This window comes from Musca autumnalis, unplaced genomic scaffold (genome assembly GCF_047663935.1).
Source record: "Musca autumnalis isolate F117 unplaced genomic scaffold, ASM4766393v1 scaffold_4, whole genome shotgun sequence".
Classification (NCBI taxonomy): Eukaryota; Metazoa; Arthropoda; class Insecta; order Diptera; family Muscidae; genus Musca; species Musca autumnalis.
Genome location: NW_027411977.1, coordinates 14,167,027 through 14,239,115, shown reverse-complemented (window position 1 = coordinate 14,239,115; position 72,089 = coordinate 14,167,027). Strand labels below are relative to the sequence as shown.

General features: G+C 34.6%; 1 long non-coding RNA gene across 1 annotated transcript; it reads left to right on the top strand.

Annotated features, from left to right (window-relative positions):
• The first annotated feature begins 27,172 nt into the window (after positions 1-27,172).
• On the top strand, positions 27,173-51,372 carry LOC141402755 (uncharacterized). Its single transcript, XR_012412711.1, has 2 exons — positions 27,173-27,224; positions 51,127-51,372. It is a non-coding gene; the product is annotated as an uncharacterized lncRNA (long non-coding RNA).
• The last annotated feature ends 20,717 nt before the right edge of the window (positions 51,373-72,089 follow it).

Sequence of the window (72,089 nt, the reverse complement as noted above, 5' to 3'; positions counted from 1 at the left end):
AAGTGTCAATAAACGTCTTCAAATAACAGCAGCAACAGTGAATATTATTGCCCGGACAAAAATTATTAACAAGCTCATTATCGTTTGACTGGCTAATTGAGTGAGCTGTAATGGTAGAAATGAACAGTTAATGGGAAATAAATGACAAAAATTCTATATTTTACAAAGTGCAAATAAACAAACGAACAAATATTCTGATTAATGGCATCGCGGCAAGAGTTTATGTGATAGGCAGCAGTAAGTTCGTCAAGTATTTTACCATTTCTACATCTTTTTCCTTTCTCCAGCCTACATTAAATTGCTATTTTCAATCAATAACAATTTTATTTTTGGCCATTGAAGTTCACTGCCATTCAACGATGATAAATTGATGTTAATTCCGAATGAAAAGATAGGACAAACAATAAATTTTATTTCAACCTTTTTTCTTTTTGATAAATGTTTAAAGTAATCGACGACGAAATTAAAAAGAAAATTAAATCTAAATTAAAATGAATGTGAAATCAGATCATTTTTATTATTATATATTGCCTTTCAATCGGTTTCAAAAGTTTATACTCTTTTTAAATTTAAATTTAAATAAAAGTAAAATGTTCATTCTCTGTTGTGGGAAGTAATTTGTTTTTAAAATAGTTCTATGAAATTTTGAATGCCTTAAGTGTTTCAAGGGAAATCCTAATGCCTAGGAAACACATAGAAATTTCCGTTTGTATCTTCGGTTCGTTAGCAATGTAATTTCACTTCTTAACATTCCAGTGAATTCATTTCATTTCTACACAACTATTTAAAGTTTTTTGGTTTGTTGTTTTGTGGTTGGTGGGGTAGAATTTAAAATGGAATAGGTCTGTACGATAACACAAAAGTTTGTACAAATTTGTATAAACTTTTACAAAATGCTGTTCGATAACAAACTTGTTCAGTAACAGAGAAATAAGAAGTACTTGCAAGTAGTTGCAAGAACTTACAAGTGCATTCTACTTGCGAAGTTATCGAACAGGCATAATAATGTCAAGTGAAATATTAACAAAGAATATTGCCATCGTAGAACAAGAGAAAATAGACAAAATTCTCTTCAGAGAAAAAAAAAATACTCAGACATATCGACAAGAACTCGGTCAGACTAGTCGCAAACTATTTCCGAGCAAACACGTCCGACATTTGATTTGCTGGGTATATAGGTACATTATACTAACGAATTTTTCAGGAACTCCCCTAATTTTTTCCATTTCATGCAAAAACCGTATACATGAAATTTTATGGCGATCGGTTAACGTTAACTCGTGCCACCCGGGCGATCTTTGTTTCCATAGTAATTTGTATGGGACCAAAGGTGAATTTTCACGAAAATTCTCTAAAGGCCGCTTTTATGGTTCAATCGATGAGGCAAAACCGATTTGTTTTTTAGCCACAGCAATGAACTGGTAAAAAATCTTCATCGATTGGACCATATATGCAGGCAGAATGAACATCGACAAAAATACCAAGAATATCCCCACCGAGAGTGCTGGTTGATCAAGCGCAGGCTGGTGACCAAATTCGAAAGTAGATACCCTTACATGCGCACCCTGCCAGCATAACCCTCAAAGTTGAAGTATGTGAGATTAATCAGGCCCACAACAAGTCAAGGATGCAGGAAGGTTAACTCGACGTTGCCTCTATACCTGGACGTGTGATTTCAGTATAAATGCGGCTTTTAGAGAATTTTCGTGAAAATGCAACTTTGGCCCTATATAAATTACTATGGAAACAAAGATCGCCCGGTTGACCCAACCCCAAGAACATGAAATCGAGATCTTTGTGAGGGACAGAAACACAAAATCTCTGTTTTGGCAGAAACCGTGGAAGGCGGAAAACCGGAGCCCTTGTATTAGACACAAAGCCCAAACATCTGGGGAGACCAGAAAGTCGAAGCCCCATTGTGAGAACAGTAAATCCAAGTGTGTGTGTGAAATTAGTGATATGGTCGACACAATGGGGAGGCTTTCCTAACATTTTTGGACGGCGGCCTGATATAACGTCCAACGTTCGTATGGCCCAAATTAATTTTAACCAGCAATAAGGCCAAATTTCACTTCAGGTGTTATGACCTTCCTATCCATGGCCACAAAACCCAAATTACACAGGACGCGTTGCGATAACTCGGCCGGATTTTCACCTTTGTACAGATGCAAAGTATGGATCTACTTGAACCTATCCAGCCCAAAATTCCATAACCAAATAATGGATTCAAAATCATAAGACTAAATACCAAATTTCAGCAAAACAATGTGGCTAACCTTCAAAATACCGAAATTCGGGAGGTACCTTTCTATGGCGGCTATATCAAAACGGCGATATATACGACAAATTTCTGAAGGAAAGTTTTTAGACTCACATTTCGGTAAGATAGTATTGCTAAAACCTTCAAAATACTGAAAATCAAGAGGTACGTTTCTATGGCGTATATAGAAAGACGTTGGCCTATATTGATAATTCACTTCTGGAATATTTTATAACCCCATGGAAGACTAAATACCAAATGTAAGCCATTACGGTGGGTTGTTGTGGCCACAACCTTCAAAATACCGAAAATCGGGAGGTACCGTTCTTTGGGGGCTATATGAAGGTGTGGACCTATACCGACAAATTTCTGGGGAAAGTTGAATACCACCAACGAAGGCTAAATACCAAAATTTCAGGCATTTTGAAGGAATATTAAGGCCACGACCATCAAAATACCTAAAACGGGAGGTACCGAAGGGGGCTACACGAAGGCGCAGACCTATACCAAAATTTTCATATGTAAAGTTTTATACGCTAAATGAAGACTAAGTACCAAATTTCAGCCATTTCGGTGTGATAATGAGGCTTAAACCTTCAAAATACCGAACATCGGGAGGTACCGTTCTATGAAGGCTATATCAAAACGTCGACCGATATAGCCCATTTGCAATACCAACCATCCTAGGACTAATAGAAACTTCTATACCAAATTTCAATTTCTATCTTAAAAATTCCGACCTGGATCTTGATTTCATCTGACGGACGGACAGACGAACATTGTTTTATCGACTTAGAATTTTACTCTAATCAAGAATATATATACTTTATAGGGTCTAAGTGAATATTTCGATGTGTTACAAACGGAATTACAAATTTAATTATACCCTCCATATTATGGTGCAGGGTACAAAAATCATGCCTTTGGAATCACGACCACAGGGACTACGTTCGATGAAATTCAAAACAATCATCGAACAGCGCTTAAACTTCACTTATACGTAAATTTTAAACTTTTGTGAGGGATGTACTGGTATGTACTGTCCGAAATAGGGCATTTTCGAATTTATTTTAAGTGTGCAATAAATATTTCGATATGCAAATTTTGTGCTAATAGGTCTGTACGATAACCCGAAAATTTGTACAAATTCGTACAAATTTTTACTGAATGCTGTTCGATAAACAAAATTGTCCAGTAAAAGAGAGCGATTTGAGAGAGATTTTTTGACAGTTCTGTGAGAACTTGCAACATTTTGCTGGGAAAATTTGTCCCGTAAAAATTTGTAAGTTTTGCCAGTTGACCTTTAATCAGCTGTTCAATGTAAACAACTTGTATTGTTAAAATTTTTGACCAAAAAATTTTCAAATTTTTTTAGATTCTAAAGCGTTGTGGATAGCATTATTGCTTTAAATAAGTAAAATGCAATTTTTAAATTTATGTTTTTGTTCTATTTGGTTTAAAATATCAAATGAAACAAAACAAATTTTCATACATTTTGGGAAACAGCTGACTTTTTTGCAAATTCTTACAAAATGTTGTTCGATAACTTTCTGCAATTTTTCTTGCTTGAGAGAGTACAATTCACTGAGAGAAGTTGCTGGAACTTGCTGAGAATTTATTGCTGGGAAAGTTATCGTACAGACCTAATGTCAGTCACTCCTTGGTTACCCTAGGATTTTAGAGCCTTCGTTGAAATTTTCAAAACCAAATTTTGAACTTTTGTGAGGTAAATAGGTTATTTATTGGCTCTTGATTTACAACTTTGAAAGAAATATTTCAATTTGCAAACATTCGGCCAATTCGGATACTAATCAGTCATTATACCCTACACCACACAGTGGTAAGGGTTATTATGTCGTTGGGCATTTGTATGTAACATACAAAAGAAAACGAAATAGACCCACAGTTCCTTTTGGGGATATACATATAATCACTTTCTGAGTCGATTTATGCGTGTCTGTCCGCCTGTCTGTCCGTCTGTCCATGTATTTTTGTTCGCAACATACAGGTCGCATTTTTTGTCCGATTCAGCTGAAAATTGGGGACTACAACTTTTTTAGCCATAGAAAGAACGCTATTGCTTTTGGTGAAAATCGGTTCAGATTTGGATATAGCTCCCATATATATTTTCGCCCGATTTCACGTATTTGCTGCACCAAACACGCTATATACGTCCAATTTTGATGAAATTTTGAATGTGTGACTGAATTCGGTCTACAAATAAGTGTGCCAAATTATATAAAAATCGGGTCAGATTTGGATATAGCTCCCATATATATTTTCGGCCGATTTCACGTATTTTCTGTACCACACACGCTATATATGTCCGATTTCGATGAAATTTGGAATGTGTGACTGAATTTGGTCTAAAAATAAATGTGCCAAATTATATCGAAATCGGTTCAGATTTGGATATAGCTCCCATATATATGTTCGCCCGATTTCACGTATGTGCTGCACCAATCACGCTATATACGTCCGATTTCGATGAAATTTGGAATGTGTGACTGAATTTGGTCTAAAAATAAATGTGCCAAATTATATCGAAATCGGTTCAGATTTGGATATAGCTCCCATATATATGTTCGCCCGATTTCACGTATGTGCTGCACCAAACACGCTATATACGTCCGATTTTGATGAAATTTGGAATGTTTGACTGAATTTTGTCTAGAAATAAGTGTGCAAAATTATATTGAAATCGGTCTGGATTTGGATATAGCTCCCATATATATTTTCGGCCGATTTCACGTATGTTCTGTACCAAACACGCTATATATTTCCGATTTCGATGAAATTTGGAATGTGTGACTGAATTCAGTCTAGAAATAAATGTGCCAAATTATGTCGAAATCGGTTCAGATTTGGATATAGCAAATATATATATATATTTTCGGCCGATTTCGTGAATTTTCTGCTCCAAACACAATATATAAGTCCGATTTCAATGATTTTTTGGAATGTGTGACTGAATTCGGTCTGGAAATAAATGTGCCAAATTATATCAAAATCGGTTAAGATCTGGATATAGCACCGATTTATATTTTACATATTCACAGTGGTGTTGGGTATCATATAGTCGGCCCCGCCCGACTTTGATCCTTTCCTTACTGGTTTTATTTGGTGTCGGTAGGATTTTGAAAGCTTTTGTATCATTATCTCAGGTAATATGTATGCACAAGGGCTTTCTTCGGTGAATGCTTTAAAAAGCTTATAAACCACACCCAGAAAAATATATGTTAGAAATATGTTTGGATCCAATTTTTTGTGTCCGAACAAATATATGTTTGCAAAGTTTTTAAAATATCTAAATTTTATTTGTTTTGGGTACCAACATATTTTTTTATGTTAGAGTTTTTTTTAATGGATGGAGAGAAGATTTTTGTCAAAGTGAGTAACAACAGGGCCCTCGCGGCTGCGGAATGCTGTATTATAATAAAGAGCTGTGTGTATGGTGTAATAGGAGACCCAGAACCAACGTAGCAAGCGAAGAGAAAAAGAACAAAATTATGAATTATGTTGTTCTTTTTTCTTCAGTTTTCTAAATACAATCGTTGATTAAAAAAGGTAAAGTGAGTGAATAAATCAGTGTTTTGTGGTTTCTTAAAGAAATTGTGCTTTTTAGTAAATTAAATGCCCAATACATTTTATAATTGGAAATTTTATAATTGAATCAAAAAGGTGAATGGAAATATTTTATTGGACAAGGAAGAAATCGTATTTAATATTGGTAATTATATTTGAAATATGGTACATCCATATTTATTTATTACATTACATAATCATTTGATTCCAGATCCCGATTCCCCGCTGATGACTTCAACTTTGAGGAAAATGTGTTTTATTTCACAACTAAGGAGAAGCGTTCAACGATGTTTCTATATAATTTTTTATAAAGTCTGTTATGTTTTTTTTTGGAATTTTTTATGTACCTATGTGTCTGTTGTTGCTTTTGCCTTTCAATAAACCGCCACCATTTATAAATGTGTGTATATGATAGAGATAGCCAGTGATCGCTTACTGAGAGCAAGTGAGCATACAATTCAATGTGTTTTACATTGAAATTTACGCTCCCTTGCTTTCAGTAAGCGCCCACTGGTGCATGTGTTTGTTTTTCATGTGGTTTTTGGGTTTGTATTTATTTGCACCCAAACAAATAATCATATTCGAGCAGCCTTCAAAAATGAGTAAAATCGTTATATATGGCAGATATGGTAGAAACAAGTGCTTTAATTTATCGGATAGAGAAATTTTAAGAATAAGGGCCCACCTTGGCCGAAAATCATGAAAGTTAAAAATGTTGTGTAGCTGTTCGTAAAGCTATTGTAAAGGGTTTTAGTTGGTTCTTTGTGCAATATTGACACAAAGTTAATAAATTCAATAGTGAGATTTCACAATATTTTAGATACAAGTTCGAAATTTAGAACAGAGTCCTTGGATGTTTAGAATTGAAAAAAGTTCCGCCTGGTATTTTGAAGTTTTTAACGAAATTCTCCAACAGATTGACGCAATAAGTAAGAAATCCTCCAAACAAATACTAGGTTTATGTTTTGGTGCATTCCAGAATTTTTAACCGCATTAGCTTTTATTTGGCATTTTGGTTTCTAATTTCCGCAGAGAATTGCGAAATATAACTCCACGTTTTCCCTATCGAAAGATTTTCAGTATTTCGATGCTATTACCCTAATTTTTTTAAAATATCGTCTATAATTAGCAAAAAATGGTCAAAATATATCCAAGTGCGAATACAAGGACTGCATTCGCGAATATGTCGAATAAAGATATACAGTGTTTTAATGTTTGTTCTTCTTTAAAGTACATATGCATATATACCATAAACTTCAGTCACATAAAAAAGTTTTGTATTATTTTGCCTTAAAAAGTTTTTAATTAATATTAAATTGAAATAAATACACTTCACCCCGGTTATTTACCTCTCTGCTTAACTGCCTTTCCCGTTTAATTGCCTCATAATCTAAATCCCCAAAAGTCTTTCTTATAAATGAGTTCAAACTGTCCCGGTTAATTACTTTTCTATAAGTACCCAATTCGGATATTTACCTGCCAAATATTTTCCCAAAATGAACATTTATTAATACTTTTCTCGGTTAATTACCCGCAATGGTATATTTCTGAGACAATCGAGTTCGATGATTACGTGGATTGTGATGAAGATGTCCAGTGTCATGTTATGGTGTTATGATCACAGATGAATAAATTTCTTATTGATTAAATAATATAACTTACATTATACTCTTAGACTTGGTTTTATTTTTTGCCTTATTGTTTTCTAATTGTTGTCATTTTTTGTAAGGTTGAGATGAGATTTTTGTAACTACCCACATGAGGTAGATATGCGAGATTTTCGTAACTGCCTTTCCCGCATAACTACCCCAATTTTTTGGAATTTTATGAAAGGTAGTTAACCGGGGTGCAGATGAATCACTCGAATTCGCGAGGGCAGATTAGAGTTGTATAGAATATTTCCAATCAAAAATTATCTACGGTTTCTTTTTTCAAAGCTGGATATCGTAAGAAAACAATATTATTTTATTTTGTTTTTACCTTATTAAAGAGAATTAACTCAAATATCGGTCACCCCCCTGCGTACGTCCCTGATCACAGGCAGAGCGAATAAGTTTTATTTAGATCGCATTTCGACATTTAAATCAAGGATTCTCCTTGTGATTTTCCATAATTATTGCAGTGGCGTGAATTTCAGAGTCCTTCTCAAATATTCACTACCTGTTTAGGTCACTTAGTAAAGGATACATGTTCGTTTTAACATGTATAAATGAGAAATGTCCTGCCATAAGCTTAGACAGGCTTAAATTCTAAGGAGCTGGCACCATTTATTCTTAATAAGGACCACGTATTTTGTCATAAAACTACTAAGATTAGCTAAAATTAGCCAGTAATGTTCATTTCTTGAAAAATATTGCTTAGTTTTGTAGAAAATTTACTATATTTGTAACCAATTTAATTTTTCAAAAATTTCGAACGTTAACCTTACTAAATGTTATGTTTATACCCTCAGCATTTATGCTAACGAGGGTATATACACTTTCATCCGGGCAAAATGTGCCTCATCGAAATAAAGGTTTTAGACCCCAAGTATGTTTGGACGAAATCCGTTTCAGACAATTTGGAGTTAATTTAGCCATGTCCGTCCGTCTGTCTGTCTGGCTGGAGCGCACGATAACTCTCGAATGGATCAACCGATTCGGTCCAAAATTTTGCTTTCGTAATATTTTGTCCAAACTTAGTTTACCTCCCCCACAAAAGTTCGAAAATGCTCGGAAATTTTGTGTGCACCATAACTGTTGATAGGAGGAACCGATTTGATCCAAACTTAGCACATCGTGAAATTTTTACTAGACTTAGATGAGGTTCCAATATGGACTCAATCGATCCACTCCTTCGGGTACCTCCCACGTAAAATTACGGATAAGTTCACTTTAAGACCTGCGCTCGAATCACTTTGATTTTTATTGAAACAACATGCATTCGCTGCCTCAATTACGACGGTAGAGGGTTTTTTTCAAGGGCAAGTCCGTATTTCTTGAGAAAAAAAACCTGAAAGGTTTACAAAAACCATATGGCACCCTATGTAGTGGCTGGAGAGCACGATAACTCTCGAACTGATCAACCGATTTAGTCCAAAATGTGGACTTCGTCATATTTTGTCCAAACCTAGTTTCAGTTCGAAAATGGGCAATACCGTTCCACAACTGCCGGTAATTCCGCCCAATATCTAAAAAATTTCTCTAAAATGGTATGCGCGATATCTCTTGAACGGGGCAACCTATTTGGTCCAAATTTTGGATCTCCTAATATTTTGTCCAAATTTAGTTTTACAATGAAGTGATGTCGATACAAGGAAACGGTTTTGGAAATCCGTGAACGAAAAGTACTAAATGGTACTAAATTTAGTGCAACTTAGATTTGGGTGAACGGATAGCGCTGGAAACATGAAATTTGGAGTTATGATTAATGTTGGAGTTTAGGATTAAGGTAGTTTGTAAATTCTTACTTATGTGTACGAAAAGTACTAAATGGTACTAAATTTGGTACAATTTAGATTTGGGTGAACAGATAGAGCTGGAAACCAGAAATTTTGTGGAATTAAGATTACTATTGAAGTATAGGATTGAGATATGGAGGTAGTTTTGAAAATTCACCTTGCACCTTCTACGTGCAAGGCGGGTGTGCATACCATAGCACCACGGTGGCACCCTATCGAAAAGATATGACTCCCAAAAAAAGATCCATTCCTTTAAGTACCCCTTCCGCAACACTTTTGAACTTTAATCGTAATCCACATTTTAGTCGTCAAGCTCAAATGTCCAAAAAGGGCCACAAAAATCTGAAAAGACCCTAAATATATTCGATCTATACATGAAAGTTTAAATTCACATAGGCTGGGCGTATATATCTGTCGGCAAAGCCGACTGATACTTTTTTACTTGTTAATTGTAAGCATCATTTTGTCCCGAGCGTTACAAATTCGTCTCAATTTGATAAACAAAGTTGTTATTTTAGAATCCAAGGTTAATTTTTTTTAAATTTAATATTTTTTTGTTAAATTTTAAGCCTCTTTAAATTTTCTAACATTAATTTATTTCTCATTTTTATAAAAACCAGTCAGTGCCACATGACATGCCTTATCGATTCTAATAGGAGAATTCGACCTGAATATCATTACTTCATGTTGTTATCCTCTTAAAAGAATGTCTTTGCCATTTTATTGATTACTAATTTTATGCCACAAATTTGCGGTTTTTAAATGAGTTTTTAGTTTTTGCTTCTTGGGTAGAAGTTTAGCTTTCTTCAAAATGGCAAAAAGAAAAAGAGATAAAACGTAAAAACCCCAAAAACGAAAACATTTCTTAGAAACTTTTTTACTGAATTAATGACATCTTTAGAAATGACCAAAGATAAAGATATAAAAATAGAGTTCCACACAAAAAAAAAAAAAATAATAAATAAATAACAACAACAGTTGTTAGGCACATAAATTCCTATAATTTCTTTACTGTTTGGAAAATGGGATTTTGTAAATTATGTGGCCTCATAAATTTAAAGTGGTGGTGTTCTATTGAAGGTGTAGGGCATGTGGTATCATTTTGAGAATGAAGTTATTAATCTTTTTGTTTGATTCGCATTCTATAGATCTTAGAAGAAATAACTAAAATTGACAAATAAAAACAGGCAGAGACCTACAAAAACACACACGTGGATAACAATAACCATGACATTTACTTTGGTTTCTATTCACTATTTGTTCTTTTTGCTATGCCATGACTTGTACTATTTTTTTTTTTTTGTTTTTGCCCAGACAATCGAATAACGTCTGAAACCCACAAATTGGTTTGAAACAATATTTGATTGAAGTGATTCGTAATTTTTTCGTGATTTCCAAAGAATTTTGTTTTTTTTGCCAATAAATAACAACTCAGCATCAGTCGTCCATCTGTTTGTTTGCTTGCATCCCACGTTAAATACTTGAAAGTGACAGTGATGTGAATTGAGATAAAAATCTTATAAATTTAAACTTTGAACATAAAACATTTAAAAACAACATCAATGTTGGCTACAATTTACTTAAGTAATAGGTCAGCGGTATGGTAATAAATTTTGGAAAATTCTACTTATATAAAAACAATTAAGATTGTGAAAAATATGTGTTGATAATTTTTTTTTTAAATCTTTGACGACTTTGACTGCCAATGACGACTAACTTACTGCTGGGTTGAATATACTATGTACTGTATAACCATTACAAAGTGGTGTAAACAATCATCCTTCAACAGTATCAGTGGTTAACAAAACAACTTATTTTATTCATTACAAAGTAATGAGTCACGGTGGCACATAATGCACGTGTCCGACTACAAAATAAAGAGCAGTCATATTTCCCGCTATTACGTTTTAACACAATCCAAAAATGTTCAACTTTTGCAGGAATTGATCGATATATATTATCTTGGAACTGGATCTTATTGTAGGAGTCATTAAGTCAGGAAACATGGACATGCCTGCTTAAAACATTATGTCGTTGTAATAAGAATCCCAAGGACTACCTTACAACCTAAAAAACAATCCTCAAATACCCTTTTAAACTGCACTTAAGCTATAATGTTGAACTTTTGTGATGGATATAAGGATAAGGAGTTGTTCGTTATAGTCCATATTCGAACATAATTTAAGTTTCAAAGAAATATAACGAAGTGCAAAGTTTGGACCAAAGTCAGTCTAGCCTGTCGGAAGTAATCGTGTCGACCAACCATTTTAGTTTGTCACCGTAAAGTTTTGTATAACTTTTGGACTGAAACAGGAATGTGTAACGCTCCAAAAGTTGTGATATTGGATCTCTCGTTTTTGGTTACAGAATATATGTAATTTATAACATTTTCATAATGGATTTAAATTAACGGCCCAATGGTATACTCTGGTGCTAGCTTGTGTAACTACAACATCAACAAAACCTCCAAGCGGAAAAAGAAGAAACTGCAACAATGTCCAAACTGAAGTTGGCCGCATGTAGTGGCTCAGCAACCACCGACTGCACCGACTGCCTATAAAAGGATGATGCTTGCCATCACTCGGGACAGTTGTCTGTTGATTGCTGGTGAGTTACATGGGGTATGATAAGCTCGTACCAATCTTTTAACTCTGTTGTATAGTAGGGAGTTAACTGGAGTATGGGAAATACGTACCAATCTTGCAACTCTGTAGTGGTTGTGTTGAGTTAATTGGGGTACGAAGACGTACCAATCTCTTAACTCTTTAGTGTTGTTGTGTCTATTGAGTTAACTGGGGTGGGATCTAACGTACCAATCTTTCAAACTCAGCTGTGTTCCTTTACTTACCTGAGCAAAGCGTTCCTTAACCCCAAAAAGTGGTAAAAATGGCAGCAATTTGTAAGAGAGTGAGAGAGGAGAGAGAACGCATATGCCGTTCTCTCCTACCACAGGCTACCCGACAAATTTCTGCAGGTAAAAAATGGTAAAACTGATTTTTCGACTTTTGTTTGACGATTATTTGACAATGAAGAAAAAGATGAACGCTGACAAAACTAAACTAAAAACTGTGGAATAAAAGACGAAAATTGATTTTTTATGTTTCTTTTTGACATTGCTACCAGATCTACCATTTTTGTGTTCCTTCCCTGCCAGCATTTGGAAGTGCGTTTCTCACTCCCTCGCCTAGGAAGTCACTCCGGAGACACGCCAAGGAAGATCATTGGTGTATTATACAAACAATTTCTATAGCCTTATTGTGATTACCTTTTATCGCGTATGCCGATACTTCGGAGTGACTCCTGAGTGACTTCCAAGGCGATTGTTTACATTTATTTAATGATTCAACACATTTGAACTAATATGGGACATTTTTCTATCTGATGATTATATGAGACGGTGGTGCAGTGGTAAGCATACTCGCTTTGTACTCTGAAGGTCCGGGTTCGCTTCCCAAATCTGGCAACAAAACATTACATTTTTAAAATGACAAAATTAATGTATGTGGAAATTCCAAAGAATAATTTCTATAAAAGAGAGTATTTCAAAAAAAAAAATAAATAAATAAATAAAAATAAAAAATAATACAAAATAAAAAATATAATAAATAAATATAAAAATAAATAGAAAAAAAAATAAAAAAAAATATTTTTTTTTATTTCCAAGAACTATCGCGGAAATGAAGTTCAGAAGTGTCGCTGGAGTGACTTCCAAGACGACACGCCGGCGTGGTTCATTTCTTCACAACGGAGGTCACTTCAGGGTGACTTCCGCGACTATCGCCGCGACTGTTTTCATCGCCCTGGGCGACACGCCTAAGTCACTTCCGTGATAGTTTTTGCTTGCAGGGTTTACTTTTCTGGTAAAAATGTTCATGAGAGAGCAATTTTGAGCAATTTTGACACTTTTCTCCTTTACCACTTTTACCATTAAAAAAGTAAAGGAACAAAGCTCTCAATAGTGTTGTTGTATATGATATAATTGGAGATTATTCGATGTACCGATCTCTTAACTCAATAATACTCGTAGTATTGTTGTCCGTCGAGTTAACTGGGGTACGAGTAATCATACCGATCTCTTAACTACAACCGAACGTATAGAACAATCTGCTGTCCAACAAACTGGTATCTACGCCTGCTTAACATGTGTAACCGTCGTCCAACCACGCATTGCACCTCTCTGTGTCTGCTGTCCTCCGAGTCACCGAACTGCGCCGATATTAAGTCATCTTGTAGTTCGAACCGTCATAATTAAACTTCTACTGGATATAGTGAACTAAATAATGTACTTCTATAAAGTGTTGAATGTAATATAGTATGTAGTGATTTAGACATAATACAATCAAATATTATATGAACAAATTTCCTTGGAGTTTCTCCCTCCAATGTTTCCAACAAATAAATTTTTGTGACGACCCTGGCCCTCACTCAACTACCCGTCGTCAAAAATGGTTATGGACTTGCCCACAAAAAAAGAATTATATCGATCTAAACAGGACCACAAGGTGTACCTTTGTTGAAATTACCTATACCTTAAGCAACAGGAAAGAGAAAATTTAGAACTTTTGTTAAGTAGGTACCCGAAGGTGTTGTCTCATATAGGCATTCTTGGAATTAGATGTATATACTTTATGAAGTACATTTGAAATTTTGGCCAAATCGGATACTCAGTTCGTAAGCTATCGTGCTCAACAGTCATTTTAGTTGGTGCCAGTAGGGTTTTTTCAGAAATATTGCTCCATTATATCTGGAAGTATGGACCTGACCTAGAAAAAATACGTAGTAAAAAGGTTGCAAGGACCTTCTGCTGCAAAAAAAAAAAAATCGAAACGTGTAGGAAGTACCGGAATGAGTGGACCGATATAGTCCATATCCGAGCCTGACCTATGTCTCAAAGAAATGTTACAATGTGCAAAATCGGTTACTCCCTTCGAAAGTTAGCGAAAACTTTTTTCTTTTGATCAATCGGGTATGTTCTAAGACACAGTTCACCTCTCACTTCACGCCTCAAGCATTTTGTTCACCCCATTTACCCTTATTTTCGAGTATTTTATGCACGGTCTAGGTTGTATTGTTCTTTGTAAATACCTTAATGAATCTTAGCCCCAAGATATTCGCAAAAAAATACGAGTAAATGGGGTGAACAAAATGCTTGAAGCGTGAATATTTGAACCCGAATGTTTGAACAAAATATAACGGGAGACAAATTTTACAACGAATAGGACTTCGAAAATCGCCTCCAAAATGGTCTGAAACGGATTTCATCAAAACGTATTTGGATCAAAGACAATACTTCGCTGATCCATAAATGAACGTGATGAGTTTCGTCGTTCGAACCTAACCTAACATTTTACTTGTATTGTGTTAAAAAACAACAAATGCCGCAATCGAACAAATGCACGCGATGTTGCCTATGGTCTTCGCTATACTCATGAGCATAGCCGATGCCTGTTGGTGTTTTAGACCTAATAGGTAGGGAAATTACTCTTGAAGTCAACAGGCTAGTGAACGAACACAAGCTGATTTTGTGCATTTATCCTCACCTAGTAGTCAGCTAATTCCGGGAACATTTTGGTTAAACTGGCGCACTTATGCTAGATTAGTGTTTGTTGTTTGATCGAACTTAACTGCTGTCTATTGACATGCAAAGAGGTCACGGTGCTCTTCAAACAAATTTAAATGGAAGGTGCTTACACCTGGGAAATTTTTGCGGATTCTGAAACTAAAATGTTCATAGATGAGAAAAATCAAAAAACAAAAAAATCGCCGGAGCGCTTTTTAAATAAATCGCGATTCAAGTTGACATTTTTAGGGGTTGTTTAGGTTTTTGCGATTTTGCTTGGAAACCGCAAGTCCTATCAAAATGGGAATAAAGAAAATGTTGTAGCTTTCAAAATTCTCTACAAGATTGACCTTAATGATATTTTCGTAGGTTTTACAACTTTTGAGATATAGAAGTTGAAATTGGGACAATTCAAATTCAATTCAATTCTGTATGGTCTCCTTACAAAACAATGTCATGACTGCAATTTCCCAACTTAAGCTTATATATCTAAAAAAATGGTACAACCTAGGAAAAATTACATAAGCCTGTCTTGTAGAGAACTTTCACAGCTATAAAATTTTCTCAGGTCACATGCCGATAAGACTTGCCATATTCAAGCGAAATCGCGAAAACCTAACAAAAAACCTAAAAATGTTAACTGAGCTTCTTTATCTCAAAAATGGTACAGCCTGAGAACAATTCATAAACGTCAATCCTGTAGAGAATTTTCACAGCTACAACATTTTCTTTAGCTCTATTTCGATTGGACTTGCGGTTTCCAAGCAAAATCGCGAAAAGCTAAAAAACACCTAAAAATGTGATTTTTTTTTTGCATTTTAAATTGCTATTTATACCCTATACCACAATGTGGAAAAGGGTATAATAAGTTTGTTTTCCCAAAAATTCATGTAACGCCGCGAAATATTCGTCGTAGACCCCTCATGTGGTATACCAAACTTCATATCTCGACGAGATAAAGCGATTTAGCGATGTGTGTCCGTCCGTCCGTCCGTCTGTCCGTCCATTAAAAATTGTAATCAAGCTAGAGGCCGCAATTATGGACCGATTGTCACGAAATTTAGTATGGAGGTCGGGTTTGGACCAGAATAGAACTGATTAGTTTTTGGCGATGATCGTGAAATGTTAAAGGGATGAAATGGACCAAAAACAAAATTTTTGCTCGATTTTGTAGCCGCTCTGTAGGTCGCAATAATAGTCCGATCGGCGCGAAATTTTAAACGTAGTTTTGGTTTGAGATGAAGAAGTAGCGTGCAAGTCAACGGTATGATCGGATAATATTTAGCGGGTTAAATTGATCAAAACTTTTGTGTGAAAATTGGTAAAATTTCTAATGCACATCTTATAACAGCTAGCCCGGAAAGCTAGTGCACAGGGATAGTGGTATAGGGTATCACATGGTCGGCCCCGTCCGACTATAGTCTGTTCTTACTTGTTTTATTTTCAAATTTCATTTTACAAAAGGTGCTTAATAGCTAAACCAATACATAAATAATAAAAAACATTCTCTTACTTGCCTAAAAATGTGAATTTTGACCGCGATTTATTTAAAAATCCCTACAGCGATTTTTTCTTGTTTTTGGATTTTTCTCATCTATGAACATGGCTGTTTCAGAATTCACAAAAACTTCGACTGTGTAAGCGGTTTTCATTAAAAGTTAGTTAAGGCGCACCCTTCATGACATTGTTTTATAAGGGGGCGATACAGTCAGTGCATTGTCCCAATTTGAACTTCAATATCTCAAAAATGGTAAAACCTACAAAAATACCGTAAAGTTCAATCTTGTAGAGAATTTTCATAGCTACAACATTTTTTTCAGTCTCATTTGGATAGGACTTGCGGTTTCTAAGCAAAATCGTGAAAACCTAAACAACCCCTAAAAATGTCAACTTGAATCGCGATTTATTTAAAAAGCGCTCCGGCGATTTTTTTTGTTTTTTGATTATTCTCTTCTATGAACATTGTAGTTTCAGAATCCGCAAAAACTTCCCAGGTGTAAGCACCTGCCATTTCACATCACTGTATCCGTCAATAACATTACGTTACATCATTCGAATGTGAGCCCAAAGTAAAATTTCTTAGAATTAAGTTAAATGTTTACTTTCCTTGTTCACACATATACATATACAGATAAAGATATGGTAATATTCAAAAAAGTTTTTCAATCGTTGAAGTTGAGGTTCACCATTTAATAAGTCGCGAACTGTTAATATATTTTATAAAATATGAATATATTTATATTAATTGAAGTGTTTTAGACACGATCTCATAATAAGGACCATAACAAATAATTTTCTTGGAAGCTGCGTTGGTGGTAATATTAAAAAATGGGTAAAAATGTGTTGAAGTTTACAAGTTTTTTGTGTTCTTTCTTGATTTCTGGTCAAACTACGGAAAATTCAGATATAAGCTCAAAGAAAGAATTGAAGAATACCTCTTGGGCAACATGGTTCTAATGTATGACTTTTCGATATATACACTGCATCCCCTAAAATCGATGCTGACATTTTGAAGTTTTGAAATCTGGGTTTTTCGAATTTTTCTTATAAATAGTGGGTGCATCTAGATAATAATCCAAACTAGTTTATAGGATTGTAGAACTCGCTATTCCACGTCGTTAGATGTATATCTCATAAGTGTGCTCCGTACAGCTTGCTAGTAATAGGAGTCCAAAGGCTAAAATTGGGGGCGTAAATTTTCTGAAAAAACCTATTTTTTGGCTTTAAAATTTACAACTGTCGTACAGTTACCCCTGAACCCCGCGTGATTTTAGTTTTTTGCGTGCCGGATCTAATGAGCTCTTCCGCGGTCGAATCCATCCGCTAAAACGCCGGATATAGATACCTTGAAAGTAGGAAAATCTGCAAAAATATATTTTGACAATTCCGCGAATTGAACCGCGATTTTCTTTGATTATTTTTACATAAATGTAATCCTTTATACGCGAATATAATATTTGCCAAAAAGATGTGTCACAAATTGCAAAGATTCAGGAGTAATATCCCTATTTATCCCAAAATAGAATGCGGTGGCACATCCGCAGTTCTTGACGAATCTGTCTAAAATAACTTATACTGACGTATTTTTAATAGGGGGCCATTGAAATCGGATGCACCTTATCATCATATGCATATCGCGTAATTTTTGCCCACATGAAGGTTTTTTGAATAGTAAGATGCAACTGATGGCACACTTTGGCCGCTGAATGAAACATTGGAAAATCCATGCATATTGATAGACATGGACTCCCTGTATCCGAAAAGCACATGCACCTCAACCGATTTAAACCAATTCGCGAATTATTCGGTTTTTAACTTCTATGTTTTTTCTTTGATTGTAATTTCATTATTACTCTCTACTTCTTATTTCTATTGCTTATCACAGAAAGCAAATATACTTTCACGATGACTAATTACTTTTCTCGTAGAAGTTTAAGCAAAATACTTCAGGATTTGGATCGAAATTTAGCGAAATAGTAGAATAACTCCCAACATTTATTTTTCAAATTTTTCGTATTTAACCAAAAATATATTTTTGAAATAATTTCAAACAATAAGTTTCCCTTCTTTGTTGTTGCTGTAATATGCAAGTTATAAACACGATCTTTATAATTTTGGTCTCACATTTTTCTACGCGTTGTCTAGATTCTGTACGTATTTTTAAATTATTTTTTTAGAGATTTTTTGGACTCTGATTTAGAATAAATAAAATTTATTCCAAGATTTCTTCAATATTTTTTGATTTTCCGCGAAAATAAAAATAAATTTAGCAACTATTTTAGCATCTACGGATAGATATCAAATGCTGCTAACGATTCATATATACATGTTCTTATTACAACACAATAGGAATTTTTAAATATTTTTTATACCCTCAGCCTTTAGGCTATGAAGGGTATATACACTTTCATACGGGCAAAATGTGCCTCATCGAAATAATGGTTTTAGACCCCAAGTATGTTTGGACGAAATGTGTTTCAGACAATTTGGAGTCGATTGAGCAATGTCCGTCCGTCTGTCTGTCTGGCTGGCTGTAGCGCACGATAACTCTCGAACGGATGAACCGATTCGGTTCAAATTTTGGCTTTCGTAATATTTTGCCCAAACTTAGTTTAAGTTCGAAGATGAGCTATATCGGTCCACTCCTTCCGGTACCTCCCCCACAAAAGTTCGAAAATGTTCGGAAAATTTGTGCGCACGATAACTCTTGAAGGGAGTAACCGATATGGTCCATACTTTGCCCATCGTGGAGCGTGTACCAGACTTAGATCAGGTTTTAATATGGACTCAATTGGTCCACTCCGTCGGGTACCTCCCACACAAAAATTTGGAAAAGTTCAGTTTAGGACCATCTCTCGAATCGCTTTGATTTTTGCTTTAGCAACTTGTATTCACTGCCCTCCATACGACGGTATAAGTTTTATCAGGGGCAAGTCCATACTTCCTGAGAAAATAGTAGGGTATCCAAAAAACCGGTTTTTCCAAACAAAACGGTTTTCGGTTAACCGAAATTTTAAACTTTTTCAAAAACCGGTTTTCGGTTTTCAAAAATTTTCAAAACCGGTTAACCGGCTTAAACCGGTTTTGTAAAATAAGTAGAAAATTGCTCATAACTGATATATATTTGATTAAAAATGTGCGGAAAGCGCTAAATTACGTATAACGACTTCGTTATTATATAATAATCTCATAATATCCCTGTTATTTGACATTCAACATCGACGTGAGGACAGCAAATTAAGACTGAAATTGTGCTCTAAGAATAGTAAAAACCCTTACATATATAAAATTGTGTACCAAAAGAATTGAGTTTACATTGTATTAAGTCTGGATTCTCCCTCGTGCGTTGAGAACCTCAAATTACCGTGCCGGAATCAAACATGCATTTTTTATCGTTACCCTTTACAACCTTAAATTCGAAAAGTCCTTAGTTTATTGTACTAATTCAAAAACGTATGAGTAACGTTATTCAAACTACCTTGTGATATCACGTATACGCAGTAGTTTCATAGATCGTTCAGTTGAACTAGATTGGCACAACTATACATTTTACACAACATATTTTTTTCAAATTTAAAGGTATCTGACATTTACAACTTGGCCAGTACCTTGTGTTAGTTAAGTTTAGTTTACTTTAAAGAATACAATTTTAGTTTAATATTAGAAATATTACTATATTTTTAAAACCGGTTAACCGACACAAATAACCGGTTTTTTCGGTTAACCGAAAATGACGTTTTTGGCGAAAACCGGTTTCGGTTTTGTAACTCAAAACCGGTTAGCCGGTTAACCGGTTTCGGTTTTGGACACCCTAGAAAATAGCCTGAAAGTTGCAAAAAACCCTACGACACCGTGTGAGGAGGTTGGAGGGCAAAATAACTCTCGAACAGGTCTGCGAATCGGTCCAAAGTTTGGTCTTAGTAATATTTTGTCCAAACATAGTTTAAGTTCGAAGATAAGCCATATCGGTCCACTCCTTCAGGTACCTCCCCCACAAAAGTTCAAAAATGTTCGGTAAAATTGTGCGTACGATAACTCTTGAAGAGAGTGGCCGAATTTGACCATACTTTACACATCTTAATATATCTACCAGTTATAGATCAGGTTCAAATATGGACTATATTTGTCCACTCCATCCGGTACCTCCCACACAAAATTTCGGATACATGTTCACTTTAAGACCTGCTTTCGAATCACTTTGATTTTTGTTGAAGCAACTTGCATTCGCTGCCTCAATTGCTATGGTAAAAGTTGTTTCAGGGGCAAGTCCATACTTCTTGAGCAAACATCCCTGAAGTTGTAAAAAACCCCTATGGTACCATATGTAGTGGCTGGAGATCCCTTTTTAGTATCTCCTCCGCAAAACTTTTGATCTCTAATCCTAATCAACATTTTTGTCAGTTCAAACGCCCAATATTCCCTAAATACATGCGTTTTTTTGGGAAAAAATTGTTTCAATATACACGGGCTGAGGGTATATCTCTGTCGGCCAAGCCGACTGATACTTTTTTACTTGTTTCTTTACAAGAGAGTAAAACCGCATATAACTTTTGAGTGCAGCATCCAATTTTGTGAACGCGAACAGATTTGAAACCACGATTTTTTTCGTAACCCATGTACCAAAAATGGCGGATGTGCTCGCCAAAAAAGTTTTTAATTTTTTTTCTATGTAATTGTAAAGGAAAATTGAAATTTACCATATGCACAAATACAGATATGTTTGAGCAAAGAAAATAATGCTAGAATATTAAACGCCTTGAAATGATTCTGTTTGTGAAGTGTTATGTTTTTGTTATTCTTGTTGTTTGTTTGGTTTAAGGAGTGAATATGGCAACTTTTGAAGTTATTTAAATTTTTGCTGTTGTTGTTGGCAAATACAACTAATCACAAAACCATCAACCGCAAACATAATTTGTGGCATAATGAAAAATAAGGGAAACATTTTCATCTACACATTAAAGCATCGTAATGCCAGTGTCAATAACTTAAATTAAATATTTTAACAAATATTTGCTTAGATGTATGTTTAATATTCATTTTCCTTTTCAAACCTTCGTGCATATTTGGATGAAATAAATATCTGCCAATAATGAAACAAATATCTGTGAATAACAATAAAAACTAAAATAAAATTAAAATCCCATATAAACGAAATATTTGATATAAATAATCAAGATACATAGATAAATCGAATAAATGAATGAATGTTGTTGGTTTTCCACTCAATCTTTTAGTGGATTCTTTTTGCACTGCACTCTACTTCACAATATTGGACTGGGGTATGTGCTGACACTCGGGATGCAAAAACATAATAAAAAAAACAAATAAGAAAGTAGCATTCGGCAAAGTCGACAGAGATATACCCACAGCTTATGTGAATTGAAACTTTCATCTACGGATAGTCCCGGGCCACACTACAGTAATTTCATTGAAATTCTTATATGAAATTATGCGTCTCTAGATCGACGTCCATAGTAGAGTAAAATCATAAAATTGCTGTAGTGGGGAATTCGATTTAAGAACACATAATTTCATGAAATTTTTTAATGAAATTCACGCTAGTGTGGACCCGGACATAGATCGAGTATATTTAGGATCTTTTCAGAATTTTGTGGCCCTTTTCGGACATTTGAACTTGCCGACAAAAATGTGGATTAGGATTGAAGTTCAAAAGTGTTGCGGAGGAGGTACTTGTAGGAATGGGCCGACATAGTTCATTATGGAAGTGGATCTTATTTTGGGAGTCATATCTGTTCTGTCCACTAGTCATTTCAGTGGAAGCATGGACTTTTTCACGGGAAGCAAAATATCGCTGTAAACAGGACCACAACGACCAGCATCGGTATACATTTCAAGAGGATCTACGAACAGGAAATGGCCAATATTTTAAAAGATAAACTAAATTTGCACAAAATCTTAGGAGATACAAAGTTTGGACGACATTGGTTGCCCCGTTCAAGGGATATCGTGCATACCATGTTAGTGACATTTTTAAATATTGGGGGAAGTACTGAAATTTCTAGACCCCTATTGTCCATTTGAACTGAAACTAAGTTTGGACAAAATATGATGAAGGGCAAAATTAGATCAATTCGGCTGATCAAATCGTGTGCTTCAGCCACTACATATGGTGCCATAGGGAGTTTTTAAAGTTTTCAAAAAGTATGGTCTTGCCCATGAAAAAGCTTTTACTGTAGTAATTGAGCCAGCGAATGCAAGTTGCTTAAAAAAAAACAAAGTGATTCGAGAGCAGGTCTCAAAGTGAACTAATCCGAAATTTTGTGTGGGACGTACCCAAAGGAGTGGACAAATATATTCCATATTCGAACCTTATGTATGCATATCTGCTAGTTATGTTAGGATGTGTAAAGTATGGACCAAATTGGTCACTCTCTTCAAGAATTACCGTGCCCACAACGTTTTGAGCATTTTTGAACTTTTATGATGGAGGTACCTGAAGGAGTGGACCGATATGGCTAATCTTCGAACTTAAACTAAGTTTGGAAAAAATATTACGAAGCCCAAATTTTGGACGGAATCGGCAGATCCATTCGAGAGTTATATTGCGCTCAAACCACTACACACGGTGTCATAGGGTTTTTTGCAACTTTCATGCTATTTTCTCAGGAATTATGGACTTGCCCTTGATGAAACTTGTACCCTTGTATAGGGGGCAGTGAATACAAGTTCCTGCAACAAAACTCAAAGCGCGAGAGCGGGTCTTAACACAGATAAAGCCACTGGTCGTTTAAACGCCACAAAAAATGGTTGCAAAAATTGACGTAAAACTCTGGTTTTTTTCGAATATTTTTGTGGGGTTTTTGCATTTTATTATAGTAATGTCTGTTATCTGTAAGTTCACGCTTATAACGCTTCATTTGACCTACGTATTTCCACGCTAAAACCCAAGCTATTCGGAGAAATCGACTTTTTTGAAATTTTCGACTTTTGATGAAAAATTTAAATATGCGATAAAAATTTAATCAAAAATGTTAGAATCATATAAAGTCAGGGATTTGTTAGGAATATAGTAAGAGTATTTTCTCAGTCAAAAACCAAGGGCATGTAAGGATACCCCTATATTACCCTCCAAAGTTTTTGGAACTTTTAAAAGAAGGCTCGATTGCAGGAAAACTATACGTTCTAGAGAAAAAAGTTATTTATAAAAAAATGCTTAAAAACTCTCAAAAATATAATTTTCATAAAAAATTTTAAGTTTTCTCGCAAAAAAAATTCTCGGCGCTAAGTGGGTTAAAGTGAACTTTTCTGAAATTTTGTGTGGGAGGTACCCGAAGGAGAAATTTCACGATGTGCAAAGCATGTACCAAATCGGTCACTCCATTCAAGAGTTATCGTTCGCACAATTTTTCCGAACATCTTTGAACTTTTGTGGGGGAGGTTACAGGTACCTTATAGGACCATTATAACCCATCTTCCAAATTAAATTAAGTTTGGACAGAATCGGTTGATACGTTCGAGGGTTTTCGTGCGCTCCTGGCAGCGAGAAAGACACACGGACGGACATGGCTGAATTGACTCCAAATTGTCTGAAACGGATTTCGTCCAAACATACTTGGGGTCTAAACCTATTATTTTAATGGGGCACATTCTGCCCCTATGAAAGTGTATATACCCTCGTTAGCATCAATGCTGAGGGTATCACAACACATTGCTTCCCCAATTCCCACTTAATTGCATTTCTATGATTTTGTAAGAAAACAGCTCTTTTTTACCTTCCAAATTGAAGGTGCCCGGACATTATTTCTTTGCTTAATTTTGAAGTTTATAATTATTTTAGAGTAGATTTCATAATATTGATTTCATAAAATTAATTAAAACCGATATTATGCCCGAAATTATGTCGGTAGTAGTTCGTAGAAATTTTACCATACTACGGTATTCGACGAAGACACTTTGTATACATGATTTACATTTTTCAATATAGACACGTAAATATAATCTTTTTCTTATATTTTTTATAGAGCGATTTTCAAAGTATTTCGTTATTTTATAAAAAATATGTATTTTCTTTAATTGTGAAAATATTTGCTAAGAAATCATCCATGGTGTGGATTTTTTAAAGGTCCATGGCGTGGATTTTTTAATGTCTATGGCGTGGATTTTTTCCATTGTTCAATACTGATCACCAATGGCACAAATGCACCAACATTTCTTTGGGCAAATTTTCCTTGGCCACATGCTTTGGTTTCACGGCATGTTCATCATGGACGACATTTTGTGGCAAATTGTTTCGCTGATAGCTACCAGTATTGTTTTTCGCTGGTATTGCTTGCATTAAAAATTCCTTTTCTTGTCACATACTGAAATCGAAAAAAAAACACATGTAGCATTTGTTCAGTGTGGTGTTTATATTCCAATAACCTTTATACGCACCAGTGTACTACCATTAATTGTATGCAATTTATTTCTGAGAAACTCTTGTGGCGTATACGCTATAGTCAACGTGTTACGTCAGTACTTAATTATACCCTCCACCATATGGAGGGTATAATTAAATTTGTCATTCCGTTTGTAACACATCGGAATATTCGTCGGAGACACTATAAAGTATATATATTATTGATCAGCATAAAAGTCTGTGTCGATTTGACCATGTCCGTCTGTCAGTCCGTCCGTCAGTCCGTCCGTCTGTCTGTTGAAATCAAGATACAGCTCGCAATTTTAAAGATAGAGAGTCAAAATTTGGTACAGAAGTTTTTATTACTTGCAGGATGGTTGGTATAGCCCCCATAGAACGGTACCTTCCGATTTTCGGTATTTTTAAGGTTTTAGCTTCATTATCCTACCCAAAATGGCTGAAATTTGGTACGTAGTCCTCTTTGGGGGTATAAAACTTTCCCTGAGAATTTTGTCGGTATCAGTCCACACCTTCATACAGCCCCCATAGAACGGTACCTCCCGATTTTCGGTATTTTGAAGGTTTTAGCTTCATTATCCTACCAAAATAAAAATTGGTACGTAGTCTTCTTTAGGGGTATAAAACTTTCCCCCAGAATTTTGTCGGTATCGGTTCACACCTTCATATAGCCCCCATACAACGGTACCTTCGAATTATCGGTATTTTCAAGGTTTTAGCTTCATTATCACACCGAAATGGCTTAAATTTGGTACTTAGTCTACGTTGGTGGTATAAAACCTTCCCCCAGAACTTTGTCGGTGTCGGTCCATGCCTTCATAGAGCCCCCATAGAACGGTACCTCCCGATTTTCGGTATTTTGATCGTTGTGGCCTCAATATTCCACCGAAATGGCTGAAATTTGGTATTTACACTTCGTTGGGGGTACTCAAACTTCCCCTTTAAATTTGTATAGGTATAGGTCCACGCCTTCATATAGCCCCATGGAAAGGTACCTCCCGATTTTTCGTATTTTGAAGGTTGTGTCTTCAATATTCCACTAAAAATGGCTGAAATTTGGTATTTAGTCTTCAATGTGATATAAAACTGTTCGCCAGAAATATGTCTGTACAGGTCCACGCTTTCATATTGCCCCATTTCTGACTAAAATTCGTCGGTATAGGTCCACGTTTCGATATAGCCCCCATAGAACGGTACCTCCCGATTTTCGTAATACTGAAGATTGTGACGTCAATATCCCACCGAAATGGCTGAAATTCGTTATTTCGTCTTCCAAGAGTTATAAAATATTCCAGAATAGTATTATCAGTATAGGTCCACGTCTTCCTATATCCCCATAGAAGCGTACTTCTTGATTTTCGGTATTTTTTAAGTTTTAGCAACATTCTCTTTCCGAAATATAGGAAATGTGGTATTTAGTCTTCTTTGAGCCTAAAAACTTTCCGTCGGTATAGATCGACGTTTTTAAATAGCCCCCATAGAAAGGTGCCTCACATTGTTTTGCCGAAATTGCTGAAATTTAGTATTAAGTCTTCTTCATACACGAAAGGAAACTAATTATTCCATTTTACTTCAATACAACTTGTGGTGGAGGGTATAACAAGTTCGGCCCGGCCGAACTTAACGCCGTTCTTACTTGTTTTTTATTCTGTTAATTTCTTTTAAATTTCTACTTTAAAATGTACTGATAATGATGTGCTAATAAAAATGCGAAATATTTGTGCCACGTCATAAAACATCCTAAAATATTATTGCCATTGGATAGTCGATAAAGATTTATAACTTTTTGGTTTTATTTTAATATACCCACCATGACTGGATGATGTTGATATTAGTAATATGAACTGTGCAAGTGTGTTGTACAAAAATAAACGCAGATCTCCATTCTTTTCACATATTGGCAGGCAACCTTTTTTGTTTAGTTACGATTTTACACATTTTTCCATTCTCCCCATAGTCTTCCGGCATTGGCAAACTGAAACCTAATATTTTATTAATGGGCTACAAGGCAGACTGGCAGACCTTTGACCACAAGAATCTAAACCAATTCTTTAATATAATGCACAAGGTAAGTATTCGCTTTCCAAATTATTTTTGTTTACAGCTGCTGTAATCTCGCTGTGAAATGTTGTTTCATTTGTCATTCAATTTAGAAACTCATCATGAAATAGCCTTTTTTGTATTTCCTTACTACTCGTTGCTCAACGAACTTCGAACTTATTTCAATTTACGAGTTCTTCTGAAACTCCTTGAGCATTGATTAGTGATGACATAACATTTACGAAAGTAACCTTAAAATTCGTGTCTCATTTTTCAAGGCATTGGACATGTACTTATCTGTGGCTATACTACGTATTCCAATGTTTAGGATTGTTCACAAATATTGGGCGATGAAAGCAATGCCCAACGGAATATTTTGGATGTGCCACGCATTCAGTCGAACGTACAGGACAAAATGGCTTGAGCGGCAGCATGGATTTTTTGAGTCGCAATGTATCCCAATGTAAGCAGATGATGACCATATCTATCCCACTAACACATCTATGACCCACACACACCAAACTCATTCTGCCTAACAGATCATAAAGATCTATCGCCTGTTGAAGATGCATCTGTTTTTAGCTCGTTGATTAATTCAACCAACGACGATTGTTTTTCGGTTCGTTCCAGAGCAATGCTGACCTAGTTGCGGACAGAGTTATCCATCGTTGCTAGGTATGCATACTGCAAATTAACTGCCATGGTTTCTGTCGTCTGAGTGTTATCCGAGACGCGGTCGGTCGCAGGTTTATTTCTGGTTCCTAGAGATAGATCCATTCATCACCTCTGACGTTCTTATAACCGTCTTTGGACGCAATGCGATCGTATTTTTTCGCAATATTATTTTTCGCTTCTGCAAACAAATATTTTTTTGGGTGCAAACAAATATTTGTTTGGATGAAATATAAATACAAATCCAAACGCCACAAAAACATACACATACACACAGGTGGTGGTTTTTCTTTTATTCAAATGCATAAAAATACCAAACACAAAAGCAACAACAAACGCATAGGTACATGCAAAATTTCAAATGCAAGAAATGTGTCACACTTTTAGAAAAAAAACAAAACTATTATAAATTATAAAATATAGAAACATCGTTTAACGCTTCTTGTTGTTTGTGAAATAGAACACATTCTCCTCAAAATTTAAATCATCAGCGGGAAATCGGTCTCTGGAATCTCTGGATTATATAATGTAATAAATAGGTACATTACTATTTTAATTATAAAATGTATTGGGCATTTAATTTACTAAAAAGCACCATTTCTTTAAGAAAACACAAAACACTGATTTATTCACTCACTTTGCCATCTTTAATCACCGATTGTCCTGAAGTAACTGAAGAAACAAATGCTCTCGGCCTTTCTCACAAGAATTGTTCATACCATTTTTTTCTTCTCCTCTTCACCTGCTACGATGGTTCGCTGTGAGTTATAGAAAAAAATACCTGCTTGTGGAAAAATAAATCGCAACAACAAGAAATAAGAAAACACATGTGTTTGCCAGCATACACACCACCAAAGCAAAAACCAAACATTTTCACTCTCCCGATGTCGCTTCTGCGTCTACAAAATATTTGTGCATTAGTCTCGCTGAGCGAGCCTAAACCACGACAAATAAGAAAAAAGAGAACATATGTTGTTGTTGCAGTCACGTTATACATATATGGGTGATATTGGCTGCAGCATACACACAGCTCTTTATTATATAATAAGCAAGAGCCCCGTTGTTACGCTCTTTGACAAAAATCCTCTCACAACCCATAAAAAATATCTTTGTACCCAAACAAATAAAATTGACATATGTTACAAAATGTTGCAAACATATATTTGTTTGGACCCAAACATAATATGATTGGATCCAAACATATGTTTGGTTGCAACCAGTCCCAAACATATATTTGTTTGTTTCCAAACATATTTCTAACACCTATTTTTCTGCGTCTATAAAACCAAAAATTCTGCCTTAATTTTACATTGACAGGCGCTCAAGAATAAGTGAGATTGGATTGTTTGTATGAGAATTATGTGAATATATGAGCCGTCCAGTGCACACACCGATTAACTCAATAAAACGAAAAGTTGAGAAAAGCGTGTATATATTGTATATCTGTATATTTGCCATTATTTATTTGTGAACTGAACGACTCATATAAAAATATAAAGATTAAATCTACAACTAATTCCTTTTCAATTCGTACACATTGAAATGAAGTGTATATCATAGTCAATCTTACCGAATATAGTCAATCATGTCATGGCCATGGTATGTATTTTCCGATACAATTGGTGATGTCTGTTGCATAATGTACATATCGATCATTTACTCAAAGAGTGACACATTTTAAAAAATTCAGTTTCGAGAAAAACGCATTTTAAGTTTGCGATTTAAATTTGACTTCCCAACTTAAAAAGATTATTACACAAAAACTAAATGAAGTACTTGGACCATATTTTGCAAACAGCTAGCCAGAAATCACTGCTAAATTTCTGTGCAAGATCAAGCATGATTTGAAGTGTTTTAGTGCTTCATAAACTAAAAAACATTTTTGTTGAATTATGCCAAACTCTTATTAAATGAGCTGCAACTCTTTGAGTTTTAGAGATATCAACATGAAAATTTGACACAAGATAAAATAGAAGCCGTAGAAAAAAATTGCTAACTCAGAAAACGCATTTTTTTTTGCCACTCTTTGAGTAAATGAGCGATATGTATGTGAGTTAACTAACAAATATTTAAAATACAGTAGTTTTATTAACGAAATACAAATAATAAAAAAACAGCCTACTGTTTTGAACTTTCATCTGAATTCAAAACCAAATTTTAATTTAGATATATTTTCAATCTGTCAAGAAAAGTTGTCATGTTAATTTTTAAAAATTAAACTTTCACAAATTTTTAGCTTTTGAGGATATGATTTGCTGCATGGAAAATGTCACTGATTAAAAATTATACATACGTATTAAATTTTGTAGATTAACCTTCAAGATATGTATCTTTAAAATATATTTAAATCCTATAACGGAAATTGTTTTTATCTTTTGTTTTTCTTTTTTTTTCGTAGGATGTCTTCTACACGTGTTTCAAATTGAACGTGAAATATTCATTCGGCTCTTTTAGTAAATCTACATATTTTACATTCGAAAAATCATATCATATGTATGTAAATATGTACATACTGAAGGCGCATTCCTGCTTACAATGACCTGTCTACTGGTTATCTTCCATTCTTCTTCTGTTGATAGGGCATTGAAAACATAAATTTCATTTCATTATTACAAAACAAATAGCAATATTTCCTAGCTGTACAGTTTCATTTAGTCTTCTGGCAGACTATGAAAATTTTCATTAGAAAATTCTTTGCCATTCTCTTTTAAATTTTCATTGGCGTCCACACACATATATGAAATCATGAATATGTTGATATTTTCATTGCTTTTCTTTGCTTTGAGAGTTACGAATTCAAACACAAACAATAATTTCAGATTACAGAACCTTGTGTACAGAGTTTCACCCCCTTCACACCTCTAATCTATAAACTCATTTTCATGTTAATGAAAATTTTCATAGTTGGGCATAAGACTCATTAAAGTTCTATGGACATTTATAGAAATATCTGAGTATTAAAAGTAAGGGACAATATCGACACCTCCAAATAATAGTATGCTAAGTCTAAAAAGTGAGTTTTGCAGGAGAAGCTCTCAAAGTTTGGAATTTGTTTTGAACTTCAGTACTATGCTAAGTCGATATTTGTTTATAACTTCTGTTCGGATTGACCGATCATTACCAAAATTAGACAGAATTTAAGTTAAAGGACGTTCGACACCTCCAAATAATAGTTTGCTAATTCTGAAAATCGAGTTTTGCAGGACAAGCTCTAAAATGTTGGAAATTTCTTTGACCTTCAGTACTATGCTAAGTAAATATTTGTTTATAACTTCTGTTCGGGTTGTCCGATCATTACCAAAATTTGACAGAATTTAAGTTAAAAGACGTTAAATATAAAAATGTAAAGAACTTGAAAACATGCTAAGTCGACTTAGCATACTATTGTTTGGAGGCGTCGATATATTCCCAGTTAAATTGGAAAAGTGGTAAACTTCGTGTCAATACTCTAACGAGAAATTAATTAAAATTAATATTAAAAATTAATATAATTAATAGGAAAAATTTTCAAATAAAAATCCACGCTAAATGGCGGGATGATGGATGAAAAAAATATTCTTAAAAAATCCACGTTAAATGGGGGATGATGGATGAAAAAAATATTCTTAAAAAATCCACGTTAAATGGGGGGATGATGGATGAAAAAAAATATTCTTAAAAAATCCATGCTAAATGGCGGAATGATGGATGAAAAAAAATATTCTTAAAAAATACGCGCTAAATGGCGTGATGATGGATGAAAAAAAAATCTTAAAAAATCCACGCTTATTGGCGGAATGATGAATGAAAAAATATTCTTAAAAAATCCACGCTTATTGGCGGAATGATGGATGAAAAAATATTCTTAAAAAATCCACGCTAAACAGCGGGATGATGGATGGAAAAAATATTCTTAAAAAATCCACGCTTATTAGCGGGATGATGGATGAAAAAATATTCTTAAAAAATCCACGCTAAACAGCGGGATGATGGATGAAAAAAATATTCTTAAAAAATCCACTCTAAATGATGAATGAAAAAAATATTCTTAAAAAATCCACTCTAAATGGCGGTATGATGAATGAAAAAAATATTCTTAAAAAATCCACGCTTATTAGCGGGATGATGGATGAAAAAAATATTCTTAAAAAATCCACGCTTATTGGCGGAATGATGGATGAAAAAATATTCTTAAAAAATCCACGCTTATTGGCGGAATGATGAATGAAAAAATATATTAAAAAAAAACAACGCTTATTGGCGGGATGATGGATGAAAAAATATATTAAAAAAACAACGCTTATTGGCGGGATGATGGATGAAAAAAATATTCTTAAAAAATCCACGCTTATTAGCGGGATGATGGATGAAAAAATATTCTTAAAAAATCCACGCTTATTGGCGGAATGATGAATGGAAAAATATTCTTTAAAAATCCACGCTTATTGGCGGGATGATGGATGAAAAAATATTCTTAAAAAATCCACGCTTATTGTCGGGATGATGGATGAAAAAAAATATTCTTAAAAAATCCACCCTTATTGGCGGGATGATGGATGAAAAAAAATATTCTTAAAAAATGCAAGCTTATTGGCGGGATGATGGATAAAAAAAATATTCTTAAAGAATCCACGCTTATTGGTCTGATGGTGGATAAAAAAATATTCTTAAAAAAATCTACGCTTATGGGTTTGATGGTGGATAAAAAAATGTTCTTAAAAATCCACGCTTGTTGTCCGAATGATGATGAAAAAATATTCTTAAAATTATGAAAAATAGGCTTTTCAAACACATTGTGTATTTCCATTTATTTTTGTACAAAATCTTTTAAGTTTATGTTAATGTTCATAATGTTTGAAGTAATTTTAATTTTTAATACTCATTTATCTTCCATCATTTATATGGTAATATATCATATCTACAGAATTTTATTTCATCGTCATTCCTTAATATCTCCTTTGTTTCTTTCAGAAACATACCTCCCTTTCCTAACTCCCCTTTTTACATTCGGATCCATATGTTTCATAAAACAGCAATCTTCACATCTTAATATTTTCAATTAATTCCCAAAATACTCATAAATGTTGACCTGAAATACATTTATCTATGTGAACGGTGTGCCTTAACCAAATCTAAATGGAAGGTGCTTACACCTGGGAAGTTTTTGCAGATTCTGAAACTACAATGCTCATAGATGAGAAATATCAAGAAACAAAAAAATCGCCGGAGGGATTTTCAAATAAATCGCGATTTAAGTTCACATTTTTAGGGGTTTTATAGGTTTGCACGATTTTGCTTGGAAACCGCGAGTCCTATGTAAATGGGCTTGAAGAAAATTTTGTAGCTGTGAAAATTCTCCACAAGACTTTTCTTTATAATATTTTCGTAGGTTTTACCGTTTTTGAGATATAGAAGTTCAAATTGAGACAAAACACTGACTGCATCGCCTCCTTATAAAACAATGTCATTACTGCAATTTTCCAAATTACACTTATATATCTTGAAAATGGTACAACCTAGAAGAAAATAAATCATAAAATCTTGTAGAAAATTTTCACAGCTTCAAAAATTTCTTTAGTATCATTTTGATATGACTTGCGGTTTCCAACCAAATACTTGAAGACTTAAGATAAAAACCTAAAAATTTGAACTGAACCTCTATATCTCAAAAATGGTAAAACCTACGAAAAAACGTAAAGATCAGTCTTGAAGAGAATTTTCTCAGCTACAACATTTTTTTTAGACTGATTTCGATACGACTTGCGGTTTCCAAGCAAAATCGTGAAAACCTAAAAAAACCCTAAAATTGTGAATTTTGATCGCGATTTATTTAAAAATCCCTTCGGCGATTTTTTCAGTTTTTTTAATTTTTCTTATCTTGAACATTGCTGTTTCAGAATCCGCGAAATATTCACATGTGTACGCGTTTTTCATTAAAAGTTAGTTAAGGCGCACCCTTCATGATATTGTTTTATAAAGGGACGATAGAGTCAGTGCATTGTCTCAATTTGAACTTCTATATCTCAAAAACGGTAAAACCTACGAAAATATCATAAAAATCAATCTTGTGGAGAATTTTCACAGCTACAACATTTTCTTAAGCCCATTCATATAGGACTCGCGGTTTCCACGCAAAATAGTGAAAACCTAAAGAACCCCTAAAAATATGAATTTAAATCGCGATTTATTTGAAAATCCCTCCGGCGATTTTTTTTGTTTCTTGATATTTCTCATCTATGAGCATTGTAGTTTCAGAATCTGAAAAAACTTCCCAGGTGTAAGCACCTTCTATTTAAATTTGGTTAAGGCACACCGTGTGTGAGATTGTATATGTGTGGTATGTATGACTTTTCAATTGAAAATGAAATTTGGAAATATTTTCATTTTCAATTGTTCCATATCTGTCTGTCTGCCAGCTTTATCGTTCAATTGTGTTACACTCAATAAAGGTATTTCATTTTATAAATTCATTCACATGCTGCTGCTGCTCCTGATATGTTCACTTAGTTACAGTTGTTGCCACTTCGGGATGTGGCGTTCGTGGGTGTGGGTGTGTGTGCTTGGCAATATTGTGTTAACAATTTTATTATTCCTTATGCAACACATTTTGATTTGATTGTCGAATCAGAAGAATGGGGACTTTCATGTATAGAAACACTTAGCCACTCGCTCCCCCTATCCCCCTATCAGGTGATAAATTTTATTGCCACAAAAGGGAAATAGGAAGTGAGGCATTTTTTGTTCATTTTAATAGAATTCATAGAGCGCGCCATGTAACACTTGTTCGGCATTGGTGTTTTATTCGAGGCATTGGCCGTTGTCGCGTAATTGTTTGCGTATCTTGTTGTGTGTGAGAGATTTTTCATTTTATTGTTCCCCCAATCTGCCACTCTGCTAAATAGGGTGTATGAAATTTGATTTTATTGTTTTTACATGTTCCGTGGTGGTCATGTGTGCGGTATTATTTGGTTGTGATTGCCACATTTTGTAAAGAATAAATCGTAGATTGTTCAATGAAATTTAATATCAGAATTTCATTTTAGTTTTATCAATGAAAATTTTAGTTTCTTTTTTTCAGGTGTTCCATACAAAGACTCCTAGTTCCATGAAGTTCTGTGGTTTATTATACAGACCTATTAAAAGGCTTTCTCGTCTTCTAATGACGACATTCTTCAAGGAGAACGCTTTTTGTCTCAGCAAAATGTTCGATGCCAAAGATGCCATTCAATCATGGGTGCAAGTGAGTTGGCATGCCATCTTTTTAGCATCTTCATCCATGAATTTTATATGACATTCTTTGACATGTCATTTTCACCAATGCTTTGGCATGTCATTTCCACCAACGCTTTGGCATGTCATTTTCACCAACCCTTTGCAATGACATTATCATTACGACGAGAGTTTTAACAACGTTGGTTGTGATTTCGAGTCTCCAACAACATCAAGCCTATTGTAAATAATCAATCTTATATATTTAGAAAAAATTGTATAAATAAAAACACAAAATTAATCTCTATTGGATCGATGGAATGGGTTCAAATGCTGATGAAAAGATCGGATCTTTCACGACTTCCTTTGCATGGGTGTAAATGCTGATGAAATGATCGGATCTTTCACGACTTCCTTTGCATTTGTTCAAATGCGAATGAAAAGATCGGATGTTTCACGACTTCGTTTGAACCAATGCAAAAGATGCCATGAAATCACGTCATCGCATGGAACCCCTTCCTTCAAAATTTTGCTGGGATAATATAAGAGAAGACCTTCTGATCTTCTATAAGAAGATCATCTAGACTTATATAAGAAGTCCTTCCGACCTTATATAAGAAAAGGTTATTCCATAATCTTCTATATAGGGACGCTTTCTGATCTCCTTTTCTAAGACCACCTTGTGGTTTTCTTTTAGAAGATAGACTGGTCCTCTATAAAATGACCTTCAGCTCTTCTATAAGACGATCTAATGCAAGTCTTCTGTTAGAAGACTTTCTTATCTTGTACAAGAAGACCTTCTGGTCTTTTATAGGAAGACCTTCTGGTCTTCTATAGGAAGACCCTCTGGTCTTCTATAAGAATAAATTCTGGCCTTCTATAAAAAGACCTTCTGGTCTTCTACAGAAAGAACTTCTGGTCTTCTATGGGAAGATCTTCTGGTCTTCTATGAGAAGGAAGACCTTCTGGTCTTCAATAGGAAGACCAGAAGGTCTTCTGTAAGAAAACCTTCTGGTCTTCTATAAGAAGACATTCTGGTCTTCTGTAAGAACACCTTCTGGTCTTCTATAAGAAGAACTTCTCGTCTCCTATACGAAGACCTTCTGGTCTTCTATAAGAAGACCTTCTGGTCTTCTGTAGGTAGACCTTCTTATATTCTATAGGAAGACCTTCTGGTCTTCTATAGGAAGACCTTCTGGTCTTCTATAGGAAGACCTTCTGGTCTTCTATAGGAAGACCTTCTGGTCTTCTATAAGAAGAACTTCTGGTCTCCTATAAGAATGCCTTCTGGCCGTCTATAAGAAGACCTTCCGGTCTTCTATCAGATGACCTTCTGGTTTTCTATAAGAAAACCTTCTGGTCTTCTATGGGAGGGTCTTCTGGTGTTCTGAAGGTCTTGGAAGATCTTCTGGTCTTCTATAGGTAGACTTTCAGGTCTTCTATATGAAAACCTTCTGGTCTTCTATAGAAAGACCTTCTGGTTTTCTATAAGAAGTTCTTCTGGTCTTCTATAGGAAGACTTCTCGTCTTCTATTGGAAGACCTTTTGGTATTCTTTAGGAAGACCTTCTGGTCTAATATGGGAAGATCTTCTGGTGTTCTATGGGAAGATTTTCTGGTGTTCTATAGGGAGACCTTCGGGTCTTCTGAAAGAAAACCATTCGGGCCTTTCATAAAAAGACCTTCTGATCTTCGATAAGGAGAAATTCCAGTTTTCTGTAAGAAAACCTCTAGGTGTTCTTTATGAAGACCTTTTGGACCGTTTGGGTTTCTAACTTTTTCTGTAAGATGACCCTCTGTCTTCTCTAAGAAAGTTTTCTGTCCTTCTACAAAAATACTTATAGGTTTTGTTATGAAAAGAGCTCCTGTTCTTTTTCTATATTAAGACCTTCAGTTACTGTCTAAGAAGACCTTCTGGTTTTCCATAAGAATACTCTTTGGTCTTCTCTAAGATTACGCTTTGGTCTTTTTTAAGAAGACCTCCTGAGCTTTTATAAGAAGATCTCCTGATCTACTGAAAAAGGACTTTATGGTCTTCTATAAACATTTTTGGTCTTTGGATTTGGACGTTCTGATCTTTTATAACAAGGCCTTCTGTTTTTCGATAATAAGACCTTCCAGTTTTCTTTAAGAAAACGTTATTATGTTCTTTAAGAATACCTTCTGAGCATCTATAAGCAGTATTTCTGGTCTTCTATAAGAAGAACTTTATGTCTTCTACATGATGACCATCTGATCTTCTATAATAATATACGAAGATCTTGTGGCCTTCTATAAGAATACCTTCTAGTCATCTATTAGAAGACCTTAAATTATTCAATAAATACCTGTTGACTTTCTATAAGAAGACTTTCTGGTCTTATATAAAAAACCTTCTTTATGAAGTCCTCCTGGTCTTTCTTAAAGATAACTTTTTTGTAAGAAGACCTTCTATCTTCTCTAAGAAGACTTTCTAGCCTTCAATAAGAAGACATTCAGGTCTGCCAAGAGAAGAGCACACGTTCTTCTCCTAAAAGAAAACCCTCAGTTATTATCTGAGAACTCACTTCGAATGGATTTGTTTGTTTTTTACATGTAATTAAAGTGGTTGTTGTTGGTTTTTGGTTTGTGTTTATTACTATAAAATGTTAAATAGTCCACTCGCGTTGATTAGGCCATAATAATCCAAGCGCATATTTAGTTCATCTGTTGCTCTTGTTGTTGCTGTAACAAAGAATTTACATACAAAAAAAAAAGCTGAATAATCATTATTACAGCTAGACATTTGTGGGCAGTTTTTCTCTCTCAGCTCAAGGACGGTCTCATTTAAAATGATAAGGACCACATTATTAACCTCTAATTACACAAATGAATATCACAGCAGATTTGTTTTTTGTTTCGCTGTGGCACCCACATTTACAGTTGTGGTTGTTTAAGAGGAAAATCCGTAGAATGGATTCACATGGATGATAAAAGCTTATGAGAAGACTAAGACAATTAAAATGTATGACTAGTTTGCACAAGCAGGAGAAAAGGAGACCTCAAACACGATTTACATTCAATGTAAATACCAGGATTTATTTTAGTAAAAAAGGGAAACTTGTTGTGTATTTATTTCAGCTAAAGTCCATTTTTTTGTTCCTTCAAAATTTGAAGAAACAAAATGTTTTACAGTGGGTAATGAAATTGATTACTACGAGCGGAGGCAGAGAATACTATAGTTTCGGAAGCAGCCAAACTTCCTCATCAGTTCTCTTAACCGCTGACTCTGTATCGATAAACAGGTCAATAAGAGTGACCAGAAAATTAAACAGAACGAGAAATTTTTTTTTTTTTTTTTGTATCCTCCTAAATCTGTTGACCGCACAATTGAGTCAGAATAATCAAAATCATATACCCACTACTGTTTTTAATGCTGTCTTTGCATCGCAAAGAAGACGAGCATAAGTAGTGTTGTTTGCAGTAAGCAGAGATCACAACAAAATGTTGTTTTTGCTTTATGCGTAGTCAACAAGTAAGGCCGTGCTGATTGCCTGTTATTGTTGTTGGCTTTGTATTGTTGGACTGCAAAATAATACTTGTTGTGTATTTATTTCAGCTAAAGTCCATTTTTTTGTTCCTTCAAAATTTGAAGAAACAAAATGTTTTACAGTGGGTAATGAAATTGATTACTACGAGCGGAGGCAGAGAATACTATAGTTTCGGAAGCAGCCAAACTTCCTCATCAGTTCTCTTAACCGCTGACTCTGTATCGATAAACAGGTCAATAAGAGTGACCAGAAAATTAAACAGAACGAGAAATTTTTTTTTTGTATCCTCATAAATCTGTTGACCGCACAATTGAGTCAGAATAATCAAAATCATATACCCACTACTGTTTTTAAGGGAAATATTTTTTGGGCAGCATTAGGATGGAACGACACGCTTTGATGTAAAAAATGTTCGCTGAGCACTGCCAGACCCACTTTAGACGATTACTTTACGACTTTTCTGTAACCTTATCCAAAAACTTAAGACAAAATGTTGATTCAAATCCAGATTGAGACCTGTTCGCGGATAAATTTTAAAGTTTATTTCAGATAGTTCACGCGGTTCTTATTACAACAGTAGAACATTGTTCTTGGTGGAAATCTCTTCTCAAAATGTGTATTGGTCATGGTTTAGCATGATCTGCTATATGACAGTTTCTACCGGTTTTAGTAATTAATATCTTTGGGGCACCGAATTAACTGAAATTTTGCTTATCGAGTTCTTTATGGACATAAAATTTTCCTATCAAATTTATGTATAACAAGTAAAAAAGTATCATTTGGCTTTGCCGACAGAGATATACCCTCAGCCTATGTAAATTGAAACTTTCATCTACAGTCAGATCGAATGTATTTAGGGTCTTTTCAGAATTTTGGGGCCATTTTTGGACATTTGAACTTGCCGACAAAAATGTGGAATAGGATTGAAGTTCAAAAATGTTGCGGAGCAGGTACTTGAAGGAACGGACCAACATAGCCCACTATGAAAGTGGATCATATTTTGGGAGTCATATCTTGTCGATAGATATCGCGCCCACTAGTCATTTCAGTGGGTCATAGCATAACTTTTGGGCCAGTATGCCAGGAAGCATGGACTTTTCTACGGAAAGCATAATATCGCTGTAAACAGGACCACAACGAACAGTATTGGTATACATTTCCAAAGGATCATCGAACAGACTCTAAACTGCACTTAGAAACAAATGTTGAACTTTTGTGGGGGTGTTTCCCTAAGGAGAGGACCGATATAGGCCATTTTGGAAGTTAAACTAAATTTGGACAAAATATTAAATGTGCACATCTGCGAGCTGAAACTAAGTTTGGACAAAATATGACGAAGAATAAATTTTGGACCAAATCGGTTGATCAGTTTGAGAGTTATCGTGCTCTTCAGCCACTACTAAATATGGTGCCATAGGGGTTTTTTACAACTGTCTGTTTTCTGTTACAAGTATGGCTGTTTTCTCAACAAGTATGGACTTGCCCCTGAAAAAACATTTACCGTCGTAATTGTGGCAGCAAATGCAAGTTGCTTCAAAAAAAATCAAAGTAACCCGAGAGCAGGTCATAAAGTGAACTTAACAGAAATTTTTTGTGGGAGGTACCCAAAGTGCATCTAAGTCTGGGAGAAATTTCACGATGTGCAAAGTATGAACAAAATCGATTATTCCCTTCAAGAGTTATCGTGCTCACAAGTTGCCCCAACATTTTCAAACTTTTGTGGGGGACGTACCGGAAGGAGTGGACCGATATAACCCATTATCAAACTTAAACTAAGGTTTGACAAAATATTACGAAAGCCAGATTGAATTGGACCGAGTCGTTTGATCTGTTCGAGAGTTATCGTGCGTTCCAGCCAGACAGACAGACGGACGGACATGGCTAAATCAACTCCAAATTGTCTGAAACGGATTTCGTATGTTCTAAACCCATTATTTCGATGAGGCACATTTTGCCCGTATGAAAGTGTATATACCCTCGTTAGCATAAATGCTGAGGATATAAAAATTATGGAATTAGCAGGATATCCTTCACTAAAAGATTTAGGCTTGCTTCCGGAGGGTATATCTCAGCTGATATAGAAAGATAATTTGCCAGTGTTTAAGTTGGAAACTCTACAAATCATCTCTCACTACAAATCCCAGGGCAGCCACTTTTCTGGAACTAGAGATAGACCCAGAGCCAGATTTAACAGAGGGACGAACTAATAAACATAACAAAAACACTGTTACAACAACAACAACAACATATCCCAGGGAGCCTTTTTTCGCCTAGTTCGGATCGCAGAGAGGTCTCCATTCCTTAAGTGTTCTCTACAAACCCTCCGAGAACCTATGCTCGCTTAAGGCGGACCATATGGTGATATTTCCAGTCATTGCCAGGGATGGAAAATTCAGTACAATAGTACTTTTCTCAATACCATCTCACTATTAAAAGTACCGAAGTACCCCCGCGGCCAATTCAGTACCTTTTCACATACTCTAGTCCCACACGTTGAAAAATTGTATGTGAAACTAAAAATGCAAAATTCACACTTTGCTTCCAGAATTTTATTATTTTATATATGTACCTATGCAAATTTGTAAACATTTTTCTCTGCAAAGAGGAAAGTGATGAAGTTAAGCCAATGGGGGAAACTCCAGACTTAGCAATCATATGATTGAATCTTCAACTAAAACAAAACAAACAAAAAACAGCGAAGGCACGCCAAAAACGGAATTTTGTAAATAAAATTCCAACGACATACTCACAGGTAACTGTGTTGATGTTATTTCAACTTAACAGAAATCGATGATTTCTTAGTTGAATCGTGCTGTCAGCTTGCAAATATTTTGTTCTGGTGTTCTTTTGGGAAAGCCGAAAAGTGAGCATCATTCTCATTAACATGAGAATACTCGATGCTTAAAGAGTTCAGGTTTTCACTAAAAAAATCATCATTTCAAAAACTGAAAAGCCAATTGATAATTCCCTTCGCCGGGATGAAATCATGATATTGGTAGCGATCAGTAAATTTTGCAAGCTGTCAGTGCGTTTTGTAAAAATTTTTCTCTGCAAAGAGGAAAGTGATGAAGTTAAGCCAATGGGGGAAACTCCAGACTTAGCAATCATATGATTGAATCTTCAACTAAAACAAAACAAACATTACTAAAAAATTAAAAAATCTGGATCTACGTACCTTCATATTGGAAATATACCAAAATATGAACCAAATATGAATATTTATTCGTGGAGCTCTTCAACTAGCTGAGAATCCGAAATACCAAATTACAATCACTACAAAAGTAGGCTAATCATTTAAAAGACTTCATATCGAGAATTATCCTAATACCTTCCAATCTGAGAACCTGCAATAGCTATTCCATGAGGCTATATTACACTGGCAAGCTATCGATAGTCCGACTATCGTTTTGATTACTGACGTTTAGACTGGTTAGAGTTAAATATAAACATAGCTTTATGACAACGATCAAAACGATCGTTGGACTATCGATAGTTTGCCTGATCTAGGTTGTATTAAAACGTCCAATCTATACCCACGATTCTCTATAGGAATGTTTTATAACCACATCGAATACAAACAAGTAAATAAGTGTCAGTCGGCTTTGCCGACAGATATATACCCTCAGCCAATGTGAAGCGAAATGAATTTAAGGTCCCTTCAGAATTTTGTGGCCCTTTTTGGGCATTTAACTTGCCGACAAAAATGTGGATTCGGAATTAACTGCACTAATACACAAATGTTGAACTTTTGTGGGGCAGGTACCCTTAGGGAGGATCGATATGGGCCATTTTAGAAGTTAAACTAAATTTTGATAAAATATTAGGAGATCCAAAGTTTGCATCAAATTGGTTGCCCCATTCAAGTGATACCGTCCTAGCATTTTAGTGACATTTTTTAAACATTGGGGAGAAGTACCGAAAGTTGTGGACCGGTATTGCCCATGAAACTAAGTTTGGATATAATATGACGAAGACCAAATGTTGTACCATATCGGTTGAACAATTCGAGAGTTATCGTGCTCTCCGACCGCCACATATGGTGACATAGGGGTTTTTTACAACTTTCGGGCTGTTTTCCCAAGAAATATGGACTTGCTCCTGAAAAAACTTTTACCGTCGTAATGGAGGTAGCGAATGCAAATCGCTTCAACAAAAATCAAAGTGACTTGAGAGCAGGTCTTCAAGTGAACTTATCCGAAATTTTGTGTGAGAGGTACCAGAAGGAGTAGACAAATATAGTCCATATTCGAACCTGATCTATATTTGGTAGATATATTAGGATGTGCAAAGTATATATTACATCGGTCACTCCCTTTAAGAGTTATCGTGCGTAAAACTTTTCCGAACATTTTTTAAGTTTTGTGGGGGAGGTACCTGAAAGAGTGGACCGATATAGCCCATCTTCGTATTTAAACTATGGTTTGATAAAATATTACTAAGACCAAATTTTGGACCGAATCTACAGATCCGTTTGAGAGTTATCTCGCGCTCCAACCACTACACAAGGTGTCATATGGGCTTTTTGCAACTTTCCGGCCATTTTCTCAGGAAGTATGGACTTGCCCCTAATGAAACTTGTACCGTCGTATGGGGGGAAGTGAATACAAGTTGTTGCAACAAAAATCAAAGCGATTCGAGAGCAAGTCCTAAACTGAACATTTTGGAACTTTTGTGGGGGAGGTACCGGAAGGAGTGGACCCATATAGGTCACTAAACTTAAACTAAGTTTGGACAAATTATTACGAAAGCCAAAATTTGAACCGAATCGGTTCATCCGTTGGAAAGTTATCTTGCGCTCCAACCACTACAAACGGTGTCATAGAGTTTTATGTAACTTTCAGGCTATTTTCTTAGGAAGTATGGACTTGCCCCTAATGAAACTTACAGCGTCGTATAGAGGACAGCGAATACAACTGGCGTAAACAAAAATCAAAGCGATTCGAGACCAGGTCCTAAACTGAACTTTTCCGAAATTTTGTGTGGGAAGTACCCGAAGGAGTGGACCGATTGAGTCCATATTGGAACCTCATCTAAGTTTGGTAGAAATTACGCAATGTGCAAAGTATGGACCAAATCGGTTATTCCCTACAAGAGTTATCGTGCGCACAAGTTTTGCGACAATTTTTGAACATTTGTGGGGGAGGTACCTGAAGGGGTGGACCTACATGGCCCATCTTCCAACCTAAATCGAATCTGGACAAAATATTTCGATACCCAAAATTTGAACCGAATCGATTGATCCGTTCGAGAGTTATCGTGCGCACCAGACAGACAGACGGACGGACATTGCTAGATCTACTCAAAATTGTCTGAAACGGATATCGTTCAAGCATACTTGGGGTCTAAAACCATAATTTCACATTTTTGGTCGTATCAAAGTGTAAATACCCTCTTTAGCCTAAAGGCTGAGGGTATAAATACCTAATTTCAGTCGATGGGATAATGAGGCTAAAATCTTTAAAATACCAAAAATCGGGTGGTACCGCTCTGTGGAGACTATATCTCAGACTGTGGATCTGCACTGTCAAATTACTTGGAGGAGAGTTTTGTATCACCAAAGAAGACTAAATACCAAATTTCTACAATTATGGGAGTTACCGTTGTATGGGGGATATAGCATGACGTGGGCCGATAGAACCCATTTTGAATACCAAACATCCTTGGAGTAATTTAAGCTTCTGTACCAAATTAAAAAAAAAAACTCGGACTCGGACGGACATGGTTACGTACTATATAGGGTCTTCGTCGAATATTTCGATGCGTTTCAAATGGAATGACGAAGTTCCCTCCAGGAGGGTATAGAAACATACGAGTATGTATACGAGTTTGCATCATTCTTCAGATTTCATAGATATAAGCATTTGTTGTTGTTTTTTACTGAATAAAAATTTATTTTTGTTTTCTTAAAAAAAGTACCTTTTCAACGAAAAAAGTACCATTTTAGTAGTTTTTGACATTTTTAATTTTCCATCCCTGGTCCTTGCCCTAGTAATCTTCTCTGAGTATTTATTAGTCATATCTTCACTTCTACGGACGTATGTACATACTCATCAGTACACACAGAAAAAAATGGCCTCTCTAACATATGTCCCAAACATATATTTAACTGCAAGCAGAAAAAAATACTGATTAAAAAAAAATTTTGGCGAGTTTTTTTTATTGACTAACAACCACCACACACCACCAAACAAAAAAGAGACAAATATTGTTGCTTTTTATTTATTAATTCTTTTATTTTGTAATATTGTAACTTACCGTTTCTTCTAAAGATTTTCACTGTAGTTGTTATCGTCTTGTAAGCATAGCACAACAATATGAATCATATGTACATACCATACTATCAGCGGTAGATTGAGATATTAGAAGTTGCCTTTATATTAAAGAAATTACAAATTTGTAGTTGCGAAGTATTTGACTATACGAACTTTGTTTTTTCGACACCAAACGCACTGTAGTTGTTTGGTTTGTCGGTTTGTCAGTTAACTAACAACAATTGTTGCGACAGCGGTAGTTGTTGTGTTTGTGTGTGGTTTGTTGATAAAGTCTCAATGTATCGTGAGACGATGGTGAGGGTTGTGTTGTGGTTTGTTGATACATTGTCAATGTAATGGTGAGACGATGAGACCGATGAAAATGTAGGGAAAAATATGTTCTAACATAAAAAATATGTTAGTACCCAAACATATTAAATTGAGATATGTTACAAAATGTTGCAAACATATATTTGTTTGGACACAAACAAATTATGTTTGGATCCAAACATATATTTGTTTGCAATCAGTCCCAAACAAATATTTGTTTGGATCCAAACATATTTCTAACATATGTTTTTCTGCGTGTAGACAGCGGAATTTTATACAACCCCTATTTTTGGTCCGATCCATGTCAAATTTTGGGAATGGGCATATTTTTGGCTTCTGATTAAATTGCAATCGAAACATATGATACATGCAAAATTATGCAAAATGCATACATTTTGCATATGAAAATTAATATGTGCACATGCAAAATTTATGCATTTTTCATATTTTCTTATGCAACAAATATTTCAATAATACGTACAAAAATGTTTGTGTGTACAATTTTTCTGTTTAAAATTCTCTTCAGACAAGTCAATAAAATAGAGAAATGTATAACCACAGCCACAACCTTCAAAATACCGAAAATCGGGAGGTATCGTTATGTGGGTGCTATATGAAAGCCTGAACCTAAACCGACAAATTTTAGGTGGTAAGTTGTTTACTCCCAAAGAAGGCTTAATCCCAAATTTTAGCCATTTTGAGGGATATTGAGGCCACAACCTTCATAATACCGGTACCGTTCTATGGGGGCTATATGAAGACGTGGACCTATACCGAGAAATTTCAGGTGGAAAGTTTTATACCCACAACGAAGACTAGATATCAAATTTCAGTCCCGTTCTATAGGCGCTATATGAAGACGTGGGCCTATTCGGACAAATTTCAGGTGTAAAGTTTCATACCCCTAACAAAGAAGAATTTCTGCCATTACGGTGGGATATGTAGACCACAAATCCTTTTATATATTTTTGCATATGCTCATTTTATGCAAATATGTAAAAATATGCACAATATACAAAATATAAAAAATATGCAAAAATTTCTGGCCCTAATTTGTTTTATCTTGTGATAAAACCAGTTTCCGTCTAATCAGATTTTCTCTACGACCATCCTAACCATATATGCATTTGCTTAGGATTCCGCAGTCTACTCATCAGTCGACCTCTTACCTAAACATACTTGTTTATACACTTGTTTTATCATACCAACTAAAAACCTTTGTGTTTTATTTCTCTCCTTTTATTTATCGGTTTCCCTCGCGTGCTTGTATCCACAAACAATTATTCTCTTTGGTTTTGTTTTGCCTTATTAAGGCGAAGGTCATTTTAGAGCAGGGGCGAGCTTCTTTGCTTTTTTGTATAGTGAGGGCGCCCACTGAGTTGTTTTTGCATTTGCTTCTCTCCCTCACGTACAATGTAAATGTACATAAACAAACGATGAAAATCATGTGGTTGTTGTTTTTTTCACCCATGCATAGGCATATGCTTTAGTATTGATGGAAATATTGTGGTCGACACTGTTTTAGAGTGATATGTGAATTATTCTCTGCGGCCCTTCTGAGCTATCACCTAAACAGCCAGTGTTAGTCTATGCGAAAAAAATGTATTTTCTGTCATAGGGTTACGTTATGTTTTCTTATTTGTTATGCAACTTGTGGATGAGGAAGGTATTGGATAATTTAGGATACTGACTTGTGAAGCTTTTCTTCGAGGCACTCAAATATCTACTTATTATTAGTGATTTGATTCCGATTTTTTTAAACAGTCGATATAGGCTGATATTATTTTTAGACGTCTAGGCTAAGGGCATATTATTGCTGTTGAAATCAACTGATTCTTTATTGCTTTTAATATTTGTAATCATCTATCCTCATTTCTTAGCATTTTTTTGTTAGCATCCACATTCTTTGTCCATTTTCATGCCTTTGTTACTTTTCTCTATGAATTTATTATCCCAAATCCATGTTATCAAATTTATGTTACAATTATAAACTCCACTTCATTAGCTTTTGACGAAATTCTTTGCTACAGCCAACGGCAATAGATATGACCAGAGATATATCATCATACCCTTTGTAACCTTTTTTCCCTGAACAACAGATAAACAGATATTTCTTAAATTGCTTTTAGATTATTATCATTTTAATTTGATGAAAGAAACCCCCAAAAAAATTGTATCCGTTTGGCCAAAACATGTGGAAAATGTGAAATTTGCAAAAACAAAACGTCATGTTCTCTCTTATTTTGATTCAATGACAGGCTTGTTTATTAAAACAAATTCCTTATGTATCCGGGAAATTTTCCTTGGACATGATGGACTTTAAAAACAGACTTGTTTGTTATTTTCAACATTTCCTAAGCGTGGTGTGGGCAGAATAGCAAATTTGAAATTGTTTCTCATTAATATACAACACAAGTTTCATCGAAATGAAAGAGCGCTCGGTGGATGGCAGGCAACCTTGAAAGCATTTTCCCAACCACAAACCAGAGGCCGGGCACTACTATCAACACATATTCAATTAGAAGGTCCAAAGAAAATGATTTAATGTGCTGCGAAAATCGCCTCTAACCACAGGAATAAACCCTTTTCAAAGGCAACCTTTCAACCATGTCAGCTAAATAAATCCTCCAACTAGAAAAGCGACAAAGAAAGTAAAATCCGGTTAAACATGTAAACCCCAACAAACAAACAGCACAAAAAGGCCAACTGCGTAGAAATAGAAAATATAACAAAAACATTTACACCTCAGATTGAGGATAGGGGGTGGGATAGTGACTAATAAACGAAAAGATTATGATGCCTACACAAAAGGGACAATGTACCCAAGGCTACAAAACTTGTATATGTGGGTTTATTTTTTATGTATATATTTTGCGAAGCTAACCCTATGCTCTCCTCTAAAAAAAGAACATTCACATGGTCATTGCCAAACTTATGTTTAGGTTTGCCTTGCGGAACTTTTGTACTTTTGTCACTTTAATTGAGATTTATTTCCTACGCAACACACAAAAGGATAAAAACATAACTGAGATGTGTAGGATGGATATTTGTTTCCTCTTGTTGGTTTAGGACAACTTTTTGTTGGAGTTAAATGAAAATTACTATTTAATTTGGAATCAAGTACTACGTGCCACTTCATGGTCCAGAGCTTAAAAATGGCCAACATGTTTGTGTTCTCCAGCATAAGAGAAAAATTCTGAAATCAATTTTTGTTGTAATAAATTAAATGAAAATAATAGTTCAGAAAAAAAGAAAGGAAAACATCTAATGGGAGTTGGATAAATAATTGAACGTTTGTGGTTGAAGTGTGTCGGCATGTTTTGGTGGTAAACGAAGAATAATTCGCAAAAAATGTCGATTTGTTGAAAGGCATATCTTCACAGAAGATTTCAAAATAGGACACGACTATCCTCTTTGTGTAATACAATCGAATTTTTGCAAATGTAATAAAGTAAGGGAATATGGAATAAATTTATAGCTCCATAAACGCCATATTATGATTGTGGGTACAGTGCATATTTTAGGCGGATAAAGTGAATTTACTTTAGTACCAAAAAAAGGGACTACCATATTGAATTTAAATGTGTGATGGTCATCAAAAAAGTGTCGTGAAGCTTTTAAAAACCATTTTTCGGAAAAATAGTTTTCAAACTATTATTATGACGAAATCCTATCCAACATCTTAATTTGTTTCTACTGTATGGATATGAAAAAATTGTGATACATATGTCATCATGGCCTTAACAAGCAGGGACACAGTGATACATACTTTTACCTACGGCCGGATTTCCATCCGGCTGCACAAAATAATAATTTTGCCCAAGAATTATTTATTTAAAGAGATTTTAAAGTTGTGTGTCCTTTTGGGGCCCTTCACTTAACCACTGCGGATGTTCCGATAAATGCGGACCTTAGCCAAATGTGGATAATTTATTTATCCACAAATTTGGATAATTTATTTATTCACAAATTAAATTTTTAAATTATTTTTTTTTATCCACAAACGTGGATAACATATTTATTCACAAACGTGGATAATTTATTTATCCACAAACGTGGATAACTTTTTTATTCACAAACGTGAATAATTTATTTATCCACAAACGTGGATAATTTATTTATTCACAAACGTGGATAATTCATTAATCCAAAAACGTGGATAATTCATTAATCCAAAAACGTGGATAATTTATTTACCCAGAAAAGTGGATAAGTTATTTATCCACAAACGTGGATATTTTATTTACTCACAAACGTGGATAATTTATTTACCCACAAACGTGGATAATTTATTTATCCACAAACATGGATAATTTATTTATCCACAATCATGGACAATTTATTTATCCACAAGCATGGATAATTTATTTATCTACAAACGTGGATAATTTATTTATCCACAAACGTGGATAATTTATTTACCCACAAACATGGATAATTTATTTATCCACAAACGTGGTTATTTATTTACCCACAAACTTGGATAATTTATTTATCCACAAACGTGGATAATTTATTTACCCACCCGCATGGATAATATATTTATCCACCCGCATGGATAATATATTTATCCACCCGCATGGATAATTTATTTATTCACAAACGTGAATAATTTATTTATAACCTTTATTTATCTACAAACGTGGATAATTTATATATCCACAAACGTGGATAATTTATTTATCCACAAACGTGGATAATTTATTTATCCACAAAGCGTGGATCATTTATTTATCCACGAACGTAGATAATTTATTTATCCACAAACGTAGATAATTTATTTATCTACAAACGTGGATAATTTATTTATCCACAAACGTGGATAATTTATTTATCCACAAACGTGGATAATTTATGTATCCACAAACGTGGTTAATTTATTTATCCTCAAACGTGGATAATTTATTTATCCACAAACGTGGATAATTTTTTTATCCACAAACGTGGATAATTTATTTATCCTCAAACGTGGATAATTTATTTATCCACAAACGTGGATACTTTATTTATCCACAAACGTGGATAATTTATTTATCCTCAACCGTGGATAATTTATTTATCCACAAACGTGGATAATTTATTTATCCACAAACGTGGATAATTTATTTATCCACAAACGTGGATAATTTATTTATCCACAAACGTGGATAATTTATTTATCCACAAACGTGGATAATTTATTTATCCACAAACGTGGATAATTTATTTATCCACAAACGTGGATAATTTATTTATCCACAAACGTGGATAATTTATTTATCCACAAACGTGGATAATTTATTTATCCACAAACGTGGATAATTTATTTATCCACAAACGTGGATAATTTATTTATCCACAAACGTGGATAATTTATTTATCCACAAACGTGGATAATTTATTTATCCACAAACGTGGATAATTTATTTATCCACAAACGTGGATAATTTATTTATCCACAAACGTGGATAATTTATTTATCCACAAATGTGGATAATTTATTTATCCACAAACGTGGATAATTTATTTATCCACATACGTGGATAATTTATTTATCCACAAACGTGGATAATTTATTTATCCACAAACGTGGATAATTTATTTATCCACAAACGTGGATAATTTATTTATCCACAAACGTGGATAATTTATTTATCCACAAACGTGGATAATTTATTTATCCACTAACGTGGATAATTTATTTATCCACAAACGTGGATAATTTATTTATCCACAAACGTGGATAATTTATTTATCCACAAACGTGGATAATTTATTTATCCACAAACGTGGATAATTTATTTATCCACTAACGTGTACAATTTATTTGTCCACAAACGTGGACAGGCCGCACGGCCTGTTTGGTCCTGTCCTTCACAGATATGTGCGGTTATGGCGTGTACTGCTGCCAGGACACAACTTTGGGTGGAGATGTTTCCTGTCCATAGAGAAATCGAAACAGCTCTAGGATAATTATCTCAGGAAGTATGCACTTTCCTCCGAGGAAATTACGCAGTTGTAATAGAACAATCTGCTGTAAAATTTTCAAAATGATCCGAAGAATGTTCTTAGACTGCACCTTTGTGAAAAAATTTAAGTTTTGTGTGAGATAGATGCGAAACTTGTTTATGTCTCTAAGAAATGTTACGATGTTCCAAGTGTGAACCATTTAAGCGATGAAGGGGAAAGATACTTGTCATCTTCGAACGTGATTAAATTTTGAACGACATACATCGTGGTGCCATTTTGACCAACTAGGTTGATCTGTTTGAGAGTTATAAAGCACACCTGGAAGCCATATAGAGAGACGGAAAGGAAAATATACTCCAAATTGTTGTTGATATATGTAAATGTTGCTTTTAATCCGTTTATATTTTTCCTTTTTTATTTCTAGCTCTAAAAAACTTCTAATATTCGGTTTTTCTTCTTTTTTCCAGATTATAATTTGATTTATTTCTAACCTGTTGGAAAATTTCACCTACTTTTCAAAGGATCCTAAAACCGAACACTATAGAAAGGAAAACATACTAACCGGAGAGAAAAGTGTTCATAACCTTAAAGGTCATGGTGTTCATAAATATTGCTTGCTTGCGACAACAAAGACAACCGAAAAGTGTCAAGAAAAACAAGGATATTAAAGTGCTGTTGGCAAACAAAAACAACCAACACTAACAAAAACAAAATGAAAACCTAATAAAAGTACTTTGAAGTCGAGACAGAAATATTTTGCTCGAAACAAAAAACGAAACCATTGAACATTAATGCTAGAACTTGAAAATTGTCTCTTTCTTCAATTTTGACAAATAACTATCAATTAAGTCTCCATCCACGCAGCTGCTACAAACAAAATCAATTTTATCCCAAGAACCAACTAACAGCTAGAGAAACGGTGTAGTCAAAAAACATAAGAAAGTAAAGAACAAATTTTTTGTTGAAATTTAAACTAGCGAAAAAAAACCTTTTTCCTGTGGCACAAAGAAGGTCGGGACAACCACTTTAGTTTTGTTTGTAATATAAAGATTTCCCTTGTAAAATTGTCCATCCACGTGAACTTTTAAACAACAAACACATACACACCGACACACACAATGTCCGAGTTCTCATCACTAGAGATGGGTTCGGTCGACAGGCCACCCAATCGTTTACAAGTGATTCCCGCCAACCACAAAAAATAACAATAACGGTAACAATTCACGGTTGCCACAGTTGGTAACATTCTGCCGAAATTGGTAACTGTTTTAGTGTTGGTAATTTGGTAACTTCGTTCTTGTTTTGGTTACTTTTGTAAGCCTTGAACAAACTATCAAATTATTGCCTTTTCATTACATTCCGCATTACTAAACACTGAAAAACATTTATTTGAAATTTTTATTATAATAAAAAATTACAATAAAATTCTATGTATTATGAACTTAGAAGACTTTTCCTTTAATTTGAAAATATAAATTTATTAACGTTCGTTTATATGATTTTTATAAAATTTCTGTATTTTTGTATAGCATACATTTTATAGCGTAAATTTATTAAGATCGATTTTATTTTAATAGTGCAAACGCTGTATAATATGTTTGTTATCGTTTTTAAAGACGTGTTCAGTATTATCTTTGTGATAGGCAAACGATAAATTATCGTTTGGTATTTCTCGCATTTCCTCCTTTAATCCATTCCACACATACGGAAAAAATATTTTACAATTGTCAATTGCAAAAATTAATATTGTTGCTTCTGACCTAAACTATTGTAAGTTCTAACAATATTTATTGACCATTTTGACGAAAACTATTGTGAATTGTAGCAATAAGTATTGTTACTTCTGTCCAAAACTATTTTAAGTTCTTACAATATTTATTGTCCATTTTGACCAAAATTATTTGGAATTGCAAAAATAAATATTGTTACTAATGACCAAAGCTATTATAAGTTCTAACAATATTTATTGTCCATTTTGACCATAACTATTGTGAATTAAAAAAAATAAATATTGTTACTTTTGACCAAAACTATTGTAAGTTCTAACAATATTTATTGTTCATTTTGACCAAAACTATTGTGAATTGCAACAACAAATATTGTTACCTCTGACTAAAACTATCGTAGTTACATGTTTGGTCCTAAACGTTATGGTGTCAAAGTGACAATACATATTTATATTTAAAAAAAAATATGGTCCAATGAAACAATAACGATTGTTGGATTGACAATACTACATAAGGAATCCAACAATATGTTAACAATATATATTTTTCTCTTGGAATATTGTTGGATCAAACATATTTTTTTTCTCTGAGTGCAGGTAAACCGCCAAGAAATAAAGAATTAAGTAAGATCAGCTATTGTATCTTATTTGATTACGCAATCATTTTCATTTTATTACTTTGTACTTTCAATTAATTTACTTTGTAATTTTAGTTTCATTTATTTTTGATAATAAAACAAAATAAGGAATCGCAAATAAACGAACGAAAGGCCAAACGGTTTGGTTTTATTTCAATCAAGTGAAAAGTTTGTGTTTTATTATAATTCTTCTGCCAAAAACAATAAGTTGGCCCCTTTTCATAGTGGAAACTTATTCAAAATCGTTACAGCCGTAACAATCGAAACCGTGAACCACCGCCGTTGTCAGGGGGTGGCCTGGGTCCCCCCGAAATGATAATTTTTTAGAAGTTTTTTGTATATTTTACTCACAATATATAAAATTTATACCCGTAGCGAAATTTAGATCACAAATTTAAATTTCTATAACGTTGTAAAAATCCTTTAAAATACCGAAAATCGGGCGGAATCGTTCTATGGGGGCTATATAAAAACGTAGACTTATAGCAACAGTTCTCTCCAAGAATGTTTTGTACGCTTAACGGAGAGCAAATACAAAATTTCAGCCATTACTCTATATGCCTGTTCTAAAAGTGCAGGAATCTACTACTTTTTAATTTTTTCGATTTCATAAAGAAAAAAAATAATTATCGTAGTACAAGTTAGTATCTTCTTGCAAGTTCGGGAGCAGACCATATATCAGTTGGATAATGTGACAAAAACCTTAAAATTGCACAATCGGATGGTGGTCCTATGGAGGCTATGTCAAATTGTGAACCTATAAAGACAATTTCCTGCAGAAACGTTGTATATCCCCGATGAGTAGGTACGATAATGCACGTAAACCTTGAAAAAACCGAAAATCGGGCGGTACAGTTCTATGGATCTGTATTGACAAATTGCTGGGGGAATATTTTGTAGCCAAACTAAACCAAAATTGAGCCATTTCGGTGCAGTAATAGGGCCAAAACCTTCAAAATTCCGAAAATCGTGAGATACCGTTCTAAGGTGGCTATGTTAAAACGTTGACCGATATATGTCATTTTCAATATCAAAAATCCTAGGAGGAATAGAAGCTTCTTTACCAAATTATAAAGTTCTATCTTAGATTTTACGAGCTGTATCTTGATTTCGACAGACAGGACATCATTATTTCGACTTGAATTTTATGCTGATCAAGAATATATATACTTTATAGGGGTTCGGATGAATATTTTGGTGTATTACAAACGGAATGACAAATTTAATTACACCCTCCAAATTATTGTGGTTATTTGGTAAGTTTTTGGTAACATTTTCGGAAAATTTTGGTAGAAAGTTTTTTTACTCTATGGCAACCGTGGTGATGATGTGCAACATGAAGTGTGTCGTCGTTTAACCGGAAGCGATGGTGAACCCATCGAGGATGACACATTCAATGAGGATGCTTCACAAATGGTCAAAGCCCAACCCAAACAACAAATATAAGTATGCCAACTCTACCATTTCAACGACTTTAAGTTGTAAAAGAATGAAAGGAAGAACGAAAAAAAAATCTTGTTGTAAATTGTGTTGCCCACCTGGCCTGGACAAATAAATATCTGTCTATGTGGTGTGGTTAACGTTTTCAAAGAAGAAATTTGTGGGCTATTAAGAACAAAATAGGATTTTGTTACAGCTTGACCTTGCAAATTGTTGGTAATAAAAAGTTTTCTTTCAGGTCCCAGAAGTTTGAGAAATTTAGTTTTTTGTTGTTAAGAAATGATTTGAGCCTTAAAATGATATTCATTTAATATCATATCAATTAGGTGCATTATACGATACATTATACTAAATGGTAAAAATGAGAAAGACATAATTTATGTTTGAAATTCTAGTTTTCTTAAAGATAAGAAACAATTATTAGCAAAAAGTGAGAAGAATACTTTGTGTGCTTAAATTCATGTTTTTTAGCACTCAAAACTGAAAGTGCTAGTCGAGAATTTTTTGCGAGTATCCATACGTGTTATGTTCTGATTCTTGTCTGTATTTGTTTGATTAAAAAAATTGTGTGAACCAAAAAAAAAGATAATGGTTTCATACGCACATATGTATCTGCTAGTGATTTCGAACTTAATCGCTTTGCCCAAAAGGAGTTTATGTTTTTATACACTACACCACACTGTGGTTAAGGTTAGTATATTAACCCCGCAAAAACTCCTTACTGAACAAGTAAAAAAGTATCAGTTGGTTTTGCCGACAGAGATATACCCTCTGCCTATGTGAGTTGTAACTTTTATCTACGGACAGATCGAATCTATATAAAGTCTTTTCAGAATTTTGTGGCCCTTTTTTGACATTTGAACTTGCCGACATGTGGATTAGGATTAAAGTTCAAAAGTGTTGCGGAGGAGGTACTTAAAGGAATGGACCGGTCCATTATGGAAGTGGATTTTATTTTAGAGTCATATCGTCTTGATAGATATTGCGCCCACTAGTCATTTCAGTGGGTCATCGTATAACTTTTGGACCAGTATGCCAGGAAGCATGGAATTGTCCACTGAAAATATAATATGACATTCAACAGGACCACAACGAACAGAATCGGTATACATTTCCAAAGGATCTTCGAACAGACCTTAAATTACACTTAATTTCTACGCGTAGTTATCTATGAGTTTATAGATATCTCCCGTGTAAGCAAAATTTTATAATTTCAACTCATAGGTAACGTTACCGGGTCGAAAACGGCCGTGTTACTTACACCAAGGATTTTGCCTGGTTGATCGTTCCCAATGTGTTAAAAATTGTAAAACACTTATATGTGGCAATGTTTTTGTGAAATTATGAATGAAAATCACCAACGTTACCACATATTTTCAAAAAATTACACGCCTCGGTTAATGACACGTAGAAATTACCAAACGCGTAGGTAAAGATAACTAACGGGTAGCTGCCTACCTGGTTACCTAGGCGTTGAAATTACTGGCATTAGAAATGTTGAACTTCTGTGGGTATGGGCCATTTCGGTTCGAGAGTTATCTTGCTCTCTAGCGACTACATATGGTGCCATAGGAGTTTTTAGACCTTTCGGCTTTTTTTCTTAAGAAGTATTGGCTTGTCCATGAAAAAAACTTCTGCCGTCGTATGAGGGACTGTGAATACAAGTTTTTACAACAAAAATCAAAGCGATTCGAGAGCAGGTCCTGGACCGATTGGGTCCATATTGCACTTTAAGCTCTGTTCGAGGATCCTTTAAAAATAATCTTAACGTACAGAAATTATATCATGAAAACTGGTTGATATAGCTGTTATGCAAATTTTAAACATAATAAAGAATTTGTAATTGTTATGGTATTCAAAACAGTTTATTACAAAAACGTGTTAGAGAAAATATACAATAACACTGTGCAACATTTTTAAGCCAATCGCGTGCAAACAACTTCGGTTCAGAATTTTATGAAAGTAGAGGACCAATAGGCAAAAACCGTATTTGGGTTTTGTTTTCTTAGATCGGGTTCGGTTTTTATGGCCTCATCTAAACATGGCTAAAGATCGAATTTTTAAAACAAATCGGGACTGTATCTCCGAAACCAATTCGAATCTTGTTTTGACATCTGCAGCAAACTTGTAGATACGAGCAAGAAGAAAATATTTGGAGGAATAGTGAACTAGAAAAACTGCTTTTATTGCCTCAAATTTTATAATATATCTAAAAATTCTATAATTTGTGTATATTTCGCAGCGTATCTCCCAAAATGTTAAATTCTTCTTAATGTTACCTTTCGTGAAAATATTCTCTGGAATGTAATACACATCTCTTCAGAACATTATATTGTTGTAAAATGCCTCTATCGCCTTGTTTATAGCAAATTGTTCAACAACAATTTGGTAAATACTTCAATAATTCATTGAAATCCCCAACATGAGAATAAACAGCCTGTGTGAACATTGTTTGAAATAAGTTTTGTAAAAGGTATGTTATGAATAGACAGCGGAATTTTATGCAACCCCTATTTTTGGTCCGATTCATGTGAAATTTTGGGACTGGGCATATTTTTGGCTTCTGATTACATTGCAATCGAAACATATGACATATGCAAAATTATGCAAAATGCATAAATTTTTGCATATGCAAAATTTATGCATTTTACATATTTTCTTATGCAACAAATATTTCAATAATAGGTACAAAAATGTCTATGTGTACAATTTTTCTGTTTAAAATTCTCTTCAGACAAGACAATAAAATAGAGAAATGTATAACCACAGCCACAACCTTCAAAATACCGAAAATCGGGAGGTATCGTTCTATGGGGGCTATATGAAGGCCTGAAGCTAAGCCCACAAATTTTAGGTGGAAAGTTTTATACCCCCAATGAAGACTTAATACCGAATTTCAGCCATTTTGGAGGGATATTGAGGGCACATCCTTCAAAATACCAGAAATCGGGAGGTACCGTTCTATGGGGGCTATATGAAGACGTGGACCTATACCAACAAATTTCAGGTGAAAAGTTTTATACCCACAACGAAGACAAAATGATAAATTTCAGCCATTTCGGTGGGATATTGAGGCCACAACCTTCAAAATACCGAAAATCGGGCGGCGAAGACTTAATACCGAATTTCAGCCATTTCGGGTGAATATTGAGGGCACATCCTTCAAAATACCACAAATCCTGAGGTACCGTTCTATGGGGGCTATATGAAGACGTGGACCTATACCGAAAAAATTCTGGGAGAAAGTTTAATACTGCAAATGAAGACTAAGTACTAAATTTCAGCCATTTCGGTGCAATATTAAGGCCACAACCTTCAAAATGCCAAAAATCGGGAGGTACCGTTCTATGGGGGCTATATGAAGATGTGGACCTATACCGTCAAATTTCAGGTGAAAAGTTTTATACCCACAACGAAGACAAAATGATAAATTTCAGCCATTTCGGTGGGATATTGAGGCCACAACCTTCAAAATACCGAAAATCGGGCGGTACCATTCTATGGGGGCTATATGAAGACGTGGACCAATACCAATAAATTTCAGTTGGAAAGTTGTATACCCACAACGAAGACTTAATACCGAATTTCAGCCATTTCGGGTGAATATTGAGGGCACATCCTTCAAAATACCACAAATCCTGAGGTACCGTTCTATGGGGGCTATATGAAGATGTGGACCTATACCGTCAAATTTCAGGTGGAAAGTTTTATACCCACAACGAAGACAAAATACCAAATTTCAGTCATTGCGGTAGGATATTTAGGCCACAACCTTAAAAATACCGAAAATCGGGAGGTAGCATTCTATGGGGGCTATATGAAGACGTAGACCTATGCCGACAAATTTCAGGTGGAATGTTTTATACCCCCAACGAAGACTAAATACCAATTTTCAGTCATTTCGGTGGGATATTAAGGCTAAAATTTTAAAAATACCGAATATCGGTAGGTACCGTTCTATGGGGCCTATATGAAGACGTGGACCAGATTTCAGTTCTAAAGTTGCATACCCCTAACGAAGACTTAATACCAAATTTTATGTACAAATATGTCAAAATATGCACGATATGCAGAATATGCAAAATATGCAAAAATTTCTGGGCCTAATTCGTTTTAATTTGTAATAAAACGAGTTTCTGTCTAATCAGATTTTCTCTACGACCATCCTAACCATATATGCATTTGCATAGGATTCCGCAGTCTAGTTATGAAATACCCTTTAAACAACGTGAAATTACCATTTTAGAGTTTCAGAATGTTCTGAAGAATTGATGGTCACATTATTTGGAAAATTTTTAGAATGGTTACTTGTTTCAGCTCCCAACAGTTTAGTTGTTACTGACCAGAATTTCAGAAATTATTTAAACTTTTCTATATTTTAACGAGTTTGATGCGCTAGATGCAGTTTTCCTTGTTCATCTGTTTGACACATAAGTTCTACGACTTTAGGGCTACAATATTGCTAAAGACTGCAAAGCCAAATTCTTATTAGTTTCGGAGATAAAGGTCCGATCACAGAAAAAAGGGCTCATTTTAGGTCGGTTTAGATGAGACCATAAAACCTAAACCCGATCTAAGAACACAAATCCCAATTAAGGTTTTTGTAGTCTCAATATATACTTTCAGAAAATGCCCATTGGAAGTTGTTTGCATTTCCAGTGTAATTGAATCCCACAAAGATTATGTAACGATTTTATCTTTCTTTGTTGAATTGCTCTTATCAAAAATGTCAAAACCAAAAAATCGCAAGAATTATTTTTCTAGATGCTGTTCATAAGCCCAACAAAAAAAATCCAAAGTAAAAAAATGTTTCTCGAAACTATTTTTCTTCTGAAGAAGAAACATTCACCAAATGATCGAAATTTTATCGTTTTCAAACATTTTGCGAACAAAAGAAAAACAAGAAAAAACATTTGTCAAATGTTCGAAAATCATATCGTTTCCGAACATTTGTGGCGAACATTCGAATAATATCAGCAACTGGTATAGGGGGAAACCCCCCTTCGATTGTACATGTGTATGTATTGAGAAAATTATTCCTAGAAAAGACACTAGGGTGACTTGATATAGAAAAAGACTTCAAAACAAGTAAAAAAGTATCAGTCGGCTTTGCCGACAGAGATATACCCTCAGCCTGTGTGGATTGAAGCACTTTTTTTTTAAAATAAAAACTTATGTATTTATGGGGGTTTCAAAAGTATGGATAGGATTAAAGCTCAAAAATTTGCGGGATATCGATAGATAGAGCTTTTTATTACACTAGCCTACGAAAAACATAATATCGCTGTAAACAGGGCCACTAGGAAACCTTCGGTAAAAATGTCCAAAAAATCCTCGAACAGACCACACAAAAATTTTGAAAATTGTGTAGGTGATAGCACAAGGATTGGACAGATATTGCCCAATTTTGAACAAAAACTAAGTTTCGACAATATTTAGAGATTCAAAGTTTGAACCAAATCGGTTGCTACGTCTATGAGAAGTCGCGAGTACTATTTTAGCGAATATTTTCGAACTTTTGTGGAGGAGGTACCGGAAGGAGTGGACCTATAAGCACCTTCGAATTTCATCTAATATTCGAAGAAATATTACAATATCCAAAGTGTGGACGAACGCAGTATTCGGTTCGAGCTCTCCAGCCACTACATATGCTGTCATAGGGGTTTTTTTACAACTTTCGGGCTGTTTTCTCAAGAAGTATGGACTCACCCCTGAAGCAAGTTTTACTTCCGTAATTGAGGCAGCGAATGCAAGTTGTTTCAATAAAAACAAAAGTGATTCGAGAGCAGGTCTTAAAGTGAATATATCCAAAATTGTGTGGGGCAGGAGTGGACAAATATAGTCCATATTCGAACCTTATCCATATCTGGTAGATATATAAGGCTGTGTAAAGTATGGACCAAATCGGTCACTCCTATCAAGAGTTATCGTGCGCAAATTTTTTCCGAACATTTTTGAACTTTTGAGGGGGAGGCACCTGAAGGAGTGGACCGATATGGCTTATCTTCGAACTTAAACTAAACTTTCCCCCGGAAGTTGGTCAGTACAGATCCACGCCTTAATATAGCCTCCATAGAACGGTACCTCCCGATTTTCGGTATTTTGAAAGTTATGGCTACAATAATCCATTGAAATGGTTAAAATTTGTTATTTAGTCTTCGTTGGGGGTGTTCAACTTTCCCCTCTAAATTTATCGGTATAGGTGCTCGCCTTCATATAGGTCCCATACAATGGTACCCCTACAATTTTGGGTCCTTCAAAGTACCCAAAATTGTAGCCACATTGTTGCACCGAAATTTCTGAAATTCGGTATTTAGTCTTCTTCATAAACGAAGGAAAACTAATTGTTGAATACAACTCGTGGTGGAGGGCACAACAAATTCAGCCCGGTCGAACATAACGCCGTTCTTACTTGTTTCTATTTGTTATTATGTAGCTGATAATAAAAAAAATACACATATTTTTCTACTTGGTCCACTATTAAAGAAGTTATGAAGATTTCTTTGTATATTGTTTTTAAAGAATTCTACTTTTCAGGGCGCGATATCCCTGGAATCGTTAGTAAAAAAATCTGAAAATATACTGAAATGTTTTGCTGAGAAGTAGCATCAACACAGAACAAAATAAGGGAAATTAAAAACAACTTTTTGCAAAAGAGTCCGATTTCACTCAGAATTTCCCATATATTATTACTTTAGATTTATTTTTAATAATCTCAGTAAAATAGTGATTCAGCGGTTTTTTAAATTTCGAAAATATTTTTTCTAGAGCAAAAACATCTTAAAAATATTTTATTATAAAAAAAACCTTTTTAAAAAGTTTGTTTTTGAACGAACAAATTTCTTGGAATTTAACACAAAAGGTAACGGTTTACGGTCTGGTTATCACTTGCACATGACCTGTATAACCTTAACTTTATTATGTAAAGCCACAAATATGAGACAAATATTTCATTGTTATATTCAACGAAAATTGATCTCAATTGACTGGAATTTATGTGACAACCACATACATACACATATGCGACAATGAATTGTGTCGATAAAATAAATTTTCTGTTTATTTCTGCCTGGAAAAATATCAGCAAGCCGATTCCTGTTGAAGAATTTGAGGAGCTCATCGTTTGATTCAGAGAAAAACAAGGTGTCAAAATAACATTCTCGTTATGACATCATGTCAATGACTTTCGGCTAAAAATAGAAACACAAACATATTTCGAACTCATTGTTGTCTTCTTTTGAGAATTGACACTTTATATCGATTCCAAGAAATGTCATACATTTACAATATTTACATATTTACAAATATTCATAATATACATACAATATTTTTTAAGCCGATATCAAAATAAGTTTTTTGTTTGAGATTTCAAAGAAAAAGAAGAAGAGTGGGTGCTGTTTATTCCTTATATCTAGACATCGGATTTTTACATATTTTTATACCCTCCACCATAGGAGGGGGGTATATTAAGTTTGTCACTACGTTTGTAACTACTCGAAATAATCATTGTAGACACCACAAAGTATATATGACCAATATTTTTGAAAATTTAACATAGCTGAAGCCAAGGTTTACCCTTTTAGAACACGCGACTTGTGATTGTATATTATACAAATTAAATATTTTTGGATAAAATGAAATGTTTTTAGACGTGGCAAAAAATATTGGCCTTAAAAGATAATATACGTGTAAGCTGTGGCTATATTTATGTTAAAAAAATAGGTAAAAATGGGTTGAAGCCACCATGTCATTTTTTGTTTTCTCTCGATTTGTGAGTAAACCACACTTCTCCCGATTTTCCTGTCAAAGTGAAAGTAGAAGCAAACTAAATAAGGATCATCTCACTTATGTATTACTTTTCAAAATGTGAACTGCTTCTACCATTAAATGATGCTGACATTTTGAAGCCAGATTTACAGTGTTTTTTGAAATTTTCTTCTAATTTCATTCCGCAAACAGGTTTTTCAAAAAATCATATATAGGATTGTAGTACTTGCGATTCTGAGTTATTTGATACGTATATTGTGAATGTAGTCTGCACAGCTTCATAGAAATCTGCATCTAAATACGGAAATTTTATGCGAAAATTTTTCTAAAAATCATATTTTTCGGGTCTAATATTTGCAATTGTCTCTAGAATACCTCGTACTCCATTGCACATTTTAGTTTTTTACGTTCCGGATCCAATAAATCATTCCCAGTGAAAATCCATCTACTAAAACGCGAGTTACGAGAAATTCCAAAGTAGAAAAATCACCTAAAATTGTTTTTTGAAATATCGCGTATTTTATCGCGTTTTCTGCGGTTCGTTTCCACTGCAATAAAACAACTAATACAGCATCTTCGTTTTAGCGGAAACAGAGATTTGAAAACTTCACTGATAAGGGAGCTACATTCATTTTATCCCAAAAAATAGTGTGTGATGCTACATCCACGGTTCTTAATTGATCGCCTTGAAATAGATACATATATATCGATGTAGATTTTCATGGTGGACAATGAAATCGGATGCGGACAAAAATTGTATGCACTTTGCGCAAATTAGCGATATTTTATAGGTATTTTAATGCTAAGATGCAGCTGATGCTACAACTTAGCCACCAAATTAAATTTCGAAAACTATATTCAAATTAAAAGATACGGTATTGCTGTACATGAAAATCACATGCGGACAAACTGATTTTGATAATTACGCGATTTACACGTATTTTAAAATGCATATAAATAAAAATAGGTTATTTGACCTCTATTTCCATTTCAGAAGCTTTGACATATATCCCCATCAACCCAATTAGCTTCCCTAATGGGAAAGCTTTAATATGAATGTCAATAAAGCAAAATCCGTCTATTTTGTTGGGAGATTTAAGCAAAATGAAGGAAGTGTTCCTATAAATTTTCACAATATTTTCTACTACAAAATGCATGTAAAAAAATATTTTTTTAAACAAAAAATTATTTTTTTGACCAAAATATGTGCTTATTTTGCCGTGAAGTTTGGATCCACAACAATTTTTTATGTAATTTTATGACCACTAAATGGGCCCTAATTTTGAAAAAAGTAGACTTATATTCAATAATTTATCAATTTTATGTACATACCGCGAATTCTGTGTAACTTTTTGCAGGTATTATGCAATCTACTCGCTGAAGTCACTTCGAGAGAATTTTTTTGTAACAATTGTGCTCATTAAAATAATTAGCGTTTTTATAATATTTTCTTTCTTAAAAAGCGAAATAAAAGCGCCATAACTTTTGTCCGCAACAACCAAAAATTGGCTCGCGACCAGATTCGTACTGGGAATTTTTTTCTTAACCTACATATCAAAAATCGTTGATGTAGCGCGAAAAAAATTGATGCTTTTTTTCTGAAGTAGAATATGAAATAATTGACAATATTCGTGATATATTCTTGATCAGCGTGCAATTCTACATCGATATAGCCATGTCCGTCCGTCTGTGGAAATCACTCTAGCGTCCGAACGGATTGACTTAGGTTGATGAAATTTTGGGAAAATATGTTTTATTTACGTAGGAATTTGGTATTAAAAGCGGGCTATGTAGGTCCACGCTTTCGTATAGCCCTCATACAAAATGACGCGTGACGCGTCGTCGTTTTAAGGAATTTTTAAGATATTTGGCACATTTTACCACCGAATTGGTTGTAATTTGGTATTTTGTGTCTCCAGAGACCAAAAAATATTCCTACCAAAGTTGGGTTATATAGGTCCACGTTTTGGTATAGCCCCCATATAAGGCCTCATATAAAGTACGCGTCATTTTAATATATTTTGAATGTATTAGACCCATTTGACCACAGAATTGGTTGTAATTTGGTATTTTGTGTCTTCAGAGGCCAGAAAACATTCCTACCAAAGTTGGGTCCACGTTTTGGTATAGCCCCCACATAAGGCCCCTTATAAAGTACGCGTCATTTTAATATATTTTGAATGTATTAGACCCATTTGACCAAAGAATCGGTTGTAACTTTGTATTTTGTGTTTCCAGAGGCTAAGAAGCATTTCTACCATAAAATGTTTGTATAGGTCCACGTGTTGATATAGCCCCCATAATACAATATCTCCCGATTTTCGATATTTTGAACGTTTTAGCTTCATTATCACACCGACATGGCTGAAATTTGGTATTTATTCTTCTTAAGGCGTATAAAACTTTCCCCCAGAAATTTGTAGGTATAGGTCCACGCCATCATATAGCCCATATAGAACGGTACCTTCCGAATTTCGGTATTTTGAAGGTTGTGGCCACATTAATCCACCGAAATTTCTGAAATTTGTGGTGGAGGGAGGGTATAAAAAGTTCGGCCCGACCGAACTTAACGCTTTTCTTACTTGTTTTATTTCCTATCCGATTGTACTCAAATTCGAAGTTATGAAAATCTGGATTTTTTGACTATTTGGCGACTCAGGCGACCCACTTTTCTAGAATGGTTAACGCTTTTTGTGCGTATTATTTTATATATTATGCATTAAATTAAAGGCCATTCTGTTCTTGACATTTATTGCTGAACAACAAAATACGTAAGTATTACTGAATCGACATTATAAAGCCAATAGGCACGCCTTAGGGTGAAAATGGGGTCTATTAAAAAAAACACAGTTTCTTCCTTTTTTATAAATTTTTGGAATGAAAACATATGTACATATGTCTTTCACATTTTGTTCTAATTTAAATTTATTCAAGCGTCAGACATCTTGTGGTTTTGGAGCTATCTGGGTACAGCTGACTACTTGAAGAACGTTCTGCTATGTAGTTCGCAAGTTGTTTACCATCCTTTGCGCCTCCTGGAAATTAGTAGTTAATGTTTAATCTCTTGAACAACAAAAAGTCCCACTTTTAATTACGCCAGACCTTTTTCTGGGAATTTCGGCAGTTGCTCTTTTGGAAGTTTGGATCGAATATTTCTGAAGAAATTTCCATCTCTGCTTCGTTAAGATTTTTGTCTCCTTTTGTCCCTTTACGGTGTTTTGCACCGTCGGATTAAACAATACTAGGTCAACAAGTTCAGGACTAAGATACCACAGATTATTTATTATGTTGTTATTTCCTTTTTCTGATATATGGCTGTTAGAGTTTTCGCATTTCAATAGATTTTCAATGATATCTAGGTTTTGCTTTAATGCTAAGCGCATCGTAGAATCTGAAGAACCATCTGTCCCGCAAAGAATCAAGCGTGGCTTCAAGAAAAGGTGTCCTATAGGAACGTTACTCGTATCATTTTGTCTACAGTAGAAGCTCTCGGAGAGGATCCTAATACATATAAGATCTCTAGAAGCTTTATCCATGAACAGCGAAGAATAAACCGTGAAAAATGAAAAACAGAAACAAGGAAACTTATGAGATCCAGTGGCGTGGATGGAAACTTATCTTCCCTGCCTTACCCCTTGGCGAACAATGCCAAACTTTTTTCACTAATAAATTATATAATTGTTCCACAAACATCCCAGATGGGACAAGGGAGACTTCTCTCATATCATTGAGTGCACGCCGATTCATATTGGCTCAATGATATGGGACCTACTTTTTATTGCCGAGTCCGAACGGCGTGTCTTACGACACCACTTGTAGAAAAGTTTTTCATGGCTTAAATACTCAGGAAATGTCGCCAGCATTACTGAGGGGGAATTTTGCCACCGTTGAAAATTTGATGTTGCTTGGCCTGGGATTCGAACCGCAGACCTTCTGAGTGCAAGGCGGACGTGCTAACCATTGCACCACGGTGGCCCCCATAATAAATTAGTTGTTTTAAAATAATAAAACAACAACAATGGGAGTAAGGCAGACTATGTTGAATAAAACAAAATTGTATCAGCTATATAGATATAATATAGGATAAATTGGGTAAACATAATTCATAGGTTGAAAAGGAATAGAGACAATAGATTGAGCACAATACAATAAATAGTGAAAACGATATTCTGAAATATTTTTTAGATCCAAACCAGGCCTAAACCGCATTGATGATTTATTGAAGTAGGAAAGGCATGCACAAACAAATAATAGATAAAGGAAAGAACAAAATGATAAATCATCTGTAGTATCTTAGTCCTGAACTTGGCCTGACATTATTTGAAGAAGATGGAAATTTCTCCAGAAATATTCAAACCAAACTAACAAAAGAACAAATGCAGAAATTCCTAGAAAAAGGTCTACCAGGCATAATTACAAGTGAGACTTACTTATTGTTCAAGAGATTAAACATTTACTCCAAATTTCTTGAAAAAGATGCTGCAACTTAACCACAGAACATCAAAGTGGTAAACAACTTGAAATTTGTGAACAACATAGCGAGGAGTCGAGATCATCACCAAGTAGTCATCTGTACCATTCACACACATTATGCCAGTTCCTTGAATAAATTTAAATATGAACAACATGTAAGGAAAAGTTTGATGATAGCGAAGCCATTCCACAGCCGATATGTCTGATGAGCCTCTAGCATATGCGAAACATGTCACATAGTGGTGGTTGTGTGGGTTCGAATCTTCGGGTCTCCTTTTTCACTTGCAAAAATCATCGGTCATTAAGCTCGACTTAAAAATGATCTTCGCTCTAATAATCAACATTTTCAAATAAAGTAAAAGACATTTGTTTTCATTCCCAAAAACTGATAATATACAAAAAAAAGTGTTTTTTTACAATAGACTTCATTTTTGCCCTAAGGCGTTTTTCGGGACATTGGCTTTATTGTCTCGAACTCAGTAATACTTACGTATTTTGTTGTACAGCAAGAAATGTTAAGAACAAAATGACCTTTTTTATTGTAAATAGTTTTATTACGGCCTTATTCAATTCTTTATTTAAATTTTTTGAAAACTTTGTCTTCTCAGGCTAAAATGTCAGTTTCAGTGAAAATAAGGATTATTTATTTCATTTTCTTATCCGACGTTTCGCTGGTATTTTCCTGCTTCTTCAGAGATAATATTTTATTAAATCTGGCAACGACAATATGAAGTAAACATAATTATAATTACATTTTGCTTTTATAAATTTCTAAGAAAAGTTGCACTTACATTTAATCTTTCGTCAAGTTTTACATTTAATTTACTAAATTTGATGGTTTTTTCTTACACAACACAAGAAATAAAATAATAAATAATTGCAAAAATAATCAAAACATCAATGCAAATATCACAGATTTTCTTAATATTACGGATCACAGGCATTTGTGTGCCTATAAAACGCTTTGAAAGAAATTATGAATGTTTGTTTATAATTTGTGAGTCCTTGAGAACTTTTTCTTCATTGACAAATTTTAGATCTTTTGAACAATTTACATATATCAAGTAAATATTAAATAAATTTGTTAATAATTGCCAGTTGTTATGATTGAAACGTTTTCTCTTCCATAATAGTTTTCGTTTTTTCTTTTAAGTCGTTTAAAAAACCCATTTATTTTTTAAATTAGTTTTCTTTTCTGTTTTTATTTCCCCCTTAATTGAAAATTGATCTGTTCCAGAACCTGTAAGAAGCTACTACTTTTTACTACGATAACATTTTTTCCTTTATGTTATCGAAAAAATAGTAAATATTAGTAGATTCTAGCAGTACTGGAACAGCCCAAAGGTTTTTTGTCAACATCCTTATGTGTTGTCCTTGAATTGCTAATGTAAGTATTGTTTTTAAAGCCTTTTTTGTTTTCTGTTTAGCGTTTTTGGTTTCAGTACGTGACAAACAATTCAGACTAATGAATATTTATGTCTAATTGTAAATTATTGCTGACTCTCCAAAAAAGTTAAATTAGTTTTTGTTTTTTTTTTTCGTTATTTATGCTTCATATTTTAATAGGCTTAATTATACAGCACATAATGCATGTTCGTTCAGACTGTTAAAAATGACTTCTGTGACCCAAATCTGCAGGCCAAAAATTCTTTGTTGTCAATATGTTATCATTGGAGCGTAAATGGTGGTTGGTAGGATAACTCTCTAAAAAAATCGCATAACTGAAAAGAATTCGTGGATTTCATTTTGCGCTACAGTAAAGTGGAGTTGAGTGTAACAGCATCAACAGCAATGCGGTAAATTCTAAAAACAAAATATAAAATCGGGAGATGTATAACCGCCATAGAAATTAAATTCCGTAAACTGCAAATTGGTATAGCCGAGCGTCTTTTTACCTTTTATACAATTTTGACCTAGTCAGAGCTCAAAAGGTCTACTTAAATGGAATAAAAAGTCTCCTTTCACAATTTTAGGTGAAACAATTTTTCGACCACGGATACCCCAAATGCCTAAATTATCTAATCTAATATAAAACATATTTTCAGCCAGGTGAATGATACCACCTACGGGGATATATCAATGTGCGCACCTATCTTTAAAATTGTTGGTGGAAAAGTTTTAAACTGCAGGGAACCTAAAAAGTCAAATTACTGTAATTCCGTCAAACAATATAGCTAAGACCCTCAAAATACCGAAAATCTGCAGGTACCCTTATATGGGAACTATACCAAAACATGGACCTATATTGACGATTTTTGGTGGAGAAGTTTCGTGACCACTGAGAACCTCAAATGTCAAATTACAGGTAGTTCGGTTAAAAATTTTAGGTAAAATCTTCAAAATACCAAAACATGCAGCTATTTTGACGGTTTTTGGTGGAGAAGTTTCGTGACCACGGAGATTCTCAAATGTCGGATTACAGATAGCTCGTTTAAAAATTTTAGCTAAAAATCTCAAAATACCGAGAATCGGAAGGTACCGTTATAAAGGGGCTATACCCATATGCCCATAATTTTTGGAATATAAGGTTTTTAATCACTAGGAATCTTAAATGTCAAATTATAACTAATTCGGTTTGAAAATGTGACTAAAAACGCCAAAATATCTGAATCGGTTGGTACCGTTATATGGGGGCTATACCAAACCGCGGACCCGATGGATGCTAGAGTGATTACCACAGACGAACGAACATGCATATATCGACTGAGAATTTTACCCTAATCAAGAAAATATACTTTATAGGGTCGCAAATGATAATTTCAATGCGTTGCAAACGGAAAAACAAACTTAATTCACCCTCCATACTATGGTTGAGGGTATAAAAACAAACAAGTCTAAAGTTGACGATTTCCGCAAACGTTTTAAGGACCGTGATCTGCGAATCTGCGCCTGAAATGTCAGGACTCTCTTCAGGCTGGGTACAGTTTGCTCACTGACAGATGTACTTGATAAGTACAAAGTTGATATTATCCGCTTACAGGAAGTGCGATGGAATCGGGTAGACGTAAAGATCCAAAACGATTACGTACTGTATTATAGCTGCCATGAAACGAAGCATGAGCTAGGTGTTCGATTTATGGTAAATGGTTGATGACAGAATTGCCACAATCCATATAAAAACAAAGTTTTTTAACATCAGTTTTATCTGCACCCATGGCCCGAGTGAAGAGAAAGACGAACAAACCAAAGATATATTCTTCGAGCGCCTAGAGAGAGCATATGATCGATGCCCTGGTCATGACATTAATATTGCTCTATGAGATTTTAATACTAAAATTGGAAGGGAAAAAATTCTTTGGTCCCACGGTCGGCAAGTTCAGCAATCATGAAGTACCATCCGACAACGCAATAAGGCTGATCGATTTTCAGAACATGGTAGTGAGTAGCACCAGGTTACAACACCTCGACATACACAAGTCTAAGTGGATATCCCCATTAGGGATATAACTTTTTGCACTTTTTTGCAAATATCAAAAATACCACCACATAGCCGTGTAGAGCATGAAAAACTATTATGAAATACGGTGTCAATTTTTCTCTACCGCGAAAAAAGTTTCCGCACCAAATGCATTGAAGTTCTGTAATGCATTTTTTAATTTTATCTGTCATAACAACATATTTGCTTTTCATTAAAATTTTTATTTTTTTGTAATCTAATTTAAAATCATTATCAAAGCGTTCTGGACCAATTTCTTCTCAAATCGCGCCATTTCGGACCATATTAGGATGTTTTGACACTATTGCAATTTTTGGTTTTTCTTTATAAACTCGTGAATTTTATGTTTATATTTTTTTAACCTATCGGACAAGAGAATATGGAGTCATTTGCAACTAATTCGCGAAAGTTACAGGCTGTTTTTGTTGACTTTGCCTGTGAGAATTGTATTTTTTTCTATAAATATTTATTCAAACAAAGCAAATTTAAAATTTTAAGTAGAAAAGATATCAAAAGGGTTTTAGTAATCACGGCCGGTGCGGGAACTTTTTTCACAGAATCGATCTTAGAAACGCGTTTTCATTATTAGGACAAAATTCCCCGCATGGTACTGGTGTTGTACCTTTGTAGAAAACAAATACGATTCTCACAAGCAAAGTCAACAAAAACAGGCTGTAACTTTCGCGAATTCGTTTCAAATGACCCCATATTCCCTGGTCCGATAGGTTAAAAAAATATAAACATAAAATTCACGAGTTTATAAAGAAAAACCAAAAATTGCAATAGTGTCAAAAAATCCTAATGTGGTCCGAAATGGCGCGATTAGAGAAGAAATTGGTCCAGAACGCTTTGATAATGATTTTAAATTAGATTACAAAAAAATAAAAATTTTAATGAAAAGCAAATATGTTGTTATGACAGATAAAATTAAAAAATGCATTGCAGAACTTCAATGCATTTGGTGCGGAAACTTTTTTCGCGATAGAGAAAAATTGACACCGTGTTTCATAATAGTTTTCCATGCTCTACACGGCTATGTGGTGGTATTTTTTTGGTTATAGCCCTAATCCCCATATGGGAAAACAAGAAATCAGATTGATCATGTTGTGATAGACGGAAGACACTCGTCCAGTGTGTTACATTCGAGGTGCGGACATCGATTGGGAACATTTCCTTGTAGCAGCCAAGCTACGCACAGCGGCATACAGAGCAACCCTACATTCAGTAGCAACACCAAAAGCGAAAGAAGAGGAGAGGTAAGAAGCGTATTTTTAGGCGAAAAAAGAAGGAGCAACGAAAACGTGAAAGTGAGAAACTTTACCAGAGAAAATTTTACCAGAGTGTAGAAAACAAGACTGAATGATATGCTGAAGGCACATTCTCCTGCAGAGATGATGAAGGGAATCTAGTTACTGATACAGATAGCGTACTGAGGATTTGGAAGGAGTACTTTATGAAGCTCTTTGTATCGAATATGGGTGGCGATGAAGATACCCCGAGAACCAATCGCAAATGACAACGTTGAAAGTCTACCGCCTAGCTAAAGAGGGGTTATGGCAGCTATTAATCGGCTGAAAAACAATAAAGCAGCTGGAGCTGCTTTTCAAGACCGGTGGCGAAATTCTAGCAGGAAGAAAGCATACCTTACGATTGGAACCTCAGCCTACTATGTCTCGTACACAAGAAAGGAGACAAGACTGTTTGTATAAATTTCAGAGACATAAGTCTCCTACCCATCGCATACAAAGTGCTGTCGAGCATACTGTGTGAACGTCTAATGGTTCCATGAACGTCCCATGGTCAATAAAATAATCGGGTCATACTAATGCGGTTTTAGGCCTGGTAAATCGACAATTGACCAACACTTCACACTGCGCCAAATACTGGAGAAGACCCACGAAGGACAGGTCGAGACATACCAACTGTTTGTCAACTATTAGGCCGCCTCTC